The sequence below is a fragment of the Thamnophis elegans genome, chromosome 5, assembly GCF_009769535.1.
Source record: "Thamnophis elegans isolate rThaEle1 chromosome 5, rThaEle1.pri, whole genome shotgun sequence".
Lineage (NCBI taxonomy): Eukaryota > Metazoa > Chordata > Lepidosauria > Squamata > Colubridae > Thamnophis > Thamnophis elegans.
The window spans coordinates 74873013-74942428 of NC_045545.1; the positions used below are offsets into that span (position 1 = coordinate 74873013).

At 39.9% G+C, this 69416-nt stretch overlaps 1 protein-coding gene across 1 annotated transcript; it reads left to right on the forward strand.

Moving 5' to 3' along the window:
- Nucleotides 1–27523: 27523 nt before the first annotated feature.
- Nucleotides 27524–57828, forward strand: KCNS1 (potassium voltage-gated channel modifier subfamily S member 1). The gene is made up of 3 exons (XM_032218509.1): nt 27524–27795; nt 43878–44882; nt 57278–57828. The coding sequence occupies exons 2-3, from the start codon at nt 43917–43919 to the stop codon at nt 57710–57712; spliced, it is 1401 nt and encodes a 466-aa protein (XP_032074400.1). The 5' UTR covers nt 27524–27795; nt 43878–43916; the 3' UTR covers nt 57713–57828.
- Nucleotides 57829–69416: the final 11588 nt, after the last annotated feature.

A 69416-nucleotide genomic window follows, 5' to 3' on the forward strand; every position in this document is an offset into this window, starting at 1 on the left:
ATCACTGCTTCCATTCTTAGATGTCTCCTGAATGACTTATCACATCTCTCCAATTACTAGCATAAGCTAATCTGATTTGTTTACGGAACAGATGCTCTTTTTATTGGCAGTAACTTAGATTAACATTCAGTCTAACTACATAAGCAATGAAAGGCTCTATCCATAATTATTGGTATTGTTGTGTTTAAACACACAAACATAAGACACATGACAGCTAATTAAAATGCTATGAGCAAACCTCACTGGAGCAGCTCTTGAAAAAATAGTGTCTCTTTTTTAACGAGCCCACATCAAACTACTGTTCCAAGCCAGTGGTTTGTCAGAGACCATTATTTTAAAGTCTTATCCTCGGATGCTTATTTAATGTAATTGTGATGAAATTAAGACCCTTTACAGAGCTTTGGTCAATCACAATGCAGTGGCAGATTAGCAACCTTTTAAGCAAAGAAAATAATTCTGTTAATCATTCCAGTTTCTGGACCACCCAAATCTCTGTCAATTTGCATAATATATACAATCAATTTGCAAATCATTCCCATTACTTCCAAATTTCAGGAATCCAGGATGCCTAATATAATACCTACAGACATCTCCCTTGGGATTATCAGATTCTGTATCTTTTTGATTTTTAAAGACCATTAATATGATATTTAATATCTGCTACAAAATCTGTCTAAACTCTACAAACAGTGCAGAGAATAATAACAAATATGATTAGGAGACTGAAGGTTAAAATATATGAAGAAGGGTTGCAGGAATTGTGTATGTCTAGTTTAATGAAAAGAAGGACTAGGAGTGACATGATAGCAGTGTTCCAGTATCTCACAGCCTGCCAGAAAGAAAAGGAGGTCAACCTATTAACCAAAGTACCAGAAAGCAAAACAAGAAACAATGGATGAAAACTAATCAAGGACAGAACCAACCTAAAACGAAGGAGAAATTTCCTGACAGTTAGAACAATTTATCTGTGGAACGGTTTGCCTCTAGAAATTGTGGGTGCTCCAACACTTTTTAAGAAGAGATTGGACAACCATTTGTCTGAAACAATATAGTGCTGTGATGGCGAACCTATGGCACAGGTGGCACGTGGAGCCATTTGTCAGGGCATGCGAGGTGCTGCCCTGTCAGCTAGCCAGCGTGCATGTGTGAACTGGCCAGCTGACTTCACTCTTCTTTTGAGGCCATTTTTCACCCATCCAAAGGCTTCCTTGAAGCCTCCAGAGCGCGGGCAAACTGGAAGTTCAGGAACAAACTTCCGATTTGGCCATAGGTCCATTTTTCACCCTCCGGAGCCTTTAGGAGCCTTCAGGAGGCTTCCCTGAAGGCTCCAGAAGGCAAAAACCAGACTATATAGCATTATGGGTATGGCATGCCCACGCACGATCCTCCCTGCGCTCCCCCCTCTTTTGGCACGGGAGCCCAAAAAGGTTCGCCGTCACTGATATAGAGTTTCCTGCCTGAGCAGAGTGTTGGACTAGAAGACCTCCAAGGTCCCTTCCAACTCTATTATTTTGTTATTCTGTTCAACTCTCTCTTCAACATCAGGGCCGTTTCAAAAGCAAAGTTATAGCAAACAAAGAAACAAAAAACCAGTTTCAACTCAGGGCATTCTAAAGGCTATGGACTATAGTTCCAAATCAGGGGAAAATGCCCTAGACCAGGGGTGTCAAACTTGATTTCAGTGAGGGGCACATCAGAGTTGTGTTTGATCTCAGGGGTGTGGTCAGTTCGACGTCACTCATGTCGGGGGCACTCTGCTAGTGAAAACAAGCTCCCGAGCTCTGTTTTTGGCTGCAACAGCCTCCTGCAACCCACTGCCAGTGAAAATAGAACTCAGGAGGGCCACACATGGCCCTTGCAAGCTCTGTTTTTGGCTGTGATGGCATCTTGCAGCCCTCTGCCAGTTCTGTTTTTGCTAGCAGAGGCACCACAGGTTGGTCCTTCACTGTTTCCAGTGTGGCCCCGCAGACCAGATCTAAGCACCCCTCAGGCTGCATCCGGCCCACGGGTCTTGAGTTTGACACCCCTGCTCTAGAACATAAACATTTATTAAATTGTTAAAATTAATATCCTAAATTTTAAAAAAATGTCACATGTGAATGAGAATTTATCACAGAGCCCTTTTGAAATGAGGGACTTAGTGCATGCCAATATCAAGAAGTTCAGTATGTAGTGGGGTATCAATTATTGTACTGTAAACAGTCTTCCTTTCTCCTTAGGGAATTCTGGGTCTGAAGTCTCTTTTGAAGGGAACCAGGCATCTCTGCTGAGTCACTATATGCTTTACATTATTGATTTTTCTATGCCAAGCAGACCTTTTAATCTTTGCAAGTCTACTACTGACATATTTTTCATGCTTATATCCTACAGCTATTTATGTTGACATAGCTTCTGAAGTTTTTTATATTTTAATCGTTGCTGCTTTAAATTAGATTTGTGGATGTTCACAATCTTTTATTATATTTAGCTGAATTATATTATGCTGCCTTTTTCATTTATGAATAACTTGTGCAGAATGCTCTGCTGTGGCTGTAGGGCAATTTACCAATTTTTAAAAAAATGAAATAAAATTCATTTGGGGAATCAGCAAATAATTAAGTACACCAGTTTATAGTGCAAGTATTCCTATTTAATTGTTTTTTTTAACTTAACTGTCAAGTTGATCTTGTTTTTTGGTGTCTGCATGAATAAGTTCTTACCATGCCCTTGTCTCCACCATAACAATGTACAACTCTTCCAAGATAATTCAGGTAATCTCCTTGATTCAATCCAATCACATTCTGCATTTATTCATTTCACCCCATTTAGAATGAGAAGAAAGTGAATATGCACACATAACATTCCAAACCCTTAGTAACATCCCCACATGTCCAACTCTTTAGAAGATTCATCAAGTGCTCATCTAGTAAGTGTTCATTTTGCATAGGGCTTCATAAGGCAGATTTCCTGGCAGTATTGTAAATATACTTAACTAAATATATTTAGAGGAGGCTGTAGTGGTTAAGGCATCGGGCTACAAAACAGGAGACCATGAGTTCAAATCTTGCCATATACATGATGGAAGCCAGGTGATCTTGGACCAGTCACTCTCTTTCAACCCTAGGAAGAAGACAGTGGCAAACCGTTTCTGAAAAACCTTGCCAAGAAAACTGCAGGGACTAATCCAGGTAATCTCCAGGAGTCAAAAACTGTTTTGAAGACATGAATGCATAGAGACATAGCTACATGCATAGCCACACGAAAACGCATTTATACCCCTTTCTAGATTGTCATGAAACCATAGATACCTTGTTTTTCAAGCAACCTGTACTGATTATCTTTCTTTAACATGTGAGCTTTAAAGTAATGTATGTTATTGGACCAAGTTGTTAGCAGAAATACTATATACATAGATTTTTCAAGATGACAAAATTGTTCAGAGATTCAAGACTTTGACCTGAAACCCCGCCCCATGTTTTGCTCTATAAAAATATAGTTTTCTTTGTACATATGTACTTTTTTCTGACAGAGTGCCGCTGGAATTGCCCAGAGTTGTGAGCCATCCAGAATTGTTTAAGATGAGTGGCCAGAAAAATATTTTAGATAAAATAAACAAAAACCTAAGATCAGCAGGCACAATTGGCCCTGAACTGAATGTGTTTTTGATAAAAGAATGCCAGAAAACTATATGTTCGTACTTAATTGCACAACACAACAAATTTGTTACTCCTGTTGGATTTCAGCTCCTCGATCTGGGTTGGTATGGGAGTCTTTCAAGGAGAAAACCCAGCTTGGGAATCAAGATTCAATTCCAGTTACCAACAAACTCAGCAGAGCCCAAACTATGAAAAAGATGGAAGAAGAGAAAAGTCCTTAATTATTTAAAGGCCCAAAATATGCCTGATGCAAAGATGAATTAAAAATGTAACTGCATCTGGTATTTGCATTCAGCAGTATCAGTTAGTTAAATCTGGAATTCTTCAGAGAAATTTAAAATCACCGTAAATTTATAAGCAGACAGGCAAATAAACTGCCATCAGAGCCAGAAGTATTCAACCCTAGACAATGCATACTCCATCATCTAAATGATTTTCCAAGCCAATAGCAGGATCTTAAACCCATTAATAAAAAAACAGCTTGTGTCATCCTAACAAATAAGCTCCAAGATATATTGCTACTTGCTTTTTATACTCTGTATGCCATCAGCAAACTTTCTGGACTGTTGCTGTAAGACATAAATTGAGGCGTCATTAAGCATCCATTTTGTAAAACTTTCTCACCCAGAATTGATTGGTTGCCATATGAGACTATATAGAACAATGCATTTCAACCTGAGCAACTTTAAGCAACATGTGGACTGCAAATCCCAGAATTCCCCAGCCAGCCATACTACATGCTATAAAACATTAAGATAGTCTATACCAGGGTGTTCCAAAGCTACCCGATTTAGGAATAAATTATTATCCTTAATAATATGTTATTGTTATATTAATTTATTGTTTATGAGGGAAAATAATCATTTCAGAGATACTTAAGGATGCAGCATTCCTATTGTTGAGTTTGCATTCTGTCCCAAGGCTGTTTTATTTTAAATGTTTAAAATTCTAATTTGCAAACTTGATATTAAAATATAAATATCTTTTTGCATACAGTCCATACTGCTGCTGCTGCAAAATATATATATTTTTTACTTGCTAGATGAGCACTAATGAGAAGAGTGACCCCTAAATCCAGCGGGGGTTCTCTGTTAATAACAAGGCTTATCTAGTTTTATGCAAGCCATTCTCAGATCTGTTTATGGCCCCCTATAGAATATATATTCTAGCTGCCTACCCATTTCCCTGAAAAACTTACTTCTCACTGTTGCAAAAGTTCAGCTAATAAAACTGAAGACGCACATCCATTTCTGTCCAGAGGACAAATTGCTCAGCCATGTTTTGGCAGGTCCTCTAGCAGGGGAGCAGCTGTTTGCTGGTATCAATGACCTCTGTGGCTCTTTTTTTTGGCAGTTGTACCCCAGGGTACCATTCTTCTGCTTTGACTGGAATGTCAACTGTCAAGACTGTCTGCAAAGAAGAAACCTTGTTTTAGTTACCTGCAGTGGATACGCAGGCTGGATTTCAGTGGGATTACCTTTAAATCATTTGAAATCTTTTTACCAAATGTATATATCCCTCGTTCCAAATAACCATAATATCAATTACATTTCAATAGTTGCATTAGTACATATTTCCAATACTTCTCAAAATGTTCCTATTGCTCTTTAACAGGTCTGCATCTGGGGGAGAAATTTCACTGCACTTACATCAATTTGTCTGTATTTTGAGATCATCACTGGAAACTGCCAGTAACCTTAACTCTACTTGTTAGGAGACATTGGGCCTTCTAAGCTATTGTCTAATTGGGAAATATTGTTCTAGTTGATATTTTTCAGACATGTTCAAACTCATGTACATCTGTCTCTAAAGACCAATCCATTTTCCATGGCCTTTAATCAAGTTAGGATACTATTGAGAACATTGTAGATGTGTATCTAGTTTCATCTAGTGATTTCAATATTATTTTGTTATGATTTTTAAATTGTTACCATACACATTTTGAGAAGTTAATTTTAAAAACTATATAAATATACAAAGTGTTACCAAAAGGGAAAAAGGGAATTATCAAAAGAGAAACTCTGAAATGTTTGGAATAGATCACAAGTTGAATGTCTTATTTTAAATTAGTCTCATTAATATTAGCACCTGAAAGATTTTATTAATTTTTTAAAAAGATTTATTTTATGTGTTATTTACAATTGATTTTGAACATTTAAATTTATTTTCAAGTATGTCTTTTAACACCAAAAACTAATTAAGATTTGCAAAGCAATTCAATTAAAAAAATATGGTACCCTGTGCAACATAGAAAGGTTTCTAGAATGGAAAATATATTTCTGTATATGGACAGATAGTTATAGTCTTTAAAAGAATATTGAATTTATTTCCATATTCCATACATGGCAATTGCTGTACTAATTTGCAGTTGTCTCTGCCTTTCTCATATCATGGGGTTTTGACAAGGTTGGAAAAATTGAGCTTACATGACTTTTTGATAATATGATGCAATTACCAGTTTTATATACAGGTGCATACAGCCTCCCTTTGTTCATTTCAAAACTGGTGAGTAAATTCCTTCCACTGGATCAGGGATCCCCTGCACTGGTCCCTGCATGCCAGAAACCCGTCCTTGCAAACAAGTGAAGCCTCATCTGCGGGATGCAGGCAACATGTGAAACCATGCCCCCTCTGGTCCATGGAAAAACCTCTTTCCATGGAACCAATCCCTGGTGACTAAAAGGTTGGGGCCACTGCACTAGATGCACTTTCTTCCTTCATCCAAGATTCTTTACGTAGTGGACTCTACACAATCAGGGATGCTACTTCTGTATTATCTCTTCTAGACATGTCTTCATGATCAGAGGTGGTATTCAGCCGGTTCGGAACAGTTCGGGCAAACTGGTAGCTCCGACGATCAGCTGGCCCTGCCTACCCGCACCAGCCCTAACCTGTCCTTTATTTCCTGCTTTCTAGCTCATCTCAATTGCATGGCACAACTTATTTCCCACCCCTTACTATTGCTGACTTGGAAGGTAAGCAGCTGAGCTTCTAAATGCTCCATGTTCAGCGCTGCACAAAAGTGCTTTAGGCACATGTGCGAGCTCACTAGAGGTGGGTTCCTACCAGTTCGCACCTATTCAGTAGAACCGGTTCGTCAAATCTACCGAAACAGTTAGAAGAGGTTCCACCAGTGGACCCGGAAAGCAGGCCACACCTACAGAAGAGGTTCCAAAATTTTTTGAAACCCACCACTGACAAGAATCTTGTAACTTGACAGCTTTAAGACTTGCGTGCTTCAATGCCAAAGTTTCTGAATAGCTACTTGGACCGATCTAAGTACTAATTCATAATTTCATATTCGGTCACATGGGCGACAAGCCACTCCCATCTGGTCACATGGGTGGCAAGCAACTCCCACAAAGGAGGCCACACCCACAGAGTAGATTCCAACAATTTTTGAAACCCACCACTGGAGCTCACCAGATTCAGATTTTCAGATTTTTCGGTACTTGAGAGACCGCCTACTGCCAATTACCTCCACCAGACCGATACGATCGCATCGATTAGGCCTCCTCCGAATTCCATCTTCCAGCCAGTGCAGACTGGCAACTACCCGGAGGAGAGCCTTCTCGGTGGCTGCTCCGACCCTTTGGAACGAACTCCCCATGGAGATTCGGACCCTCACCACCCTCCAGTCCTTCCGCGCCGCTTTAAAGATCTGGCTGTCCCGGCTGGCCTGGGGTTAAGATTGTAGCCCCACCCGAACTGTGTGACTGTTGTGCTCTTTTTTTTAACATGTTGTATTGTCTACTGTTTGTCTTTTCCCCCTCCCTTTTGAATTGTGAGCCACCCTGAGTCCCCCCAGGGAAAAGGGCGGCATACAAATAAAGGAAAATCTGAAATCTCACCAGACCGGTTGTTTAACCGGCAACATCCCACCACTATTCATGATGTCATGATAGCAATCTGAGAAGCACCAACAGTTTGTCTGTAATGTCACCAAGGAAATTATATTACTGAAGATTTTAAAAAAGTACTTTAAATGAAAGTGAGAGGGAGAGAATAGTCTCAACTGAGATATAGCAAATTACTATAAATGAAACATTTATGTATTTAATGTATTTGTTTAGCTAGCTAGAATCTTTTGGATATGATCTCTATGAAAATGAGCCCTAGGGAAGCATATTTTTATTTCAAAAAAAGAAAAGTAGCAATAAAGAAAGGGGAAAAAATCCAGATTGATTGTTTAATATAAAACCAACAATGGTTCCAAACATTAAAAAGTCCAATAAGCAGGAAAGTAATGAATTTACATTTGGTTTGCATGCAAAACTGCTGTGCTAAGTGAGTTCTATTATAATATTCTGTCTTTCTTTCTCTGAACCCCAACTCTCAAACTAGTTAATTTAACCTTTTTGTTGTTGTTGTTGTTTTTCTAGAACAAATTGAAACTGACAGTTTATATAAATTTGCCATGCTGAAATGCAACTTTCAGTTTCAGCAAAGCATATCCCTGAAAAAATCTAACTAGAATGTCAGTCAATGGTGCAATTTTCCTCTCCAATTCGGAATAACTGAACTGGAGGATTACAGTTGAACAGGTATTCATTTTGAAGTGCAAATAATAATTCCCTACAGACTAAGTTTTAGGGGAGGCAGTCAGACGACTAAATAACAGGAAGATAATGGGGCACTGACTTTCCCCAAGCATTATCTAGTTCACTGGCAACCAAGTCTTATATCTTACCCAGTTTTCTTTCAGCTGTTAAGCACATTATATATTTATTTAGAACCTTCTTCTCAATTGTCAAGATAAAGAAATTCTTTTCTGGAAGATTGTCACAAGTATTCAAGAAAGGCGTAAGTTGCAGAATGTTGAAAAATAAATAATACAGTATGCACCAATTGAAAGTAGTGTACATAATAATTAGTTTGCCTGGGAGGGATGCACACTGTTTCAGAAAGCAACAACAACAAATTCTAATTTAATTATGTGCAAGAATTATGCAAAACAAGATGTGGTTAATTTTCTTTTCAGTTTACCTCTACCTCTTCCTAAATAAATTCTTCTAGAGTCACAGGGCTGAATCAATTAAAGCCAATGTAAATATTTACAACGGAAGCTCAGGAACAAATTCTCCATTTTACCTCACGTATCTCAAATTAGCTCTACCTCTTTGGAAGTCATCAACCAAGAATGTGTTAAAAATAAATTATATTTTTAACATTTATATTTACCGTGTTTCCCCGAAAATACAACAGGGTCTTATTTTCTTTTTACTTACAAAATATGGCCTTGGGCTTATTATAGGGGAGGGATTATTGCTTTAGGGTTGCCAGGCGGCTGCTCCCTTGTGAACTGGCTCCCGAAGAGCCAGGCACAGCCTCAAGTGCGAAGCAGCCATGAAGTGACCAAGCTCACAAGTAACTGCCCAGCAAACCCCCTCTCCAGCTGGTCAGAGCGCCATTCACTGACCTAGGGGGTATTCATAAGGCGCCAAGCCACGTGGTGCTCTGCCCACTCCCCAGCTCCCGCGGCTTGGCACATTAGGGATACCCCTAGGTCAGTACATGGAGCTCTGCCAGGCTGAAGAAGGGGGTTGCGCGAGCACCTGTTCCACCCCCAGCAGGCATGCCTCCTAGCCTCAACATGTCTGGGTCCAGATTTCCCTGCAGCAGCAGCCGCCGCGCTCCGAGCATAACGTCTTCTCCGGTTCCAAACTCCAAAACTCGGCTGCCGAGTCTTCCAGCAGCGGCCACTCTAGGAGTGCACTCTATAGTTGTGGACTGGCTGCTGGAAGACTCTCTGTCCAGAAGCCTTTCTCCCCGCCCCCAGGCTCCTGCGGCTTGGCGCCTTCAGGATATGGCTATGTCGGTGAGCGATGCTCTGCCTGGCCGGAGGCGGGGGGGTTGTCCAGGGGGTTTATTTTGGGGTGTGGGCTTATATTTTTGCCCACATGAAAAATGTGGCAAGGCTTTAGTTTCAGGACAGGTTGTATTTTCGGGGAAACAAGGTAGTTTAATCTCAGATTACTGTATTTGAGCTGCCAAATATGGACTACTACCAGATAATTTCTCTCCATACAGACAGTCTCAATTGTAACTTCTCCTTTTGTGGCATCTGTACTGGATAGACTGATCTTACGTTGCACCATTTTCCTTCCTCTGCACTAACCCATATTTGTTGTCTTAAACCTATCAGTAACCTACATCGCTTTTCTCTTTAGCACTTTGAAACTACCTAATCCCACTTTTGCTTGCTAGGAACATTTTTCTCATTCTCTGACTCCAGTAGCCACAAGTCTCTTCCTGCTAGCTCCTTAGCCTAGTTTCAATAATCTATCTCTCCTTGAGAGAGATTCTGTATGTGTGAAAAAACCTTAGCTGTTTCCTACCAGCTCTTTGTCATCCTCAGAATTCAGTATTTTCAGCTTGTTGATTTGTATTAAGCTATAATTGCCCATAGACAAGATGGATGACACACTAATCTAATAAACAAACCAATTAATATTATTCCCACAATTTCCAATCAACATAGCCAAAAAGGGAATTATTTATTTTTAGAATTGACCAGAAAGAATGATTAAGTTTTATATGAAGATCATAACTACTATAACCCTCTCCTAACTTCTTGCCAACCAATTTCCCATAGCCAGAAACTAGCGCTTCAGTCCAAATGTGCCTCAGCTCCTGTCCTTCTATAACCCGTGAAGCTTTCCTGACCTGCTCCCGAGTTGCCATAGGCAGGGGGGATGGGAAATCGCGCCTTGCAGCTGCACCAAAGAATTCACACACCAGTCAAAACAAAGCACAACCTAGCCACCTGAAGTCAAGGCCATCTCCACAGAGACCCGCAACGGCTGGAAGTGACTTCTACGACCCACGAAATTGCTTCGTTGGGGAATATGACTGGAGACATACCTTGAGGGGAGGGGGAAACAGGGTCAGAGGTAAGGCATGACCTGGATGAAGTCAGAGCTGGCTTCACTTTGTTCTGGCTGACACGGCACTCCTAATAAACAACTGGATTTTCCTTGCTAAGTGGCTTGAGGCTCCCGATTTTATTGGGGCATTGGTCGGAACCCTGACATTATCACTTGCTGGCTGGCCTTGATTGTCTACTAATGAACATGTATTCCAGTGATTCAGCCATGCCAAAAGTATAAGCAGTCTTTGAATAATCAAGCAGCAGTGTTATGCCAATATGTCTTTCCTTTTGGGTGTACTTTTCTAGTGTACACAGCCTACTTTGCATAGCCACAAATGTTCAGACTCTAATTGATTCTGTATTCAAAACATATTGTCAGGCAGAAAGTTAATTGAAGGCAAACTGCAAGTCAAAGCTGAGGTTTATTGAAAAATGTTAAAATCACTGAGGCATTTTACGCTTTCCAAATATCAAAATCAGAGTCATTTAATTAGCAGTTATGTCTTATGGGCTGATCTTTAAGCTTTGTGTTCTTGGGCTTCTGAAAGATTTAACCCCGTATTCATTTTTCTCTCTAGCAATTCCCAATGGGGATAACAGAGAAGAGAGAAACGGTCTTTTGAAAACACTGTAATTTTTAAGTGCAGATATTCGGCGGTCCCCTGCCAAGCCAGGAATATGGGCAAAGTCATTCAAAAACAAGGAGGTATAATGTGGTGTGAGAAAAAACCCATATCAAAAATATAGCAAGATAGATTAAGTGGTTCCAAATTCATCTCTGTTTATATGGAGCATTAGCGGCTTTCTAGCAGACCCCAAGTGACAATAGGGAAACCATAAAGCATATACAGTAAATGTATGGGCCTTGATTATTTATTGCTTCTACTGATGTTCTTCCAAGGATGTGGGTGATCTATGTGCTTCTCCTTTCTTTCCATTGTTACCCTTCCAATATCCCTGTGAAATAGCTTGAGAATTGATGGCTGATCCAAAGGCATACAGTGACTTTTCTAAGCAGGAACCTTGATGTCTCCCTGCTCTAGTAAAAGAACTTCATAGTTCCCTCTTCTAGTCTTTATATAAATAACTGAATGTTGAAGCTTCCTGTGGAAGGCCTTTTCATATCACAGTTAAACGCCAGGATTTAGTTGTACCGAAGTTAAAGTTTTGCATGAGGTAGCCATAGAAAACATGGTAAAACTTTCTCCTCCAATCAAAGGCACGTTGATTCCGGTGGTAAAGTCCACTGAATAATAGTGCATATTACCAAATCTTTCTTATTCAGGTTCAGGTGACATGGAATCCCTTTGCACCTGATTGGTCCTTTATCCAGTGCAAATATTTTTTTTAAAGAATCCAATAATCATGGTAAGATAAATCAGTTCAGGATGTAAAGACTGGAAGCTCAATTTTGATAGACAGATGGATGGATAGATGGATGGATGGATAATAGATAGACAGACAGACAAAAATAGACAGATAGAAAATAGATAGATAGATGATAGATAGATAGATAGATAGATAGATAGATAGATAGATAGATAGATAGATAGATAGATGATAGATAGATAGCATGACCCGACAAATGCGCGCCCAACAACAGCGCGCTGACAAAACTGTGGCGATAAAACCACGATGTCGACAGCATGCCGACAAATGAGCACAGAAGCACGCCGATGGTTAAGGTAAGGGTTAGGGTAAGGGTAAGGGTTAGGGTTACGTTTAGGATTAGGGTTAGGTTTAGGGTTAGGTTCAGGGTTAAGTTCAGGGTTAGGTTTAGGGTTAGGTTTAGGGTTAGGTTCAGGGTTAGGTTTAGGGTTAGGTTAGGGTTAGTTTTAGGGTTCTGTCAGCGCGCTGTTGTCGGCGCGCTTCTGTGCTCATTCGTTGGCACGATTTCGAACTCGCGCTTTTCTCCCCACGGTTTTGCGCTTTTGTTGAGCATGCATTTGTCGGTGAACCGATGATAGATAGATAGATAGATAGATAGATAGATAGATAGATAGATAGATAGATAGATAGATAGATATGCATTTGAAGAGATTTATTTATACAGAAGGAAATTTCTGGCAATACAAGCAATGGTTGCAAGAAGATACACCTTTTCAAAATTAATATGTAGAAAGTTACCGCTTTATCTCCTTCTTCTGTTCAGTGCTTTAAATAAGCCTGAAATATTAATCATGGTGAAGTTGCCAACAGTGATGTAACTAAGAAACTTTAGGTCCTGGACTTGATGAGCCTCAGTGTAGATGCAAAAGTGTTTCTTATTTACAATAGCTTTCATTTATTTATTTAGCACATTGCATACAATGTCAGGGAAATAGACACAACGCAGTCCTGACAGCCTAAATTGCTAATTCATTCTGTTCAGTGCTTGCGTGTCTATCCTGGGTGCACCGCAGGGGGTGAACTGCCTTACACCAGCTGACTAATGATGCTCAGGTTGCTGCTCTTCCGGTTAGAGCAGAATTAGACAATATAGTATTTGTATACATCAACGTACTTTTAGGTACCTGTTGCCCACCAGTCTTTCTCTTCCACCCAACTTAAAATAATTATGTTAATAAAAATAATGAATAAAGTTAATATGCTGTAAAACACCAGTTTTTTAAACTATTTGTTCACAATAATACTGCTGAGCCTCATTAGGTTTCTATTAGGATTGTGGGGTACAGTTTGCCTTTTGGTGAGTGTTTTGTGAGCCGAGGTGGCGCAGTGGTTAAATGCAGCACTGCAGGCTACTGCTAGATCAGCAGTTCAGCGGTTCAAATCTCACCGGCTCAGGGTTGACTCAGCCTTCCATCCTTCCGAGGTGGGTAAAATGAGGACCCGGATTGTTGGGGGCAATATGCTGACTCTCTGTAAACCGCTTAGAGAGGGCTGAAAGCCCTATGAAGCGGTATATAAGTCTACTGCTATTGCTATTGCTATTGTAACTGGCCATATTACAACAGTTGCTATTTTGTGATGCTATTCATCAAGTGCTCCTCAAACTCCATATATCTCCCTGCTCCAAAAATTCTGGACTAGAACCAGAGAATTCTCATTATTAAAAATAAATAAATAACTCTCGTAAAATATCAGGATGGGAAAGACGTAGATGCCTTCATTGACCTGTTCCTGTGGGCCTGAAATATCTGAAAGAAGATATTGAAAGTTATGAGGGGTTACTCAGTAGGAAATGAAAAAGGAGAGAGAGAGAAAAATCAATGTTTATTATGAAATAAATAATTAAGAATCAGAGAAAGGAAATTGCTTTATAGATGAATATTGGGAAATGAAACCTAGTATAAATCATATAAAATACTAGATATGATGGAGAGGACAGGAAAGGATAAATGTCCACTGTAGTTACAGGAATAACTAACAAAAATAGCTGATGCAAAACATTGGTTGCACTGAAGTGTTGACTAATGTGAAAATTCCTTCCAAATAATTAAAGACTTCTTAATTATTAAGAACTATTATGACAAAAGCTTGCGGGACTTCTATAACAGTTGAAGTTGGTTTTTTTAAAGATTTTTATTAACAAACATGTAAAATACACACACACAAAATTTAGACCAGTGGTAGTCAACCTGGTCCCTACCACCCACTAGTGGGCGTTCCAGCTTTCATGGTGGGCGGTAGGGGTTTGCTGTAACTCTGCTTTATAAATTTTATAAAGTAAAGTTACTTCCCTACTTTATAAATCACCATTACTGTGGAACCAGTGGGCGGTTAGAAAATTTTACTACTAACAGAGATACAAAAGTGGGCGGTAGGTATGAAAAGGTTGACTACCCCTGATTTAGACGTACACCACGTTTATACAATACAATACAAACAGGAACTTCCTGTTCTTTATAATAGCAATTATCAATCGATACCGCTCACCTTATATTATTTCCCCTTCTATTGTATTTCATTTGGATTTCACCATTCTTAACCTTCTTATTTTACTCATAACTATTATTTTTTGAGTTTTGTTATATTCCTTCATTGATTTTTGTTTCTTTCCTCTATCCACCTATACCATTTATCCCATATCTGGTAGAATTCTGATTCTTCTTTTCCCTGGATTTCTTTAGTTAGTTTGTCCATTTCGGCACAGTCCATAACTGTTTTATTTTTAAAAGAAGAATCTTTATAGATGTTTCTGTAATACCTAACAATATGAATTTCATGTGACTGCTACTTTTTCAAGAGAGACCTGTTTTCATTTTTAATATTGCACACATTGTGTGCACATTTTTAGCATTGTACACATTTGTGGGGTCCATGAAGGGCTTGGATTGGCATATCAGGTGACTGAAACTATAACATGTTCCTATTTCCAGAATAACAGAACAAGAGTTGGAAAGCACCTTGGAGTCTTCTAGTCCAACCTCCTGCTCAAGCAGGAAACCTTATACCCGTGATGGCAAAACTATGGCATAAGTGCCCAGTGGCATGAGAAGCCAAGTCGCACGGGATGTACAGCCCTACCTGTTTGTCTTCTGGGTTTCTGGCACGCATGAATGTGTGACGATCAGCTGTCCTTTATGTGCACAGCAGGGCCGAAAATTGGTGTGTGCATGTCTGCCGGCCAGCTGATTATTATTGTTTCTGCACAACCTTTTCAGCACTCAGTGTAGAAAAAGTTCACAATCACTGCCTTATATCATTTCAGACAAATCATTGTCCAATCTCTTCTTTAAAAACCTCCAGTATTGGAGCACCCACAGTTTCTGGAGGAAAGCCGTTCCACTGATTAATTATTCTAACTGTCGGGAAATTTCTCCTTAGTTTTAGTTGGTTCTCTCTTTGATTAGTTTCCACCCATTGCTTCTTGTTCTACACTCAGGTGCCTTGGAGAATAGGCTGACTCCCTCTTCTTTGTGGCAACCCCTGAGATATTGGAACTCTACTATCATGTCACCCCAGTCCTTCTTTTCATTAGACATACCCAGTTCCTGCAACCGTTCTTCATGTGTTTTAACCTCCAGTTCCCTAATCATCTTTGTTGCTCTTCTCTATATTCTTTCTAGAGTCTCTCCATATTTTGTACATCGTGGTGACCAAAACTGGATGCAATATTCTAAATGAGGTCTTATCAGCGCATTATAAAGTGTTATTAACATATGATCTTGATTTTATTCCTCAGTTAATGTGGCCTAGGAAGCCCTCAGTTACTCTAGTCCAGGAGCAACTTTAGATAATTCCTTCTCCCTGACTGTTAGGTAAGCTCCCCGTTGGGAGAGCGAGTACGTTCAGCGAAGCATTGTGAGAGTTGTGCTGGAGAACACACAAACCAGCATACAGAGACACTGCAGTTTAAATAGACTTTTACTTTCGTGGAAATAAAGGTATCAGAGTCCATCAAACAGTCCAAGTCATACACGGATAAGTCAGTCAGTCATTAATGTCTCTCAGTAAAGGGATAATCCAAATAACATAGTCCAGTAACATATAATCAGTCCAGTAATCAAGGTTTGCTAACAGTTACAAAACTTACAATAGTTCACGGCACTTCCAGATCAGATCAGCCTAGCATCTAACGAAACAGAGAGAGAGCTAACAGTCATTCTGGCTTCCTCTTATGGCCAATTGAGGAAAACAGCAACCAATCACATTTTACAGTATGGTTTAAAGAAACAGGTATAGCACTGTTACATGATTTATATATTGCCAACCCAGCCGTTAGATTATATTCCTAACACTGACCACAGAAGGGGAGTGAGAAAAAAGAATCAGATGAGGAGATAACAAAAATCACATTGCTTTATGGTTGTAATGAGTTGCTAGTAATTTCAAATGATATCCACAGATATTTTTTTTTGTCAAAATGTCCAAAAGAATTTTCTAGATTCACAGCTCAAGTTCTGCCCTTTTTGTACAATATCACAATACACATATGAAAGGAATGAATGTGCCATAACATTACAATGCTACTTTCATCCTTTCCTGATACTTGTGATTCTAAAAATCTTCTCTTTCTCTTCTATTCACACAATTGATTCCCACAGCATGCTTCCATCGGCGAGGTAAAGATCTGGTGTCTGCAATTTGCACAATGTGTGGTTTAATTACTTCAGACTGTTTTTGTGGGCTGAGGAATTGAGCAAGCCTAGCTCCCTCATTTAATCTAATGAGTTGTATATATCTAGAAAAAGGGTTAATATGATACCTTCAGAGTTATATGAATGCATTTGCTATAATACTACAATCTTGCGGTGTGGCATGTGGATTTACTTAGAAATTAATCTCACAAAATGGATTGATCCCCTCAAGAATCATATCACAGTGGCATAATGTTCAAAAAAACTTTTTAAAACATATCATGGGTAACCACAATCTATAAATCAGCTGTTCAGCTCCAAGTGGCCTTATCTCAGGTAATTATACATTCAACTGCATGCATTGGTTATATTTCTAGAAATATGTTTATGTATATGTACTATTTATGTATATGTTCAAAAGGAAGATCATCATGAATTAAAGATGCTGCCTCTCAAAAAGCAAGGGTGGATAGAAACAGTACATGCGTGCATCACTTTTATGCAAATATGTATGCAATAATAAGACATTGATAATTATGGTATTAGTAAAATAAAATGATTGAAACTGGGGAGTTAAAAGGCACAATGAATAATTTAATGGATACAGCCGAAGGAGAGATATGACATAACTTCCAATACAGTGCCTATGGCATTTATTTCCATAATATGAAACTGCTATTATTTTCTTGTGCTTATTGTATTTACTTGCAGCCTGGTAGATTTTTTTACAGTACTAGTTTTATCTGAACACCATGAAAAGCTGACTGTTGCACTTAATTTTTAATTAGAACTATTTATAGACCATATTTCAAGATAAAAAGCCCTCCCAAGAAAACATCAAAAGTTAAAATGAGGATACCAATAATTTAAATACAATTAAAGCAATGTCCGCACGATATAAAAATTGGTCTCCACTAGGATTCAGGCAGTCCTTCAACTAAACTAATTATTATTCACTCAGATTCAAGACTTTAAAGTTCATGATCAGCATGTAAGGCAATCTGGATTCGAAGGAGAATCAATTCTTTATAGAAGTAATGTCTTTTTCCAAAGTTGTATGGTGGGAATTAAGGAGGCGCTGAACAGATGCAACAGGGGTGCCCAACATGATATGCCACATCTAATGGGACAGGTAGTGGTATTTGGTATTTGGGGAGAGGCAGGTAATTCAATTCCATGTCACGAAGGGCTTTAAAAGTTAAAACCAGCACCTTGAATTGAACCTGGAATGCAGCTTGCAGAGCAGAGGTGGGACATGTGGTATTCTGGAACAACACATAGCTATCAGTACAGTACAGTACAGTTGTATTCTGCATCTGAAGCTCTACATCTACAACTCCTTGTAGACCACGTTACAGTAATACAAATGTGTAGGTGAGTAGGGTATCAATGATGTGAGCAGAACTTCCTGATCCAGGAACATGTACAATTGGTTCACAACATGAAGCATCCAGAGCAGAGGTGGGTTCCTACCAGTTCGCACCTATTCAGTAGAACCGGTTCCTCAAATCTACTGAACCGGTTAGAAGAGGTTCCACCAGTGGACCCGGAAAGCAGGCTACACCTACAGAAGAGGTTCCAAAAGTTTTGAAACCCACCACTGGTCCTTGGATATGATTATTCTACACTATCATGCTCATATTTATAAAACTCAGTGCCTATGTGAAAGGTAAGGATGACTACTGCGTTTGTGGTGCAATCAGAACATTGCGTGTGTTGAAGTTGTTTTAACGCAAACCAAAGATGCCTTTTAAAAAACAAGTTTACATCATATTCTTATGCATGCCAGTGCTGTGTGTGAGGTAATTTAAGGTGGTTCTGACAAGTGTTGTCGGCATCTTCATATCCGGTCACATGGGCAGCAAGCCACTCCCATCCGGTCACATGGGTGGCAAGCCACTCCCACAAAGGAGGCCACACCCACAGAGTAGGTTCGAACAATTTTTGAAACCCACCACTGATCCAGAGGCCCTCCTATCCACAACTGTGATTGCTCGTTGAGCAGGAGTCATAATCCAGGAGAATCCCCAGATTGTGCACTGGATATGTCTGGGGCAGTGCCACCCCATCTCACATCAAAGATGGTGTCGTTCCCAGAACTAGAAGATTTCAAAACCCAGAGCTACTCAGACTTGCCAGGGTTCATCTGAAGCTTGTTGTTCCCCCATCCAGGCTTTCCCTGCCTGCAGGCATCATGGCATCACTTAATTTTCCTGGGGCAAAGATATATAATTGGTAGGGGTGAAATGCTACAGGTTCTGTAGAACCGGTAGCAAAAAACGCTAAAGTTCGCCTGAACCGGTAGTAAAAAAAAAAGCTATAAAAATTGGGGGGGGGAGGTTCCATGACACTCAGCTGTGCCATGCGATCGTCGGAACCTTTCCCCCCCACTTTTTAAAGCATTTTTTACTACCTATTCACCGCCCTGGTAGTAAAACAATGCTTTAAAAAGTGCAAAAAAATGGTACCGACAATCGCGTGGATCAGCTGTGAGCCACGCGATCGTCGAACCCTCTTTATTTAACCTTTTAAAGCATTTTTTTCCTACCTATTCACCTGAACCAGCAGGAAAAAAAATGCTTTAAAAAGTAGAAAAAAGTTGGCCACATGACCCCCCCACAAGCCACGCCCACAGAACCGGTGGCAAAATATATATATATTTCACCACTGATAATTGCACATTATCAACACACTGTTGATACCTCAAACCCTTGGCAATGGATGAAATCACCCAACAGGTTCATGTAGTTGTTAAACAGGAGAGGAGACAGCACCAAATCTGCAGCACCCCACACAATAGGGGCCAAGTACAGCACTTCTCCTTCTCAATCAATACCTACTGGAATTGTCCCTGGAGGAAGGACGAGAATCAGTAAAACATTATGCCACCTATCCTTAATCCTCAAAGCCAATCCAGAGGGATACCATGGCTGATGGTTTCAAAGGTTTCAGAGAAGTCAAGTAGGGCATGGATGACCCTCATTCTGCCCTTGCTTGAGGTCATAGAAAAATGCCAGCAATGCTGCTTCCATCCCAAAGCCAAGCCTGAATTGCAATTGAAAGGGATGCAAATAATCTGCTTTTTCCAACATTTTCTATCCTCCCTTTTGGTGGAGACATGATTGAGAAGGTGGTTACTTCCAGCTTGCATACGAATATGGAATGATCTTTCAAGGTAAGATCAAGAGGAAGGAAATAAACAAATAGGTTCCCTGACCCGCTGGTGCTACAAAGGAATGCTAGTGCCAGCAGCTAGGATTCCAGTTTAGACCTTATATCTGCTGTCAAACAACAAGTATTGAAGACATGGACAAGAGCTGATATAGCTGACCCATATTCAGAACTGTGCAATTGTGTTTACCACAGGTGTAATTACAAGAGTGATCTCCACAGCAACCAATGTTGCCAAAGGCTGAGTGGGAAATCTTGGCATCAAGTAACCAAGAACTACAGATCTGACCCTCTGGTTGGAAGTACTCAGAAGTAGCTGGGGGGAGGGTATGCAATTGCTACTGGGCTACACATAATAAAAACAGATGCCAAAGATAGAATGGGGTAGACAAAATTGCCCTCCTCACAGAGTGTGACCGATGTAATTTCAAAGTACTGTGAGGATTGCTGCTGTGTAATTCTAGTCCCTGGGACATGAAGTGTTCTAAATAGCACTTGTAGTCTTCACAACTAAAATAATAAAATGGTATAAGAAACAGAAAATACAGCCAACACTCAGCAGAATTTCAGCAGAAGCAGCAAAAATCTGTAATGTACCTAATGATGACTGAACTAGGAATAAGCAGCTAAGAAGTCAGCTCTCTTTCCCTGTTTAACATTATCTTGTGGGTAGCATAATGGTTAACACTCTATAAGCATTTGTTTAGTACTCTTTTAAACCTGCAAAATGTCCTGCAACTGGAAAGGATGGAGGTGCCTCCAGCAGCCACAGTGGCCAGTAAGAGCTGAGCAGATCCCAATCCCTGGCCATCTTATCAATCACATATTCAAGGAAGCCTACAAGATGGCTATCAGCAGCCAAAATTGTGTAGGGAGAATGGGAATGCATAAAAGTTATGCTCTATGGTTGTGGGCTGGCTGCAGGAAGCCTCTGTCCCAGAGTGTAGTTCCAGAGCGCTACTGCCGGAAGACTTGGCAGCGGATCTCTGGTATCTCTGGTATTTGGAAGCACAATGTTTGGAGCATTGTGGTGGCAGTGGCAGTGGCCAGTGGTGCTGTGGCGGCGGCAGCAGTGGGGCCATGGCGGTGGCTGCACCCTGGTCCGGCCCTGCAGGGAGAACTGGGCATGGTGAGGCTGGGAGGCATGTGAGCTGGAGGCAGAACAAGGGCTCGCACAACCTCCCTTTCCAGCTGGGCAGAGCACCATGTGGCTTAGCACCTTTGAGATATTACTGGGTCGGTGAGTGGTGCTCTGCCCAGCTGGAAAGGGGCGTTGCCAGGTGGCTGCTCATGAGAGCAGCTGCCCAGCAACCCCCCACTCCAGCTGGGCACAGTGCCACCCACCAACCAAACGGTATCCCAAAGGTGTCAAGCAATGTGGGTGCCTTTGCCCCCCTCCCCCCTGCTCATGCGGCTTTGCGCCTTTGGGATATCTCTAGGTTGGTGAATGGTGCTCTGCCTGGCTGGAGTGTGGAGTTGTCCAGGGGGCTTATTATTGGGGGAGGGCATATATTTTTGCCCACAGGAAAAATATGGTATGGCCTTATTATCAGGACATGTCGTAATTTCAGGGAAACACGGTATAAAATTTCATATTATCAATCTAGTATATATACATGCTTTATTATCATTATTGATCATGTATTTGACTATAGCTATTATTACTTTATCTTATACATAATATTCAAAGTTTAACTACATTTAACTATTTTTCTTTTGTGACATTTCATTTCATCATCTTGTATCCTTCCAGAAATAGTGCAGGCCAATATCTCTTGCCATTTGTAGAATCTGTATTTTAAGCGTTTTCTTGATAAGTCTTATGTGGACTTCTCTTGACAACTTGTTGTTCATTGGCTATCTTAAAAGAATTCGAAACCCTCCATCTGTTCCTTTCATCTGCTTGACTTTTGTTATCACTGGTGCTTCTGCCAAAATTACTCTCATTGTTTCTGCCAAATTTTCTCCCCTATCTTCATCTATGTTTTGACATCTGAGATAGAGTTCCAGTTCATCGATCTCTCCTTTCCGTATTCCACACTTATCATTTCCCTCCACACTTGATTTGATGTCAATGTCAACAATTTTCTTATCATTTTCATATGTCTCTGTAATTTTTTGAACTGTTCTCAAATTTCATTGTTGTTTTATAAGTATTCTCAACTCTTCCCTCCATACTTTCTGTATTTTGATATTTTGCATTTTGATCTCTAAATTTTGATCTATAAAGACTCTTTTCAATTCTCTCTGTAGTTATTAAGAGTTTTTGAATTTCTAACAATTTTTTTCAATGTTAGTTCCTTTTCCTCTTCATATAGTGCCATTTTTCCAAGTTATATAAACTGCCACTAAAACGTCCAAGGCTTTTGCTAGGTTTCAAACAAATTCAGCGAAGTTTTTTCCACTGACCCTTTCAGTAAACCAAGCCGATAGCTTTGTAATATCAGATGCTTCCAAGCCTCTAGCCACTAGATGGCAGTGTTACATCTTTTCCCTCTGTTTTTGGCTCTCTTTTCTAAACTCCGAACTCCGGAAGGAGTTTTTCTCTGGAAAGAGAAAAAAAATGTTTAAAGATTACGATCCAGCTGAGCCTTGCGAGGAAAGAGGCTTTTCATCCACAAACACAAAAAATGGGAAAAGTATAGAGGAAGAAGGAAGCCCCAAGATTGCATGTCGTGTCGTTGCGACATCAAGCCCCGCCTCTGATGTTGAACCTTTTATGGGCTCAAAAAGCTACAGGGATCCATGTATCAATTTTTCTTTCCACAATACTGAATCTTTCAAGCTTTAGGATGAGAACATGTTTTATTCTAACCCTTATGAGAAAACACTATACAGGGCGGGGCATAACCTTTTCCTAGGGGGTCACAGCAACACTTGTAATAACAACACAAATAATTGATACACCATTCGAAAGCCCATCAAAAACTGAGTTTATTGACACGATTTAATAGTCAGTATGACCACCATTAGCCCTTCGAACAGCATTCAAACGAGGTGGATAAGAACACAACAAATCTTCAAACAGTTCCGTTCGATTTTCCAGATTTTTCAACACAGTTTCCAAATTCATTCTCAAAGTTTCAACCGAATATCGATTTTGACCTTGCTCCTGAATCATCAGAGCTTCCACTTCATCCTTAATTATGGCCCCAATGTTCTCTGCCGGATTGAGATCTGGCGAATTTCCCGGCCAGACGTCATTGCCCCAAAATTCGACATTGTTTTCCTTTAACAATTGCTGAGTCGCATTTGCACGCATGCAAGGAGCTTTGTCATGAAGAAAGACAGCCTCACCAACCACCAAGACATTGTCTGGATCACTGAGAAATGGAATGACATTCTCCAATAAAATTTTCTCACGGAAATAACTGCCATCCCAGGATTCCCCTTTATCCTTCAAAACCCAATGCAGTTTCTTGGCTGTGAAAATGACGAAAATCCCGATGCAAGTCGGATTGCGAACGATTTGTCGATATCGTTCATGTTTGGCGATGTCGTCGACGTCTTTAGCCCAAATTCGATCGTTCTGGAAATTCGGTTTTCGAATGGCATAAACGAAGAATTCGTCAGATGGCGCCAAATGAAGAAAATCTTCCTCGGTCCATTCAGACAACCAATCGCACAACCAAAGCCGATCTTGAACGTGTGTTTGAGTTTTCAATGGTTTGCAAATGACGTGGAATGGCTTCAAACCTTCTCGTTCTCGATATCGGCCGATTGTCCCTTGATCAACTCATTTTCCACGAATTTGAAGGATTTCTTGGGCCACTTTTCGGTTTCCTTTTCGTTGTTTGCGACTGCCAGTTGCAATGATGGCTTTGCTTTCTTGGGACAGTTGCAGAGGACGCCCTTCTCCAAATTTTGTGAAACATTCTTGGGCTGTTTTGTTCCAATTATCAGTAACCCAATCCGGATGACGTTTCAATTTGTTTGCAATCCATTTTCGATTGATAAACGTTGCTCCAGCATCGCGAGCCTCTCGAAAGGCAATGCATTTTATTCTGTCAATGATCCTTTGTTCTTCCGAATCGAATTTTCCAGCCATTCTTAAAGCAAATTTAACATTTAATAGCTCATTCAATTCAGTTTTTTATGGGCTTTAAAATGAGGTGTCGCGGAAGTTGTAAACTGCTGTCGATCTTGCTGTGACCCCCTAGGAAAAGGTTATGCCCCGCCCTGTAGATTACAAAGGAGAATATATTCTCAAAAAGAGTGGGCACTCTCCAACTGTAACACTCCTACATGCTTCCAATTCATTACAGTAATGTTACACTGAGGTACCACACAGTTGATTATTTCTGCAAACAATTTTTACCTACATAGAAAGCAGAAATTGAGGTTTTCTGTATTCCAAGTAAAGAAAAAACAATGATCTGAAATACTTATTTCAGCAATACCGACAAACTTACAACTATATCATTTTCGTTTCTCACCACTAAGATATTTAAATAATCTCTCATGAAATTACCCTCTGTCCTGTCTCTATTGCGTCATATATAAGTGCCATTCTAGTTTGTTCACCTCAAATGTGTTTTCAATGGTTTTCTTTTAAATGCCTTAATTTGAGATTCTCTAAATACTATTGAGCTGTTTTGCTTAGGACTCTTTTTCTTCAGAAGAATGCTTTCCCAGGAAAATATGCAGATAATGACGTCAATCCTTGGTGAGCATTTTTAGAAAAACAATAATTTAAAAACATCATTTTCCTGGAGCAAAGTAACCCTGAAATCTGTACACATCCTTTGCTCCACATAACATATGCTTTTACATCTTGGCTTCCTTGTTGCTGATCCCATCTATTCCTAATTACCATAAACAAGAAATAACTTTTGTTTCATCTCACACTCCAAGCCAACTGGGATCTCCCCTCTCTTCTGAAAGCTCCCCCTCCCCTTGATCTTCCTCCAAGAGAGCTATATCCAAGAAAACTAAAACATTTATTATTTTGCTTGACTGCTCCAGTATTCCAAATCCATCTCAACTGGTTATTAATCAGATTTCAGGGCAAGAGTGCTATAACAGTGGGTGAGATATTAAACTACTTGAGCTGTGTTATCCAGCCCATAATATGCTAGTCCTTCAGGGCACGTCCCATGTGTCATGTTGACCACACTGTAAAATAACAGAGCTATAAATCAAGGGCTGTGAGAATGAGGGCTCCCTGTGCCTCTAGCTTGCTTCTGTGCAAGGGGATACATTAGTCTACATGTTGTGACTGGAAGCCATGTTAAAACTATTTTAAAATCTAACATATTTTTAAATTGGCAGATGACTATTGTAATGGCCAATCTGCATAGAGGTTTGGTAAGGACAGCAGGCCGGTTACTGTCATTGCTTCATCTTCTCTTTGGGCCCTGGATCCTAACACAGTAAAACATGTTTCCTGTGAAATTTTAAAAATGCCCACGTTTCTACAAAAGCAGGGTATTATGCTAGCAAAAGTGCCCCTGTTAAGATGGCCATAACTCTTTATCCAGCAAGCCGCTTTTCTGCTTGGGCTCCCATGTCCAATGATCCCCAAAGGGAAAGGCCTAGGAGAAGCCAGATTCAAGCCCATTCTCAGCCACAGAAATGTACACGTGGCTTTGGCCAGTTGTTCTCTCTCAGCTTAACCTGCATTGCAAGATTGTGATTATGAGGCGAAAATCAAAGAAGATGTTGGAACTGCTGGAGAAAAGGCAAGCCGGATGTTTAACTAATAAAAGAGCTAATTCTAAAGTCTACTGTCAAACCCCACTTCTCCCTGGTGGTTTGGTTTTTCACAACTGTATGAAACAATCCTCTTTTAGAGAAGGATACTTCCCGCTTCTTACCTGCTTTGGGCTGTTCTTTTTCCAACACTTTCTTTCTGAGAAGGTGAAAATGTCTCTCGCTTTTTCTCCGCGTCCCTGTTGGCTAGCTCGCAAACTACAGGTTGATATGAGCCCAAAATTGATTTTGCTAAGTGAGACATTTGTTAAGTGAGTTTTGCCCCATTCTACTACTTTTCTTGCCACATTTGTTAAGCAAATCACTGCAGCTGTTAAATTAATAACACAGTTGTTAAAGTGAATCTGGCTTCCCCACTGACTGCTTTTCAGAGGGTCACAAAAGATTATCACAGAACAACCCCAGGACACTACAACTGCCATAAATATGAACCAGTTGCTCAGCATTCTAATTTTGATCTTGTAACCATGAGGATCCGGCAGTTGTTAAGTGTGAAAAAGTGGCCATAAACAGGTACAAGATAGCAGGTATAAATATAAACATAAATATAAACTTGAACATTGGGCACTATCTAATAAAATGAAATTTAATGGTGAAAAGAGTAAGGTTCTACATTTAGGCAACAAAAACGAAATGCACAGGTACAGTATAGGTGGTACCTTCCTCAATAGTAGTAACTGTGAGAGGGATTTTGGAGTCCTTGTGGACAACCATTTAAATATGAGCCAGCAGTGTGCGGCAGCTGCCAAAAATCCAACACAGTTCTAGGCTGCATAAACAGAGGGCTAGAATCAAGATCACGTGAAGTGTTAATACCACTTTATAATGCCTTGGTAAGGCCACACCTAGAAGACTGCATTCAGTTTTGGTCACCACGATGTAGAAAAGATGTGGAGACTCTAGAAAGAGTGCAGAGAAGAGCAAGAAAGATGATTAGGGGACTGAAGATTAAAACATATGAAGAACGGTTGCAGGAACTGGGTATGTCTAATTTAATAGAAAGAAGGACTAGGGGAGACATGATAGCAGTGTTCCAATATCTCAGGGGTTGCCACAAAGGAGAGGGAGCCAAACTATTTTCCAAGGCACCTGAGGGTAGAACAAGAAGCAAAGGGTGGAAACTAATCAAGGAGAGAAGCAACTTAGAACTGAGGAGAAATTCCCTGACAGTTAGAACAATTAATCAGTGGAACAGCTTGCCTCCAGAAGTTGTGAATGCCCCAACACTGGAAGTCTTTAAGAAGATGTTGAATAGCCATTTGTCTGAAACGGTATAGGGTTTGCTGCCTAGGCAGGGGGTTGGACTAGAAGACCTCCAAGGTCCCTTCCAACTCTGCTATTGTATTGTAACATGGACATGAATGAAAGAAATGAATACAAATAAATGGGGACAGTAGGACAGGGACGGTAGGCACACTGGTGCGCTTATGCACGGATGTGTTAGGAATGGGGTGAGGTCCACAGTAGATAGTTTGAGATTGAAGCTGTAACAAGTCAAGTAGAGCATTCCAGGTGTTGAGCATAAGTCACTTTTTTCGGTGCCCTTGTACCTTTGAACAGTCACTAAATGAACTGTTGCAAGTCGAGGACTACCTGTATTCCCGACTGAGCTTTCTCTGCCTTGCAACTATTCAGCGCCAAGAGAAACGCGCTTTGATTTCTTGGCCAGACACAAATGCAGCCGAGGTTCCGTCGGAGGCTTTTCCGTCTCCTCTTCTGCGTCTTTGTCTCCTCTCGGAGGCCAAGCGACGCGCGTAATTAATTGCCTCCCGAGTAGCCTTTGACGCGCGGGAGGAACCGGAGACCTCGGAGGCAGAGACGACGCGCTTGGCCCGTCCTCCTCCTGGGTTCCAGAGAGTAAGTCACCATCCGGCTACAACCTCCCCGATTTGGAAAGAAGAAAAGCCACGCGCAAGGCTCACCGCGGCCTCTTCTCCCTCCTTTTCTCCCTCCCTCCCTCTTTGTGGCGAGCCACAAAGCGAACATTTGTAGACGGTGCCTGGACGGGGTGGCGACGGGAAGCTGCCTCTCCGGCGGAGTGGCTGTTCACATCTCCAGAAGCGGCTGAGAGCGGCGGCACCGGCACTTGGTGCGGATCCCCCGGGATGGCTGGAGGTGATTCGGAAGCCGCGCAAGACGGAGCTGCAGGCGCCTCCGGCATCAAGAAAGAGGGCGCTAGGCGCTAAGTCCGCTTCCAGTCTGGATCCGGGAGAAGAGCGAAAGGACCGGGCACCTCCCAGCCAAAGCGCACATGGCTCAGGCGGAGTGCGGTTCTGGCGGGGTGAGTTCGTCGCTGTTGCTGCCGCCCGGCATGTGCGCGCTACGCTGCGTCCGGAGTCCTTGGCCGGGGCGCAGCGGCTGAAGGCACTTGCCGTGCCTTAGAGAGGTAAGTGGCATTCGCTGTGAAAGAGACGGCCGCCCTCGAAACTCAGCCCAGCCAGACGCTCAACTGAAGTTCCTTCTCCAGAAATCCGAGGCATCTTTTGCCCTTGAGTTCACTAGTGCCCAAGCAGTCTCAGCTGTTCTGCTAACCTGCAGATTTTTGCTAAAGAAGAGTGTCCTTGAGCATGTGCAGAGTGTTTGACAGTAGTCATGATAGCGACTGGCAGGAGAGGCCCCTTATGTAATAGCAGGAGAGCAGGGAATTGGAGCTGTATTAGCAGGAAAATCTGTGTCCTGGCTGAGTTGTAGTGTTTCACTCCAGGACTTATTCTGAATAATAAAGAAGATTAGAATATTATTCCAATTACAATAAGACAAGGTAAAACACTCCAGGAAATCAATACCACTTTATAATGCCTTGGTAAGGCCACACTTGGAATACTGCATTCAGTTTTGGTCACCATGATATAGAAAAGATGTGGAGACTCTAGAAAGAGTGCAGAGAAGAGCAACAAAGATGATTAGGGGACTGGAGACAAAAACACATGAAGAAGGGTTGCAGGAACTGGGTATGTCTAGTTTAATGAAAAGAAGGACCAGGGGAGACATGGTAGCAGTGTTCCAATATCTCAGGGGGAGCCAAACTATTTTCCAAGGCACCTGAGGGTAGAACAAGAAGCAATGGGTGGAAACTAATCAAGGAGAGAAGCAACTTAGAACTGAGGAAAAATTTCCTGCTGGTTAGAACAATTAATCAGTGGAACAGAAGTTGCCTCCAGAAGTTGTGAATGCTCCAACACTGGAAGTCTTTAAGAAGATGTTGGATAGCCATTTGTCTGAAACGGTATAGGGTTTCCTGCCTAGGCAGGGGGTTGGACTAGAAGACCTCCAAGGTTCCTTCCAACTCTGCTATTGTATTGTAAATAAGCAATTCCTTTGTGTCCCTGTAAACATGCAGGGTGTTTATGAATCCAAGTATTCCAAATCATATTGATTAGCTTTTCCAGGACAGGCTGTTTTGTCTATGATTGGGCTTGATTTTTAAGTATTTTGTATGCAAACATATGACCTCCAAAACACCCGCAGGTTTGGTGCTGTGACCAGCAGCAGTTTGAGGAAGACCTCCGGTAAACTTTTCCAGCATAGCTGAGGAGGAGGTGGGCAGGAAGTATAGGCCTAGCTATCAAGTCAGGCATCAGAGATTGAGACTGAGAGAATGTGAACATGGTGGTGAACTCCAGACAGCACAGACCATGATGCCTAAAGAAGATTTATTGTGCAAAAGAAAAGACAGGCTGTCATGTTATAGATCCAGAAACTGGCAAATGATGTTCTGGAATGCTTTGGCTCTCCACTTCTGTAAACATAGCAGCCGGTTGTGGGTTTTTACTGGTCACGAAGAGGCAGTAACTGATTGCCAGGTGGGAAAAACAGGATTCTAAACGTTTTTATTTGCACAACACTTTTTTTTCCCTTGCTGTTAAATTAACCCACTTTCTCTTTCAAATAATGTGGGTTAGATACACATACATACGTATGCAAACACAAATTCAGAGTTTAAAAGAATATGTTTCACATATTGTGCAAATTCTAAGTTCAGAGCCAGAATAAATGGATACCAGGTTCCTATCTCCCTCAGCCGTATTGCTGGAAGTGACTGTGGAGAATTTTTCAGCGTAATATAACCAGCAAGGCTGTTGTGAAAGATAAGCCATTTCTTGAGCTTTTAGGGGAAAGGTAGGATATAAATATAAAATGACAGTTGCTAAGTTTCAGGCAGCCTTATTCAAATGTCATTGAAAGCATCTGTAGGACTCAATTTTCCACAGGGGTAGATTATTTGGGAAGAAGGCATTCTTTGTCAATGACCCCAACATGTCAAATCAGAATTGATGCAGAGGAAATCTGATGCTAATTAGCTAGGAGGCATAGCACATAAATACCTTTTTCAAGACAGAGTTTGGAGAAGCAGTGCAACAAATGGAATTTTAATGTGGCCATAGAAGGAAGAAGTTCTGGCCTTAACTCAACCATGACCTTCACTGTGCAGTGTTCCCCACTCTGGTGCCCTCCGGGAGGACATGGAAATGCAGCTCCACAAATTACCCTCCAGAGAATTGATGGTCATGCTGCTTAGGAATCTTGGAAGTCACAGGAGTCAAAATGAGTCCTGCAATTAAGGCAAGTGAAGACAATGTTGACCCAGCTATTTATTAATCTAAATGAAGAAGAGACAGCATGATTTTTGGCTGGAGCAAAGTCCGGAAGGATGTCACCTGTGTTCTTTCCAGGCTCCTTGTTTCCTCAATGTTTTTAGATTACTTTAAAGAGAGAGCCAGTTGGTGTAGTGGTTAAGGCATTAGCTAAAAATCAGGAAGCTAGGAGATCATGAGTTCTAATCCCACCTTAGATACAAAACCATCTGGATAATCTTGGGCCAGTCATAATTTCTTATCCCTGGAAAAGAAGCAATGCCAAATCACTTCTAAAATTTTGCCAAAAAAAAATTACTGTCCAGGCAGTTTCCAGGAGGCAACACTGACTTGAAGACACCACTTGTATATTATACATATATAAATACATAGATTTTTTTAATACCTTCCCCCTAGCATCTTCCTCATTGACCAGAAATGCTTGTTTCTATCACTCCCCTTTTGCGAGAAAGCTAGACTCCTTTGAACAAGGTGTCCACTTAAGTTTTAAAGACTAGTTCACTGAATTTTACCTTCACATACAGCCTCTACTACTTTGTCACAAGTTCAAGATTTTGCTCCAAAGATCTACAAAAAGCGTAAGCGCCTAATAGTTAAAAAAAATATCAGCAGGATTAGCAAGGCAAAATTCTACATTTCATCATACTCTAATATTGTATGCCATAAAGTTATTTATTTCCTCCACTCCATTATTCTTACTTTTTACATAAATCTAATCAAGGACTGAAAGCAGTAAATAATATACAGAACATTAATACTTAATGGATTTTAGAGGCTCTATGTCAATTTTTAGGCTATTTTTAGTTTATTCATTTACTTAGCTATATGGATACAAATATTTTGCATTCTTTTTTCCCCCCTTTTTGTACTGGCAACTGACCATGATAACATTCCGTTCTATTCCATTCTGTTGTCTGTCAAATAAATCCCATAAACATTATTTGAATAAAAAACCCAGTGAATTGCTGCAGCCCAGGGTTATTTTTGGAAGTGCCCAAGGGGGAAACCCCAAAGATAAGCTGCTAAAACAGAATCCAAAGAAACTAGAAGAAGTGGTAGGAAGCAATTTTACCCCCTCATCCTCTGATGAAAAGGATTTTCAGTGAGTGACTATCTGATTACCATAGTAGCCATTTTGTGAGAGTGCCCACAGCTGACTCAAAATTCCATGTGGACCTTCTTTATCTTCCTTTGACCTAGATCAATCTCTGCCAGCTTGGTTCTTTCTGGCTCTGTGAGGTTGCACAGCCCCTTACCCACAGCCATTTACACAAACTTGTAGCTGGCATGATGGGATTTGCTATTTTAAACAAGGGAAGTCCAGGGCTAGAGAAAACCAACCTCGTGCATTCTATCCTCATGTGGGAGCTCTTCTACATCCACCCACACTATTTTTCTTAACGGTCTAGGTAGAGACAGTCTTTTTGTACATTCAACAGAGATCACTCCAGAGAAAAATGCATAAGCAGATTTCATATAGATTCAGGTATGAGCTCCTGCGCTCCGTTTTTGTGCTTAAACAGAAGCAGGAGAACATCTTGTACAGTTTGACTTCTTGGAAGAATGAAGGTTGCTATGATAATGGTGGTAGAACATCCCTGGAGATTATAAGGTACCGTCTAAAGCATATTGATACCATATAGATGTCAGAATGGGGAGGAGTGTTGCAAGTTGATAGTCAGTTTATGTATGGGGCTGAGAGGGAAGAAGTTGAATGGACGGTGAGTGCTTTTTAATCTATACCTTTTATACAAATCATTTATCTGAACGTGAGGATGACGAAAGATGGAAGCAAAGGGAGGGGGGTTTTTGTATCTCCTTATTCTCATTTATTTATCCATTGATTTTATTACAATTTATTTGTTTGATTGTTAAAGTTGCTTAGAATCAGACAGCAAAGAAGCTTCGATGATGATGATGATGATGATGATGATGATGATGATGATGATGATGATGATGATGATACAGCCCAGATGTGGTATGCACAAGCTTTTTTAGTTGCTTGATTTTCTGTTCTAAAGCAGAAACTGGAATACATTCTATTCACATTCGTTTTTCATTCGTGGGGTAAAAGAAACTGAAGGGGATCCAAATCCTTCCAATCCCAAACATTTTTATCAAGTGATGGATTCACCACTTTGTAGCTGAGCAGTAGCCATATTAGCCTTTAAGATTACTTATTTGCAATAGACTGGTATATTTGAATTAAGTTAAGTATAATCTTTATTGTCATTGTAATTAAATAGAGTGAAATTGGTTATTTATTAGTTATTTGTATATTTAATACAATCTAACTTTTTTGCAGGCAATAATTTATTTATTGGATGTGAAGATTATTACTCCAAAACAGAAATATCTCCATCTATTTACGGTGGTGGAGAAAAGTTCCAGCTTTTTAAACCTCTGGTGTAGTTGTCTTTTGATGCAAAAAATCTCTGGAGCACCAGATGGTTTCTGATTGCAGCCTAGTCTGTCCTTGAGAATGAAATCGAAATGCAAGGAAGAAATTTTCCATCTGTTTTGTCCTCCTGGTCTTCCTTAAACAGATGTAAAAAGAGGGAGCCCCTGGATCACTCGTATTCTACTAGCACGATCTTGTAGCTGCAGAGTGGGCATTAGCAAAAACATTTGGCATTTTTGAGGATTAAAGGACCTTTAAGGGACAAAAAATCATTCTTTTAAGCCTGGATGGCATCTATAATTAGGTTCTAAGTCCCCAGTCCTCTCTTGAAAATAGTGCAAACCTCAGTGTGTGGTACAAAGTCTGTTGTGACCTTGATATGAGAGTGACAGACAGAATAACAGAACTGGAAGGGACCTTGTAGGTCATCTAGTCCACCCCCCACCCCTAGCAGGAGACCCTACACTATTTCTGACAAATGGCAATCCAGTCTCTTCTTCAGAGCTTCCAGTGATGAAGCTCCAACAACTTCTGAAGGCAAGTTGTTCCATTGGTTGATTGTTCTCACTGTCAGAAAATTTCTCCTTATTTCTAGATTGAATCATTCCTTGATCAATTTCCATCCATTATTCCTTGTCTGGCCCCTTTAGGTGCTTTGGAAAATAGGTTATGCCCCTCCTCTGTGTGATAGCCCCTCAAATATTGGAACACTGCTATCATATCTTCCCTGGTCCTTCTCTGTGCTAGACTAGCCATGTTCAGTTCCTGTAACCATTCTTCATATATATTTAGCCTCTAGTCCCCTAATCATCTTTGTTGCTCTTCTCTGCCATCTTTCTAGAGTCTCAACATCTTTTTTATAGTGTGGTGACCAAAACTGGATGCAGTATTCTAGGTGTGGTCTTACTAAGACTTTATAGAATGGTATTAGTACCTCACGTGATCTTGACTGAATCTCGAGGTTAATGCAATTTAGGATTACATTGGCTTTTTTGGCTGCTGCTGTACACTGTTGGCCATATTTAATTGGTTATTCCCTAAGACTTCAAGATCCCTCTCACAGTTATTGCTGTTAAGCCTGTTTTCTCCCAGTCTATATATGTACTTTTGGTTTTTCTTGCCTAAGTGTAAGACTTCACTTTTCTCTACATTGATTTTCATTTTGTTAGTTATGGCCCAGTGTTCAAGTCTGTCAAGCCCCATCTGGATCTCGAGCCTATCATGTAGGCTGTTGGCTATTCCTGCCAGCTTAGTTTAATCTGCAAATTTGATAAAGTCCCCTTCTATTCCCTCATCTAAATCGTTTATGAAGACATTGTAGACAGTGGTTGCACAGTGGAGTCATTATTGAAATAAGAGTATAGGTATACAATGATCTTAGCTGGGGTTAAAGGCCAAATTTATATATAGTACTAATTTGTATTCTAAAGTTTATTCACCTTGTTTACAAAATAACTTCTGAAGAAATTATGGTTTAGAAGGCTGTTTGCATCTGGCTATTTCTAATAATGAGGGAGAGTCAGTTTTTGCTATACAAAGGCACAATATCCACCAACATCTGTGCTACCCAAAGGCACAATATTCACCAACATCTGTGGGAAGCAACAGAAATTTGTACTAGAAGTTGCTACTCTATCCCTTGGTTTCTCAACTTATGGAATGTTATCTTCTGTATCTCTTGGCTCTCCTCTATATCTCTTCTTCTCATCTTCTGCTTCTAGGAAAGAAGTGGGTGTCCCAAATCAATTGGTACAAACCTATTGGTATCTTTAGCACATTGAAGATAAGGCAGATATGCGGTTGTCTGAGGATTCTATTCATCTAAGATTAGCTATTCATCCCATTTTGAATAATGTTATATTCCATCCTGCAAAGCAGCAAATTCTCGTATTGGAATTATTCTTCTGCCAAAATCTACTTACAGAGTTAATTGGAACTTCTGGTCTAATCATCATCTTTTTAAAAAACATCATCTTCATCCTCATGGTTTCACAAACAAAACAGCCAGTTCTTGTTTGACCTGTAATCATCTCCTCAATGGTTCACTGTAATGTATTCTATGTGGAACTGTTCTTGAAGACTGTTCTGAGGCCTCAGTTTGCCCAGAATGCGGCTATCATTGCTTTGAGCAGAACCACTTGGTTAAATCAAATTATTGTGATTGGTAACCAGAGTCAGGGATGTAATTCCAGGCTCAATTTATAGAGCTGGATTTGACCTTTAAAAATCTAAGCAGCCTGTGGATCAGAATTTCAATCATCTCCCATACTGTGAGCCTTTGCTGGGTGAAAAATGTTTCTTTGTACTTTCCAGTTGTTAAAAGTGCAACAAGTAAAGGGACACAAAAGACATTTTAAAAAGTCAGGTACAGGTCTAGGAAATGGAAAACCTCTATAAATAGCCCCCGTAGAGTTTTTAGATAGCTGGCTTACAGATGTCACTAAGACCTGTCTCATCATTCAGCATTAATATGCTATTGCTTTATTTTGCTTTTACTTACTTTAAAAAAAACCTCTCCTACTACTAATCTAGAATGCCTTGCAAAAAAATGGTAAGCAAATCAGTACTTATGCTCTATGCTATCTTGCTTTCTTATTGGTTATTTGAACTTTGAAACAAAATGTATAAAACAGCCAACTTTTGGAGTTGTTGAAATATTTTATTTGTTTTATGTACACACATTTAAGAATTTTAGAATAAACCATAAACATAGAAATAGTATATCAGAAAATTGATAATTATTGGGCTCCGGGTGGTTTTTGCTCTCCTCTATTCCAGAGGTCTTCAAACTTGGCAACTTTAAGACTTGTGGACTTCCACAAGTTGAAATCCACAAATTTTAAAGTTGCCTAGTTTGGGGACCCCTGCTCTGTCTCCCTGAGTATAAGACGCACCAAGATTTTGAAGAGGCAAATTTTTTAAAAAGTTTTTGCACTCTGAAGACCTCCCAAAAATGGCCATTTTTTTTCAAAAAAAAGGGCATGCATAGCCTTTAAGAGGCTTGTAGAGTGCTCCTGGGGGTGGGGGGGGCAAAAATGTGCAAAAAAAACCCAGCCCTTTTATGTCAAAAAAGGGCATATATAGTCTTTAGGAGGCTTCCAAAGTGCTTCTGGCGGCTGAGGGGGCAAAAATGAGCGAAACTCGGCTCATTTCTACCCTCCCCACCCCTAGGAGCATTCTGGAAGCCTCCTAAAATCTATGCATGGCCATTTTTGCAAAGGGGGCAGGGTTTCAGGAGGCCAAAAATGCTGTATTCAGTGTATAAGACACCCCCTGATTTTCACTCTCTTTTTAGGGGGGGGAAAGGTGTGTCTTATACTCCGAAAAATACAGTAACCTTTTTTCCCAATTGCAAAGCTTACAGGACAGGTAGATGTACTCAATTTACAAGTGATCACTTAGCAATTATTCAAAGTTACAACATACCTCTCTCCTCAAAACTACTTAAGTTCCAGTGTCACCCCTCCCCCACAGTCATGTGACTGCATTTGGGGGGCTCGGCAACTGGTCACATTTGCAGCTGTTTACAGTTCCCCTCAATCATGTGAATGTGATTTATGATAGTTTTTCCAGAAACTGGTATTTATTTTTGGTATCTAGCAAAAGCCAGCCCATTGCAAACAATGGGCTTGCTTAACAACCGTAGCATTCAGTTAATGACCATTGTCATTATTGTGTCCACTTAACAACAACTGCCACAAAAAAGGTTGTAAAATTGAGTTGGTCATGTGATGACCTATTTAATAACCATGAAGACTTACGACTGTAATTGCTAGGCTCATATACACATAAATACACACAAAACTTTCATTGTAAATGAAATGGAAATAAATTCATTTAGGCCAATTTTCCAACTGTTCTACATTTACTAGTCATTTGGAGTATGGCGAAGAAGTGTACGGTAGAGCAAATAATTAGGATCCAGTCAGTTCTACCCATTTTACATTTTGGGGGAACTTTATAACATTAGATACTCACTCTTGCAAATAATAAGACTTGGAAACCAGAATGAAAGAGAATTCAAAACTGGATTTTCCTCTACAAGTTTGCAGAGTGATATCCTCCCTCCCAAGGATGTTTTTCTGAGAAATGATAAGATGGTTCCATGAGCAAATATAATCACATGTCATTTTCATTCCATCCTTTCTCGGCCGTCATCGTCTTTTTCCTTTCTGCATCTGAAACAGCCAATTCAGATCCTGGGATCTGACTTTTGGTTAAACTTGGATTGCAGAGATTCCGCATTGATGGACGGCAATGTATAAATACTTGATCCTAAAAAAGTAAACAGAAATTGTCATTTTTAATTAGATAACTAACTTAAGGTGCTGGAACGTCAGGGAGACTCAGGGATGGGGGAGGTAAAAATACGTAAATTCGGATTTAATAGCTGCGTGTTAGTCCTATAGACAAATTACAGCACTTGTAAGCTTGACATTACAATTGTTCTCTCAAAGTGGCTGGATGAATGTTTGCTTAAATAAGAATCACTTCTGCATATACTGCAATTGAATTGTTCTCCTGCAGAAATATCAGTTTTAAAAAACAACTATTTTTAAGTCTTTGCAACTGAATCTCATTTAATGAGATCTTTTTCTTCCCATTGCTTGTATTTCCGTTTTATTTTTTTCTTTCAACTTAATACCACAATCATGACAACTCCTGTAAAGCAACAGGAAAAATCAATAACAAATATAATGGCCTTTCAGAGAAATTGTTGCAATAACTTTTGTTAGTGTGTGTGGGGGCAGAGAGGGAAAAGCATTAATAAAGATTTAATGACAAATCCTGCATGCACCAGGTCTGGATGTTGTGTTAGAGATCCTTGATTTCTAATATGAAAACATGGGGACTCCACTGTCCACAGTACTACAGTTTGTTTTGCAAATGGTCAATACCTGAAACATGCAATAAGGGTTAGAGTTAGGACTGGATCCAGGGAATTAATTTAAAAAAAAGAAGATATAACATACATAATCTACTACAGAGTGATCAATTCGCCACAAGAAACCATTGTTTGCCCTATAATATCACTGGATGACATTGCCAGTTCTCGCTGCTTTAGCAGAGTAAGGAAGATACTCAGAGATGATTCACACCCTGGTCAGTGTCTCTTTGCACTTCTAACCATTGGGCAGAAGACATTGAATCATAGCCAACCGGACAAATAGGTTTAAAAATAGTTTCTATCCTTGGACTGTCAGACTCTTAAACACAACCACAATCACTCCATGTACACGCGGAAACATATGACTAGTTTTTCTTTATTTTTCTTCCTAATTACTTGCATAGGGATTATTCTTTATACTATTTATGCTGTTTGCATTTTTTGTCATGGATTGCACCAGTGACGCTAAAACTAATTTTGTTGTATACATGATGTACAATAACAATAAAGGCTACAATAAATACAATACTATTCTATACTATTCTATACTATACTATACTATACTATACTATACTATACTATACTATACTATACTATCTACGCATTCTATTGCTTTCCTACATAAATGGATTTAATTGTAGCAAACAGCAATACTGAATTATGTCAATTTGGAATTTTTACTGTTCCATCCTGATTTATGTAATGAAAGAAGGGAAAAGACTGGCAAAAAAAAATGTTTCTAAATCTAAAAATATTACAGAAAGATCAGGTTTTTTTTCCCATAGCGAACATTGAAAGCTATCTAGATGTGGCTTCCAGAGGAAGTCTCAAGGGCACTTTTTTCTCTCAAAAGGCAACTGGGCTGCTTTTTCCCTGAGGAAGAACAACAAAACATTTTGCTTCTCATCCAAGAAGCTTCATCAGTTGTGATGGCAGCGGGCGGGAGAGTAGGAATGAAAGGATAAGTACTGACAGTTGAGACTGGATGGTGGGGAGATGGAAGTATTGTATTTCTTTGCAGTCATCCAGTTGTTAGCACTCTCCCTGAGAGCTCTTGAAGGCACTTGTGGGTTTATCTTTTCCCGCAGGGTCACCTGAATCAGGGTGCAACTGGTTGTGAAATCTTCTTAGAACCATTGCAAGGGCTGCATTGCAGACTAGAGATAGGTGGTGTCTTATCCCTCCCCCTCTGTTGAGAGAGGGCTGTTCATAAATGGCCTCTCTACCAGAGGTGGTATTCAGCCAGTTCTGACCGGTTCTAACTGGTAGCGGAAATTTTGAGTAATTCAGAGAACCTGCAAATAGGCTGGCCCCGCCCCTGCTGCCTCCCAGTTGATCGGTGTGATCTATTGCTGCCTCCCAGCCTCCCAGGCTAGGTCTTCTTTTGTTGCCCTGCACAGAACTGAGCTGGAAAGCAGGTGAGTGGTGTGGGGAGAGAATGAGGATTTTCCCTGCCGCACTCACCAAGCCATGCCCACCAAGCCAAGCCACACCCACAGAAACAGTAATAAAAAAAAAATTAAATCCCACCACTGCTCTGTACCCTTATTTCAAACCAATTATCCTTTCTCCAGAGGAAGGAATGGACCAAAGGCAGCATCACTCCAACACTTATGGAGATCTCAAGTCCTCTCCCTGTGTGGAGAGGAATAACCAAAGAGCCCATTCCCTGCACTTCACCCCACAGCAATCATCAGCTCTGATGACTGCTGACAGAATGAAAAGTTGATTGATTGCTGTGAAATGAAGACATTTCACGGCGGATGAGTTTCCTTCAATCCTTAGTGAGGGAATGTTTTAACAAGTTTAATAACTTTTTTAAAAAAAATTGTAATAGCAAAAGAGTGAGGCTCATTGATATTTTGAAGAATCTTGCAAGATAAAAGAAATGAAAAATCAAACCATGATATTATTTGAATGGACTAAAGATTAAGATTGTTAGACATAAAAGAAAGGAATACAAAGTTGATTTATCTGAGTAAGTTTAAAATAGATGTATTTTATTTCTGGCAACAGTTAATAAACTTTTGCTGACAACAGAACTGAAATGACAATGCTTTATGGATTTGTTCATAGGTACGGGACGGAATATGGGAAGAAGAGATTGTTGTATTTTAAGAGGAAGTGCTAAGTTATTAAAATTGTTTATACTTATGATGAAAGTGGGAAGTCTTTATAATGTTTTTTCTTTTTCTTTACTATATTCTTAATTTGCTTTCTATTTCTTTTTTTCTTTGCATCTTCTGCTCTTTATTCTTCTGTCTTTCTTAATCTAGTTTTTACTGTTGTAATTATAACCTTTAATAAAATTATTATGTAGCAAGCTAAGAAGATGCTTCCGTCAATAAAACATTTAGACGTAGATTATTGTATTGTATTGTAAATCTTGGCTTGTTTCACACATTGTACTAAGCATGATTTGTTTGGCTTTCATTTTACATGTTGCATGAATTTCATATAGTTATTTATAAATCAAGGTAAATGTATGTTGTTACATATTGTATAAACTAGCCTGCTGTGATTTATTTAATCTTTTTTTTAAACCATGGCATGGGGTAATGTGACTGAAGATGAGTTTTCACAAGTGGAGTAGTCCATTGGATTCAATTGAATTCTTGATGGTTTCAGTAGGTCTGCTCTCATTATGCTAGCTTAGATCCAAATCTTTAAATTTACACATGGAAAAATTAATGACCTACTGAAGTTATTTATTTGTTTGCAAAATAATCAAGGAAGATTACCTTCTTCAATAAGATTTCATTTGCAAAAGGCAATGGGATGCTATTTTTGTCTAGACTAAATTCAGAATAATTTTGAAACTCACAAAAAGCAGTCAGTGAAGCCCAAATACATATAATCTTTTTTCAGTGCTGTTGAGATATTGTCATGTTACTTGAAGTGACATGCACTGATTATGGTGAGAAAGTCTGTGCTAAATTTCAGTAAGAAAATAATCTGAATCCTTATGCTTTCTTCTGAATGGATTCTCTCCGATGTTTAATAATTAACATTTCATTTTATCTCAGTTGACACACTTCACAGAGAATTGGAAGAAGCTCATAGTATTTGTAGCTGTGTTTCAAAAGCCCTAAACTGCATTATGCCACTGTATTTATATGTGTACTGATACACACAAATGTGTGATAAGTGAGTATTGTGTAGAAGTGGTACGTGAGTATTGTGCACGATTGCAAAACAAAATCAGAGTTGGAGAATAGCTGAATGGCTGTTCAAACACTTCTCATTCAAATTTGTCTGGATAGAACAATTGTAATCTTGTTCTAAATGATACCAGGATTTCAGCTCATGTTGAATCATATTGTTACTTCGGGATTATTCTATATCCACGTTTAAAACAAATGGTGACTTAGCAGGACACGTGCATAGGCTTGTTTGGTAAATCCTTACTTATTTATATGAACAAATATTTGGCCTAAATATGTTCAGAATGATTCAAGCTGGATTTTATAACCATCTTCTAGCATTTTGTAGTTGGGGAATGAGCACCAGTTTCAAGTAGCTCATGAGTGCTACAAAAATATTCCAGTTGACTTTTCCAGGTTAAGTGGCTATAACACATAATTCAATGCAAAACAAAAGAGTTGCTTTGTGAAACATGAAATCTGAGACAAGATTTCAAGATAGGATGTTGTCAAGTTATTTGTCACTCAGCCCAGTAATATATTTAGTTTGGTCAGTTGTAGTTATCCAAAATCTTCAGCTGGCATCTTTCCTCATCACTAGCCAGTTCATCCTTGTAGAAAGGAGAGACCAAGGGATAGAACTTCAGATCTTCCAGAAGACTTTATGCTTAACTGCCATTGATTTTAACAATGTATTGAAGGGACACTGCTTTTATTTATTTTTTTATTACATTTATATGGCACCCATCTTACTACCCAGACCAATTCTGGGTGGCTTATGAAGTGGAATAGACAAGCATTCTGTAGAATTTGAAACAATTCTGGAACATGCTGAAGATAAAATTGGGAGCATTTCAAACTCTAGAATTCTTTTGAATAGTTGGAATCCTAGTCATACATTTCAGTTTCTAATGTGTTTAGATTTTGTCTTTGTATTCTTTCATGGATTAGCATCCTGCGAATAAAAGAGCTATTTATTTAGCAAAATAAATAAGGTATCCGAAGGATTGGCGTTTCCTATATGAACCTGTCAGAAACTCCAGGTATGATCTGAGCTTTTTAGTCAACTGCAGGTATCATACCTAAATAAGGTAACTCTTACAGGTATCTATCTTAGAGAACTATGTGCAGCCACAGACATTTTTTTTTTGCACAGACATTTTTCTCCAGTTGAAAGAGAGCATGTGTATTAAAGCAAAGTTTATGATTGTATATGATTTTTTTTCCTACATTCAAACAGAAACATATATAGTCCTTGTGTAGTTTCCCACTCAGTAAGGGGAAGTTGGAGACAAATATGAATAAGGTAAATTAACTCTTAGGGGTAATGCTGTACGCATTTGGGCAAATACAGGTGTCAGGTTTTGCTTTTAGACTTCTCCAGACATTCTCATTATTATTTTTTAGGATTTGGTTAAGATTGATTTATTTCCTTTGTCAAGTTTTAAATTTTATTTAGGAATAGCTTTTATTGGTTCAGTTTGATTTTGTCATTATGCTATCTATACCAATAAGCATATGCCTTTATTTGCAGCATTTACAACCTTAGTATATTTTATTCTTTAATTCTGTTCTCTGGTTATTCATTTATTTTTGTCTGCTTTGAAAACACAATACCCTTGAAAAATCAGGCAAAAAAAAAATCTATCTGGCACCTAATCATAAACTGGATTTTAAGTGAAATCCTCCAGCATGGTGCCCTCTGAAAAATATAATTTCTTTTCCTGTTCATCTCCCAACTGGCACGGTTAACATGGTTAACCAAATTTAGAAAATTGGGGAGTCATTAAGTTAGGTAAAGATGCTCTCTGTGAAAGCATCTAGATATTTATTTATCTTCTTTTCTTATATTACCTGGATCTGATTAATCAGATTGCCTTTAAGATATTGCTTAGAGGTGTCATTAAAAATGTGCAAGACAAGTAGAATCACAGAAGATCTTTTCTACTACCTACAACTTGGCCGAGAAACATTGGAAAGGATAATTGAGTGTCGGAAATGGTGTGGTAATACAAGTTTAGTTTTATTCAAAGGTGAATCATCCTTGGTCTGTTGTAGAAGTCCTGCCACCTACTCTACTGATATTAAAATTGATATTTTAAGATCTTCTGATTTAGATACGGATCTAGAGTTTGTGGGATGGAAAATTCCATTTTGATCTGTTTGTTTACATTATTTTCATTGAGCAGGGGTGTCAAACTCACGTTGTCATGGTGGCGGCACGTGATGTATCAGGACTTTTTTCCCCTTTGCTAAACCGGGTGTGGCCGTAGCCAGTGCGTGACGCATCCGGACTGTGGGACAGGAGTTTGACAGCCCTGACATAGAGTTTCACTCACTGATGAAGGTAGCATGCTTGATATGAATTAAAACCTATATTCATCCAGATCTGCAATCATCAGCAGTTTAGTTTAAAGCTATACATGCTGTCAGTTCCCTTGACTTTTCATCTTGGGCAAAATTGTTGGGTCTTAGCTAGATGAATCAGCTGTACATTCATTTTTGTGGAACTGTGTCTTGGACCCTGCTATCTGACATGTGTGAGCAGGTTGTAAAGACACCTGAAGCTTCTTTCTATGATCCTCAGGGGGTTTTGGTTTTAATTTTCTCAGACAGCATCTTATTCTTGCAATATTGAACAATTAGTTCAAGTTTTAAAGGAGTAAGATGTCAGTTGTATAAATAAAAACCAAACCTATTAGTAGGCTGTTGATCCAACAGCATCCTTTTGGCATGTAAGTTTCATCCATGGTATTTCCAAGTGGATTAGGCAGAATTCCTGCCTGGAATCCTGGAGAGAATCACTGCTGCTAACTGGCAAGAATTATGGGCTAGATTACCTAGAATCTGACTGTATAAGGTAGCTTTCTCTGGTCCTCAATATGAAAACCTTCAGGTGAGGTTTATCAACATTTAGCACTTAAGTCACATCCTGGCAAAAACGGATATGTATAATTTCTCTCTATCCATCACTTTTTACTGTAATTCCATTGAGAAAACAGAGACATATATTTTATTCCCTGTGATTATAGACAGATCTCAAGGTGAAAGAAGTTGCAGCAAGGTTGTGGAATTAAGAAGTGCCTTCTGTTTTTCCATTCCAAATTATCCTCCCTTCTGTTTTTGTGTAGGGAAAGAAAACTGTTGGTAGTTCCATGAAAAACACAGATTTCAAATTTTGCAGTTTTGCTCTGGATTTTTTTTAAAAAACTCTTTAATTGAAAAGTGTATTGGGGTTCTTTCTAAACTACATGATCAAAGCACATGCACACTCCTAGCTGCAGAACTTATTACCTTTGTTTATTATAACAAATGTTAGATAGTCTAAACAGCTAGGGGATTCTTAGGCACAAAACTATCTTTAGATGTTTTGGATAATTGATATATATTTTTTTGCCAATTAGCTTAAGCAAAGAATCTTCTCTTTTCTTTCTGTTTCAGTGTTGTCTGCAGACCAAATTAGCCCCATCTCTACTGATCATGGTCAACAGGAGATTAAACTATTGGGATTCTGATTTTGAGGATGAGGTCATCAACATCAATGTTGGGGGCCTGAGACGGAGACTCAGTTCGAGTGCCCTCTCCAAATTTCCTGACACTCGGCTTGGGCGCTTGCTTTCCTGCGACTCTGAAGAGTCCATCCTACAGCTGTGTGATGATTATGATGTGAGTGCCAGGGAGTTCTACTTTGATCGGAATCCTGGCTTCTTCCTATACCTGCTCCATTTTTACCAGACTGGCAAGTTGCACATTATGGAGGAACTGTGTGTCTTCTCCTTTTGCCAAGAGATAGAATACTGGGGCATTAATGAATTCTTTCTGGATTCCTGCTGCAGCTATCGCTACCATGAACGGAAACTGGAGAGGCATCATCACAACTGGGATGAGGAAAGTGAAGTTAGCAGTGTGGAATCGTCCCCAGATGAGATCTTAGATATCAATCATGACCTGCTTCGCTATAGTACACTCCGCTGTGGCAATCTGCGCAAGCGCCTTTGGCTCACCATGGAAAATCCAGGATACTCCATCCCAAGCAAACTCTTCAGCTTTCTGTCTATCAGTGTTGTGCTGGTTTCCATAGCTACCATGTGCATTCACAGCATGCCAGAATACCAGCAGCTTGACGAGGAGGGCAAGTTGAAGGATGACTCTGTGTTGCAAAACCTGGAGTATTTCTGCATCTCCTGGTTCACGTTTGAAGTCACTGCCCGCTTGCTTTTGGCTCCAAACTTGAGGAAGTTTTTCAAGCATCCCCTCAATCTGATTGACATTGTCTCAGTGTTGCCTTTCTATTTCACGCTCTGGGTAGATGTGACCACAAAGACAGATTCCGAACTGGGAAATTTGGGAAAGGTGGTGCAAGTGTTTCGTCTTATGAGGATATTCCGAGTGCTGAAGCTGGCAAGGCATTCAACAGGCCTGAGGTCTTTAGGAGCTACCTTGAAGGTAAATGAATTTCAGCTCATTTATTTTTATTATTTCATATTTCTAAGAAAAAAATAATCAAAAGAGTAGTCAAAAGCACTTTTGTCTTGTTTCAATCTTAAATTTGTGTCTGATTTCAATCTGGTGAAATTACTCATGCTTTTGAACTTTTTAAAGTTCAATTACAATAATGAATTATTGTGTGATTATGTCCCATCAAATCATGTTGACTCTTAGTGATCACATAGATATTCTCCATGATGATCTGGCCCTCACCTGGTCTTTGAGATCTTCCAATTCTGCAGTCATGGCCACTCTTGAGTCCACCCACCTTGCTGCTGATTGTCCTCCTCTTTTCCTTTTCCCTTTCCCCTTTTCCCAGGATTAACTTGATTTTTGCTAATTTTCCAAAATATAATAATTTGAGCCTGGTCCTTTGTGCCTTCAGTGAGAACTCTGGGTTGATTTGTTTGTTTTCTTAGCTGCCCACAATAGTCCCAGGAGTCTTTTTCAACACCAAAGTTCAATAGCATCAATACTCTTCCTATCCTGCTTCTTCAAAATCCAATTCTTTCCCTTCCATTGCCTGCCTTATTCTGATCTTTGTAGGTATAGACTCATCATAGCACCTGGGTATCTTTTTCAGGGCCTTCATCGTTGCTCTGCTACGCTGTAGTATATTTTCTGATGACTGATCCCTTTACTGTTGATTGTTGCTCCTAAAAGGTAGAAGTTGTCTAACTCTTCATTATCTTCATTATCAATTCAAAAACTGGTTGTAGTACCAGGTAATTTTCTTTCTCTATATTGTTAGCCATATTTTTCACTTTGCTCTTTGACTTTTATTGCTAGACTTTGTAGATCCTTTTGGACTTTGGGCTTTTACAGTGGTGTCATCAGCATCGCACAAGCTATTGAAGTTACTCATCTTCTTTCAATCCACCTTCCCTTATTCAACAGGTTGAATAAAATGGAGAAAGTATACAGCCCTATAACCACTCTTTTGTCACCTTGGAGCCAGTCTGTTTTGCGATGTGTTGTCTATACTGTGGCTTCCTGACTTCTGTGTAGATTTCTCAAGGGCACAATGAGATTTCCTGGGATTTCCATTTTTCTAAGCACGTAGTGATCTCTCTCTGGTATTCTTTGCCTTTCTTAATTATACAGCATGAATCAGCAATAATGTCTCATCTTCCTTGACTTTTTCTAACTCCAGCTCAAATGCTCGTTTTCTCTTTTCCCATGTAGGGCTCTAATTTATGTTGAATGACCCTGAGCATTATTTTGCTAGTACGTGAAATTATAGGTAAAGGTTCCCCTTGCACGTATGTGCTAATTGTTCCTGACTCTAGGGGGTGGTGCTCATCTCCGTTTCAAAGCCAAAGAGCCAGCGCTGTCCGAAGACATCTCCATGGTCATGTGGCCAGCATGACTAAATGCCAAAGGAGCACAGAACATTGTTACCTTCCCGCCAAAGGTCCCAATTTTTCTACTTGCATTTTTTATATGCTTCCGAACTGCTAGGTTGGCAGAAGCTGGGACAAGTAACGGGAGCTCACTCCATTACACAGCCCTAGGGATTTGAACTGCCAAACTGCCGACCTTTCTGATGGACAAGCTCAGCGTCTTAGCCACTGAATTGTATGATAATGTACATACTCTGTTAAGTCTCTTCTTTGGTATTGGTATTTAGATTGACCTCTTCCAATCAGTTGCTGCTATGTCATTCTCCGAATTTGCTGGCAGTTACTGGCAAATTAGCATGCATAGTTAGAAAGCCCAATTGAGTTGGAAATCCAATATTCCTTGCCAAAGAGACAAAACTATCTTCTGTTTCCATAGTAAACCTTGTTCCTATCAGAAATTCCCACCTATTCTCAATATCTATATTTCCTTCAGTTTTATTTATATCTATCTAGCATCATTTCCACTGCAACACTTCCCAAAACAGAATGGAATGAGATAGGATAGGATAGGATAGGATAGAATAGGATAGCATAGCATAGCATAGCATAGCATAGCATAGCAATCTGTACAATTATATCTCTCCTTGCCTCTATATATGGAATTAATGTGAAATATTCCTGTATTCTGACTGGCCTCCAAAAGCTTTCTTTGTTTGATTTATGTAATGGCAAAAGTAAGCTCTTGGCATGGAATATGGGTTAACATGGCCTGTTTTAAATGCAGTATGTATACATATTGAGCTCCTATACCCTGCAGAATTCAGTGACAGGTTTCTGTTGTGGTCCTCTGCTGTGTTTATGTTCAGGCTTTTGTTCCTTTCCGTAAAAAAAGAAGATTTAGAGAAAGAAAGCAGACAGCATTGGGGGGAAAAAACCTTGCAAACCTTGAACTTTCCATCTCGATTCCTAAAACTTACGTTATTTGTTCAGCTTGGTTGATTGTAGCTCATTTATTTATCAGCTTGCTGCCAGGCAGCCTAAGGCTCACCTGCGAGAGCACCATCTGGCATCAGAAATTTCAGGGCCAGCTGATGTGTGCACGTGACTGGTTGTCAGAACAGGTGATTGAGAAGGGTGATCTCCTATGGCACAGAGCAGATATTAAGGGACTGAAATTAATTTTGGTGTCTTAATTTTTACTCTTTGCTTGTAATGTTCAGTAAGTCTAGAAGAGTCATATCTCCTTCAAAGAACGCTAATGAATTCTGAGAGAGAGGCTCTAGTTAGTATAGAATCCAGATATTATGCTTAGAAGGCTAATACGCTGTATCTGGCATTCCAGAAAGTCCCAAGGGATTGCTGTAGTCTGAGGCTATAAGCATCAAACAACTGGAAAGAATAGCTGAAGATAGTAACTATGAATGTCTTCCTTCTGACTTCAACTCCACAAGTTCTCTCTTAGCCTCTGAGATGCCTCCAATCTTGATGAAGGGGGAAAATTGGTTTTATGCTACTTCACATTTATGTTTACTTTGTGCAATTTGTTGGGCAATGCCCACTAAATATTCTCCTTTGTGTAGTTTCTGATAACCTGAACTGCCATTTCTTTCACCCAATCATATACCTGAAATTGATTCATTGATTTTTTTTCTTTCTTTTTTCTTTCTTTTTTCTTTTTTTTTTTCTTTCTTTTTTCTTTCTTTTTTCTTTCTTTCTACTTATTAAAATTTTACATATAGTAAAAGTCAAATCTAAAGAAAAAAATTAAAAAGGGAAAAGAAGGAAGGAAAAAGGTACCAGAAAAGAAAAAAGAAAAGAAAATGAGTGTACAAAATGTAATGGCTTCTGATCTTCTCTTAGAATTACAGTCCTATAATTCTCTCTCCGCTTTGAATGCTGCACAAATGCCTTGAACTTCCAACTTGTCCACATCTTTTTAATCCTCAAATCAATAACATCATAACATTTTTTCCCTTCTTTCAACAAAAAATCCTTGTAAGGTTTCAGGTCCTTCAGAAAAGTTTTTATTTGTTTGTTTGTTTATTATATGTATGTTTCTTGTTATTTTTTTCTCTCACCATATATACTTGCCGTTCTGATTGCCTTCCTACCCAAGAAGCTTAGTGGAACATCATTTCCAAAATGCATCCATAACAGGGGTGAAATGCTCTGACGTCTGCTACCAGTTCGCTTCACTACTGGTTTGCTTTGTGCACACACGTGCACTATTCACCCAAACCGGTAGTAAGAAAATGGTACCAGTTCAGACAAATCGGTAGTTCCAATGATCAGCTGTGCCGCACAATTTCTAATCGTGGTGGCACAGCTAATTGTCGCACAGCCAATCGTTGGAGCTACCAGTTTGCCCGAACCAGTAGCATTATTTACTACCGGTTCGGGCGAACTGGTCTGAACTGGAGCATTTCACCCCTGAGCCAGAATATAGAAGCAGGATGTGAAACAGCAAGCAGCATACACTGCTTCCCCTTTAAATGCCCCACCCTCATATGGGAATGGAAGCCAATCTCTCCTTCTCTAGGGCAGAGTTCCCCAAACTTTTTATCTTTGTGGACTGGTGTTGGGGGAAGGAGATGTTTCCACATGAGTGCCGAGCACACGCATACTCGTAGCTCCATTTGCACGAGCGGCAGGCTCACATGTCTACCACTTGTGCAAATGGAGTGTGTGCACACACACGCTCCCTTGCCTGCTTGTGATGTCCAGAGGCACACTTGCCCACTGCTTCCATGGCCTGGTTTCAAAGAACTCAAGGTCCAGAGGTGAGCTACAGCCTTATCTAAGTGTTCTGACCTAGGCTTCCCAAGATCATGAAACAGACTCCTCATCCTGATAAAACCTCTTTTATTTAGGTTAAAGGGAATTCCTCTCCAATAAAGTCCCAACAAACAGTGTTTCACAACTACAGACCAGGCTTGGAGAGTTGCCAGGCCGATAGCTTCCAAATGCCACTCTGTAGCAATTACTTGGCGAGAATTCAGGAACAGATCTTCACCCTAATGAATTGAATTAATTGTCTCCTGCAAACTCGCCTCCCCTTTCGCTCCTGATGAAGTGGACAAGGCCATGGGAGCGGTGAGTGCCGCCACATGTGCACTGGACCCGTGCCCCTCCTGGCTGGTCGCGAACAGCAAGGAGGTGACGCGGGGCTGGATCCAGGCGATAGTGAATGCCTCCCTTTGGGAGGGCTTCTTTCCCCCACCATTGAAGGCAGCGGTGGTGAGACCCCTCCTGAAGAAGCCATCTCTAGATCCAGCCATTTTGAATAACTACCGTCCAGTCTCCAACCTTCCCTTCATTGGGAAGGTTGTTGAGAAAGTGGTGGCCTTTCAGCTCCGACAGTCCTTGGATGAAGCCGATTATCTGGATCCTTTTCAGTCTGGATTCAGGCCTGGCTACAGCACGGAAACTGCCTTGGTCGCACTGACCGATGATCTCTGGAGAGCCAGGGACGGAGGTCATGCCTCCGTCCTAGTGCTTCTTGACCTCTCAGCGGCCTTCGATACCATCGTTCGCCTGATGCACCAATTGCGTCCCTACCTGAACTGGGAGGCACTCGCAACAGTCACTCATGCCCTTGTGACCTCAAGACTGGACTACTGCAATGCGCTCTACATGGGGCAGCCCTTGAAGAGCATTCGGAGACTTCAGCTCATCCAGAATGCAGCCGCGCAAGCGATTGTGGGTGCACTTCGGTACACCCACGTTACACCTATCCTCCGCGAGCTGCACTGGTTACCGATTGGTCTCCGGATACGCTTCAAGGTGCTAGTCGTCACTTATAAAGCCCTTCATGTATTGGACCTGGGTACTTGAGAGACCGCCTGCTGCCAATTACCTCCCAAAGGCCCATTAGATCCCACAGATTAGGCCTCCTCCGGGTTCCATCTACTGGCCAATGTCATCTGGCTACTACCTGGGGGAGGGCCTTCTCTGTGGCTGCTCCGGCCCTTTGGAATGAGCTCCCCGCAGAGATTCAGACCCTCACCTCTCTCCAGGCTTTCCGAAAAGCCGTTAAAACCTGGCTGTGTTGGCAGGCCTGGGGTTGATGAGTTCCCTTCCCCTCTTGAATCGTGTGACTGTTGGTTGTCTTTTAAATTCCCCTGTACCTTTTCTGTTGTAGTTTCCTTGTGTTTACCTCCCCCCCCCTTGGGTTTGTGAGCTGCCCTGAGTCCCTCAGGGAATAGGGCAGCATATAAATAAAATAAATCTTAAAACCTTCAAACCTCTTTATTCCTTATGGGAAGGGCCATTCACCATCCACCTGTGCCTTTACTCTTGAGTTGGCCCTTGTTCCTTAGCTATTCTCTTCTCCTGGCAGCTCTGTGCATGCGCACATTGGAAACAGGCTCCAGCTGTTCTTCTGCCCCACTGATATCCGGACACCAAAGGCAGCTGATAACTGTCAGACAGCCCTGGCCCCATCTCCGCCTCTGACGCAGAGCAATCATTAGAGCCTTCTCCAGACTCCAGGACTAGCCCATGTTCCTCCCTCACCTCCTCACTGTCCGAATCTGCCACCAACTCCGCTGGCCACTGGTGGGCCACAATGCTAGGGGACCTTAGAATTACAGTAAATATTCATAAAAATGTCACAGACCACTGTGAACTAGAAATGTTCATTGCCCTTCTTGAAAGAAGAGAGCAGTCAGGCCTGACTTTCCCAACTCACTTCCCCCAGTGAGGCTGTTAAATTTTATTAAACTAACTTTTTCCAATAGTTGGTTTTCACAAACCAGATGGAATCAACACCCCCAAGCTTAATGTCTGTTTGATAGGCTATCTAGAGCGTGATATGAATGGGAAAAGGAACAAATAGGAAGCCATGCCACCTCTGTTTAAATCATGCATGATCCATATGTGTTCATGGAAAGTGATTAGTGCTTCTGCTTTGTTTGATTTGGAGGTGGGGCCTTTAATGGGGATAGTTATAGTATGGGAATTTGAGTGGCATACCCTATCAGTCTACTTCTCAGCCATTATCCTCATTCATCAGTCATTAGCGAAACTGCCTAGATGAGAGAAAGAACATCTTTTAACCATTTTTTTAAAAAATTGTGATAACCCTCAACACTGAAAATGTTTCCTTCTTTAATCCTGGTTTTTAATAGAAAATGAAAAGTTTTCTCCCTCTCAATTCAGTAAGAAGGATGGGTCTCCCTTGATTCTGTTTCTTTACAAGAGCTGTGAGCTGCTTTACATGTTTTGGAATAAGGAAGCAGAACAAAATACTTTAAATGACTGTGCATCTCGCACTAAACACACCATGTACACATTAATTTGGTTGAATACCACTTTGTGATTGGGGTAAAAAAAGCCATTAAATCAAACTCAGCTCCTAGTGAACATATCTGTATATTTTTCATGCAGGATTATGGAAGTGATTTGCCATTGCTTATTTTTTTAATTGGGTTTCTCAGTCTGACAGCTCTGTCATTCCCAGTTGTTTCTCTATCCAGTCCTTCAGGAACTAGGCAAGATCATTTAGGAGCTGACAAGGGTTGTGAAGAATTTATGGGATAAGTTCCTACATATAACTAAAACAAAATGAAATACATGTTATGATAGTTTAAATGCCGATTGGCACACGCACAAACTGGGTGGTGTATCCATTTTTAAAACAATAACAATTTTTTACCCCATTCAGATTTAAAAATAATTTAACCAAATATATAGTGGCACATGATCATATGAATACACATAATATGAAATAAGAGTGTGGATGTGGAAAAGCAATGCAAGTTATTTATTGTATTTGTTTTGCACGGATTAGAAGTCAAACTATTTTGTTATTGTGAGACCTGCTCACTTAGAGCAGAGTAGAAATTTCTGCTCCTTAGACTCAGCTCTGCAAATCAGTAGAATCATCAGTTATATTCAAAATACTGTTGGGAGATTAAGTAAGGGTAAGTAGAAATACCCCATGTATAAATATGAGGTTGTCAATAATACTCATATTAGGCTTCCTCATATTTTAACAAAGACCCTTTTTCTTTGTGTTTTTCATTTTCCTAAAGAGGATAAAATACTTAGTAAACAGTCATATAAGAAATGTGCAGTACATTGATTCCAACCCTAATCAGGACACAGTATTTACATAATCGGTGTTGATGGTTTCAATATAAATTCAAAGGGGAAGAAAGTTAATAGAAGAGAAAAGGATGCTAAGGATAATAAGATAAATGTCCTCTCTTCATTGTAACATCCCAGTTATTGAATTGGCTTCCCAGAAAAATGTAATATACAAAAATGTTTGCTTATTACATTTCTATGCTACCCATCTCACTAATGCAGCAACTCTAGGCAGCTTACAATATAATAAATGTTAACGATGCTAAAACAATTAAAATTAGAATAGAAAGATTCAAAGTTAAGAATCAAGATGATGGGCAGCCTGGAGGGTGAGAATCTTCTCTACCCCATCAGCCAGCTCTGATTTAGCAGGTCAAACAGCTGAGCCAAGTTATTAGACTATTCCAGGAGACCAGGAATGCAGGGCCAGATCTTACCTCTGCTAGGAAAATATTCTAGAGAGAGGGGGTCACAGCAGAAAAGGCTTCTCCTGGACCTGTTTGGAATTACCTTGTTGTCTTTTAAGCAGCAGGCAATGTTTACACTTTGGAAAATGCATTATGACTAGTTTAAGTCTATAGATTTGAAATAAACATATATAAATATAGCTAGAAAAATCTAAATGTCAGCTCATTTGTTATTTACAACTAAAGTTCAAGTAAGCAGCTAAGGGCTTTGAAGGGCAGCTGTCAGAAGTCATTGGCCATGTTAACTGGATCGATGGGAGTTGTAAACTGAAAAGACATTGCATTGCCAATCCATGAATTACAGGTTTTAAGTCAAAGGTTTTGTGGAATATGAGGCATTGGATAAAAGAACTGATTATGAGAGAGAGCATGAGGTATATGAGAAAGAGAAAACAGTAAGAGAAAATAGATTTGGGTGTTTGAGTAATTTGTTACCCAAACCACCATCACATTGTTAAAATACTAAAACAAACAAAATGCTCTCTCTGCTTTCTTCTTTTCTTTCTCCAGTAATTAATTTCACACCCAGCGCTAAGCAAAATTATGGAGTCTTTGACTATAATTTAGTTTTATGAATGAACCTCGTCATTTTGCTGACAAACACATGCTGGTGATATTGCTTATAATATGAATTTAAGCAATCCAGTTTTAATAAAGCTTTGTTAAATTATAGACTAGAGCATTGTACAAATCAGATCAATGTCTCATTTGAAGGAAGCTCCCCTTCCTGCAGTAAGTAAGACAGAATCTGGATTAGACCTAGCCCAGCGGTTCCCAAAATTGGCAACTTTAAGACTTGTGGACTTCAACTCCCAGAATTCTGGCTGGAGAATTCTGGGAGTTGAAGTCCACAAGTCTTAAAGTTGCCAGGTTTGGGAACCACTGACCTAGCCAATCATCTTGGCACTGATACTTGCTTATGGTCCAGCTGTAGTAGGTGGCCAAGGGGAGAGCTTTGGTTTGCTGTTAGGTTTGCTTTGATTCTATAGGGCTAGGAGTGAGCAGCCCACTTCCTTCCCTTACTAACACATGGCTTCATAAAGAAACAAAGGGAGTTAAATTGCTAACTCTAATTAATATATTATGCTTGGCTTCATCAAATAATCCAAACTGTTTCATTAGAGACACCAGGAGTGCTGGAGATGCCACTGGCAAGTTCTATTGAGATCAAACCACAGGCTTCTTCATAGAGAAAATAGAGAGCATGCAGAATGCATGAGGCACCTGCTTCCTGGGCAGTGCATTTCTTATCGCTGCCTTAATGTTGCAAGAACGTTTTGGTTTATTTCTTTCCCTTCGATTGAAGCAGCCAGGGAAGTGAGAGGATGAAAATAAATGTTATGACTTGCCTGAAAAGTGGGAAATGTATTATTGATCCAGGAGCTGCAACCCATTCTATTCAAGTGTAAACTGCACATTTCAGTCTGTGACTAATTCCTTTATGCACATCATTTTCTCTTTATTCAAAGCACTGGACTTCCTAGTCCTTAGCTAGTTATATTTTCTTCTCTTCTTGCAGCTTCACCACGTTCCTCTGCTTCTTTCTTACATATAATTTAATGAATGCATTTTGACTGGCTAGGCTGTCGTTTTCTTTGGCAGCTTCATTTTGTGTCTGACTGTACTGTGTTGTCTCTTTCTATTTGTCACTTGTGCCATGCCTATAAATACCCAGCTCTGACAGTCCTTGTTCTGCTCTGGATTGAATCTATCTACTGCATCTGTTGGGTTCCTTGTATGTTTTTGAAAAGGAATTTCCATTTCCCACCTACCATGCCTGCCTAACATTGATTGGTCATCTTGGTATCTTTTGTCAATGGCCTTGGTTATATCAGCCTCACTTCTAACAACAGTTTGTCTCATCTTCCTGCTGGTCCTCAGAACAATTATAGTTTGGTATCTGTTTTGGACAAATAGCAGATTTTTGTCCAAATAGGTCTTGGAAGTTACAAATCCAATCAACTCTGAGCTGGATTTCTTATACATATGCTAAAGGAAATGTCTGTTTGTAAATAATAAAAAAAAAGTAAATTAGGATTGTGACTCTTTAAATCCTGTTAAGATTGAAGCCTGGAGCTGAAGGGCTCGTGAGAGTGATTTGCCAGGATAATTGCAGCTTTCTTCTAAAAAGCTTCTTCTGTCTTCCCTAATCACATGCTTTGATGGTGGTTGTGATTTTTATGCTACAGGGAAAGCAAGGAAGGCAGAAGACGGACTACTTGTCAACAACATAGAAAGGAATCTCCAATGACAGCACAGTTGTGATAAATAATTTTTTTGTTTGGGACCATAGCAACTAAAGAAGCTTGATACCTCTGTCTGGCTCAGGACCTGGAAGGGCTGCTTCTTCTGATCCCGTGTCCTGAGAACTGACTCTGGATATTCAATCTCATTGCATAAAAGAAAAAGATTGCCAGATTTGATCCAGGAAAAGGGGAAGCCTATGGAAGGGGACAGCAGAAGCACATTTGTTCCTCAGTTATTTATCTCTTGTAAAACTATAGATGCTAAATCTGAAATCAGTCCGTGTCTTGATTTTACTTGCAGCTGCGTAGGGATCGTATTGCATTCTGAAGGCACTGAGTAGACATCCCCATTTTATATGTCTGCTTTAAACCTATAAAATAGGCTAATGAAAGATATTTATTTTCCACTAAGAAATCCATCTTTCTGCTTGCCAGATGCAGATCTTGACTCGATACAAACTGAGATATGACTTATGGCGCCAGTCTAGAGTTCAGCAACAGCCTTTGTCCTTAAAAGCAGATATTAGAGTGATCATTGCCATCACCACATTCTGCCCTTCTGTCCTTGGGAATCAAAGAAGCACCAAAGCATTAATAAGTTATCTGGAGAGTTTGCATTAGTCCTAGAAATGTTGCACAGAAAAATACTTTGTTTTATATTCTGAGAGATACTAAAAGAAGGTCATTGATCTGGAAAGTTGCCTTGCTTGAGAAGAATATATCACCTGGTGCAGTAGGGAGCAGATGAGTCTCAATCCTCCATTCAGTTAAAATGAGTGAATCCCACTTAAATGAGAATTATAGCACACTGCTAGACATATCTGCTCAGAAGTAAAACCAAATGAACTTGTTGAAGGTTACTCCAAAGTAAAGTGGCACAGAGCAGCAGTGATGAACAAGCTATAAACTATAAAAATCTCAGCCACCCCCACACACTGTAAGTAATTTTAAATATTACCATTATAAAACTTTCAACTGTGTGAAATAACTGGTGCTTATATCACAACCCAGGCTCTTCAGGGCTGAAAGTAATAGGAATGGATGGAGCCTAGAAAGTAACTTCTGTCTGGAGATCACTGACCTTTGATCTTTATTGTTTATTTATTTATTGGATGTCTGTGCCACCCATCTCACTAATACGGTGACTCTGGGCAGTTTACAATATAATAAAAGTTATAAAGTGCAAAAAAACCCAATTAAAGTACAACAGAAATTTAAAAATTAAAAACCAAGATGAATGGGAGCCTGGGGGTGAGAATCCTCTCTATCCCATCAGGCACCCCCAATTTAATGGGGTCCTGAAAACTGGCAAGCAGTGCAGTTTGTGTAACAGTGATATCACATGCAGAAACTCTATACTTAGGTTTATATGGGAAGTACCAAGGAAGAATTTAATAAACATTTTAAGCATGTTTTTAGAGTCACATCATAAAGATGGAACTACACATATTACTAAGAAAAATACTTATATGAGATGAAGTGGTAAGTACAGGTCAAATATGGTGAGAAGGTGCTTAAACCTTATTTTGTATGCCATTCTTCCTTGCAAAGACAACGTGAGTCAATTGTAATTTATATCTGTTTCCCCTACCCCTCAAGTTTGGCTCTGAAATGTTGGTTGTATTGACAGCAGAATTGATGATATAGGCAAGATCTCTTGACTTCCTTTTGTTAATGCAACTCACTGAAGGGGTATATCTACCTGCAAGTAATCTGTTCCTCAAACTCTGGAATATTGTTGCCTGTCACAATAAATGAACACTAGCTGTGCCCAATACAGATATGTTGGAGTACACCCTCCATTGTTTGCAACATGAGTCATTGACTAGGAATCACAGTCCAAGCATCTGGAGAGTATTAATCCAGATGTTCTTATGCACATACCATTGAAAAATAAATATTTATCATTATAAAGATTTATCATTATTGATAAATAATGCTGGTGTTTAAAGTACTTCTGTTTCGTGCCATTTTTTTAAATGAAAGATTATTGGAAATGTGTGAAGGCAAAATATTGTTCTGTTCTAAGTTTCAATCATGATCTTAGTCAACTGTAGTCTGATATAATAGAAATAGTAAGGGATAAAACTCAAAGTGTAGAGGCAACCCAGCATTGAAACAATGAGGTCTCTTTTCATACTATTTTTAGTTATTGATCTTAACTATCTACCTCCATATTTTTTCCTTTTTTATCTTTTCTTTTTCAGCATAGCTACAGAGAAGTGGGAATTCTTCTCCTATACTTGGCTGTTGGGGTGTGTGTCTTCTCTGGAGTAGCCTACACTGCAGAAAAGGAGGAAGATGTTGGCTTTGACACTATTCCCGCTTGCTGGTGGTGGGGCACAGTTAGCATGACAACTGTAGGTTATGGGGACGTGGTACCGGTGACTGTCGCCGGCAAGCTAGCAGCTTCTGGTTGCATCCTGGGTGGGATTTTGGTTGTGGCACTGCCTATCACTATCATCTTCAATAAGTTCTCCCATTTCTATCGCCGGCAAAAGGCCCTTGAAGCTGCTGTGCGGAACAGTGACAAGAAGAAACCAGAGGACTCTGAGAATTACCCAAGTCAAGAATCTGATGCTTTCAGTGAAGTTTACCAGAGAGATGAAGATCTCACCAGGAACATCCTTCCAGTCTACTGATTGATTGGGAATTGAAGACTTAATGTATTTGGTGTCAGAAAAAAGGCAAATTGGTAGCAAGATGATCAACAAAACCCTTAACTACACCATTATGGATTTATTCATTACAAGTGATCTGCTCCAAAAGCATGTATGAAGTAACCTCTTCCTGAGCCATTGCAGAATACGCACTGACCTTACACATCTGGATTTTCAGCATTCTTCTAAGCCAGTATACATTATAACTAATTCAAATCTCAGTCTGCCAAGAGACATCTGGAGCAAAATGGACAAAATAGTTTAAGATTCCATCTGTTTTCCATTCCTTCAATGCAACAAAAGGAAGTAGATTCATCCACACAAGCTTTTCTGTCTGAGTATTGTGCTGGCAATAATAGTCCTAGCATCCCAATTCCCACAGTGTAATTTACAGGCAGACATCCAAGTACCTGGATTGGGCTGGAAACTCAAGTATGGAATCTAATAAATATGCAAATTATACTTTTAAAACATAGCTTTATTTCAGCTGACATTCAGTAGCTGCAGCTAATCTTCACCACATATCATGAGTCTTCATGCAACCAAATATTTTCATACTGAATGTTAACTTTTTCATATTCAGTATTGTTTTCTACCCCAGACATTTCAATGTTCCGATTCATAATTTATCTTCAAAGATTGCCAAAGAAATGAAATACTGATTGTAAAGTTATAACAAATATTGTTTGTGGCTTCCACAGAACTGAAATTGTGAAAGAACTTCTAACTTGCCTTATAAATGTTTGTCTGATGGAAACCATGGAAGCTACCAGCATAACCTAGAAAGGTTTTAAATTAATCCAATGATGATAGAAGATAAATAGGAGAGATTGTAATGACTGATGTGCTGAAGAGGAATTGGAGCATAAGTCATGATCATGCTACATAATTCTCTATGGCTGATTTTGCACTCCCAACTCTTAACAAATCTATGCATGATGTATAGGATGGTATAAATATTTTCCTTCCCTTTCCTGCTCTCCCATTTCCCTCTCCACACCTTGTTCTCATTGCCATCCAATAAAATTCTTTGATGGTAATCTCAGGGTACAGATTAAAAGGATGTACTTTTTCTATTACGATGCACTAATTTGGGGATGGGATGCTACTAAAAGTGCACTCATAGTGATTGGAAAAGAAGTAAAGTGCTGACAAATCCATATAGCAAGATAGATTTATCTGTATTATGATTTACTATGAGCTTCCTGGAAATAGTTGATTGCCTACTATGAGGAAAAATATGCTGAATGACAAGAGCCTTTAGTTTGATCTAACTGGTCTTGTATCCCTCATTATTATAGTCACGTAGAGTAAGAATGGAAGATACTGATCATCCCAACACCTCTTATGTTAGGAATGGACAACTGGACCTCCCAGATGTTACTGGATTCCAATTCATTCTACTTCATCAGGATAATGCTGGCATTTGTTACCTAATATTTAGAAGGACATAATTTCTGCATTTTTGTAATCTGTCATCTCCACCTATGTATATTCCTGTTTATAACTTGATTGTTATTCTACACAGAATAAGATAACTTGATAAGTCTCAGCAGGTGTCACCACTGTCCAGCTTGTCTGGGTTCAAAAGCTAAGCAGAATCAGGCCTGTTAGTACTTGATTGGGAGACACTTCCAGGCATCCCAGGCCTCTAGACCAAACTAGGCAGACTACACAGGATAGATAAAGAAATACACAGATATCCTGGAAAAAAGTAATAACACATCCTTTCATTACTATTACCAAAATGATTAGATGGACTCGCCCATGTATTCACCAGGAACCAAGTGATGGTGCTGCCTTTCCTTAAGGAAATACATTTAGTTCATCACTGGAGATGTTAAAACTTCCAATACTCATTATTTATACTGGAAATTTCCTGCTTGGGAAAAAGGTGGGGGAGGAAGGAAGTTCTAGTTTCTTCCCTGGGCATTCAATGGAAGTGGGAGAGATGTCAGAAGTGAGGTAGACTGCACTTTGGAGACATCAAAGTCAAGATATCCATAGACACCTTTTGGCTATCCGGAATTTATTAATTGCAAAAATGTTATCCTGTTACCAGTGAAAATGTCTCCAAAATTCATATTTGTTTTCCAACAATTTTCAAAGTGAACACTTGTCTAAAATTGAATATTTATATAAAAATATGCACAAGGCGGGTGGGAGGGAGAGAGGGAGGGAAGGAAACGAAGGAAAGTTGTTACTGTGAGTTATAAAGTCCTACAGTCAATCCTTTGTAATAATCTTAAAATAGATTAGAGGGTATATGCTAATTTAATGAATTTAAACTATGTCAATGTGATGGATGGGGAAAACGTTTCAATTTCACTAAAGGTAATTAGATGAAAGATGTTTGGTTTCTCTTCACAAATATGAGTCCTAGAGTTATGTAATTGTTTACTGATCAAAGTAGAAAGTATTTTCTCCATTTGTAAATGCTACGTGCTGCATATTGCCCACTGAAAATAAGTGTTTTCATTTCTGTTCAGATATTTCATATTTTGCCCCTCTGACAAGACGTTCAAATATGTACCCTGCATATTTTCTATCTCCTTTGTATGTCCCTATGGATTGATTTTTTTTATTACATTTATGTAACCTCCCCCTCACCTCACAAAAAGTAACCCTGAGCAGCATAACAGAATGAAATAAAACAAATGCATAAAAGCCATCATTCAAAATAGCAATAACAATAGCAATAGCATTTAGACTTCTATACCGCTTCCCAATGCTTTACAGTCCTCTGTAAGCTGTTTATAGAATCAGCATATTGCTCCCCACAATCTGGGTTCTCATTTTACCAAGTTTGGAAGGATGAGTCAGCCTTGAGCCTGGTGAGATTCGATCTGCCAAATTGCAGGCAGCCAGCAGTCAACAAACTTAGCCTGCAGTACTGCGTTTTAACCACTGTGCCACCTCAGCTCTTATAAAATATAACACAGTCATTAATTTAAACATACATAAACTGCCAGGCTCAGAAAAGAGTAGATATTAATAATGATGAAGCCATCTTAAAATTTCAGATTCCCCTAGGACCCTCAGGCCTGCTGACACACCATGGACATGATTCATGAAAAATTTAGTTTCCTGCTAGTCTGAGGTGGCAAATTGAGGCCTGAGCATTAAAATTGACATACAGGTTAGTCCTTGACTTATGACCGTTCATTTAGCAATCATTCAAACTTAAGATGGCAGTGAAAAAAAGTGACTTACAAGCCAGTCATATTTACGACCAGTGAAACATCCCCACAGTCACATGATCAAAATTTGAATGCTCGGCAACTGGCATGAATATATGTTGCAGTATTGTGGGGTCACACAATTGCCATCCCAGAGAGCTTCCAATAAGCAAAGTCAATGGGTAAAGCCAGACTTGGTTAACAACCACGATTCATTTAATGGCTACATGAAAAAAATTGTAAAATTGGGTGGAACTCAGTGACTGCATCACTTAGTGATCGAAGGTCTGGACCCAATTGTGGTTGTAAATTAAGGACTACCTGTATCACAGATAAAAGTAAAAAAAAACCAACCTGCACATCATTTTTTCTTCAAACTACCACCATCTGTACATACCACATGCCTTCTCCCCGTGGCTTTCTATCTCATTGCCTGCCAAAAGATGGCCTCTCCCAATCTCAATAATTAGAAATGGAAGAGCCATATGGTAGCCTCCTACTTATTAGTAGCTTACATTTGGATGTTTTGCTCTGATGTCTCATTCTGGATATGGTTAATATTCTGCCTTTAATAGCTACAGTATATGGCAGAGAGAATTTAGAGTAACTGAGTATAATAGTTTGAGAGGAGAAAACTTGTCAGGAAAGATATTCTCAAAGAGTTAAGTCTTTTAGAGTCTTACAGAAAACAGAAGTCATATATGTCTTGAAACACTGAACAATTTTGGTGCAGTATATTTTGAGTTACAAATCGTCCTCAAATTACAACTGGTTGCTAAGAAATTACAGCCAATGCAGTTTTTCACTGGGTGCCATATTGGTTCAAAAATAGTTGTATAAATGTGTGGAATACCTTAGGAAAAGGAATTCAGCAAGAAAATTAAATCAGTCTGTTGGCAGGTAAGTTTTCTGTTTCAGTCTCACTGCTTTGTAATATATCAGTTTTTGTTTTTGTTTTCATATTTGATCCATCTGTGTCTCAGCCACAATATTTGCAGCAAAATCATCTTTCAACACATTTTTAATTTAGAATTAGTCATTATTTAATTCAATATATTTAACTAGAGGAAAGCTGTTGTTTAACAATGTTAAGAGGAACAGATTAAACTCTTATGAGAAATGCCAGAAACAAAATCAATGTTAAATTGTTACGACCCAGGTTGCCTGGGGCTAGACAGATGCAGGCTTCAATAAAGTCCTTTATTCCACAACAAATGGCCCTATAATGGCTAGTAAAGACAATGTAACACAGTCCCACAAATTGAAGCCAATAGTCACCAGAGCTGCTTCAGAAGGCAAGGAGGAAGTCCATAGTCCAAAAACAAGACACAACATCCACAAGGCAAGGTGTGTAAGTCATAAACATGGTTCAAGGTCAAGCAAAATCAGAGACCCACAGGACAGAAACATGATCTGAAGGTTGGGCAAGAGCAGGCCAAAACAAAACAATAGTTCCCAATGAAGTCACCCTCCCCCAGCCTGATTAAATCAGCTCAAGCCAGATGTTCCTTGGTGTTGATGTTCCTCACCAACAGCCTCACAGACCTCTGACCTTCCCTCTGCTACTCTCTCTGTGCCCTTGGATCAATTGGGGAAGGCAGCTGATCCTCATCAGAGGCGATCTGCCTGTCATCACCACTGCCTGTCTGCAGTCAATCTTCCCTTGTGTTTGTGAAGCTGCCCTTCCAGTTGACCATCTCCCGCAATGCTGGAGGGCCCTGGGACAGCATCGTCTTCAGCCCCTGGACTCTCTAGACATTAGGGGAGATGTGCCATCTCCATTGGATGAACTCCAACTCCTCCATATCAAGATCCAATGGGGCCATGACACAAACTTTTGTCAGGGAAAAAGTCTTTAGTTAAAGGTACACAAAAGTAGGCTGGATAGAGTTGCCAAGGATAAACCCATGTGAGGAATTACACTTGGAGTTACACAAAGAGGCATGGTAGTAGAGTGGTTAGAATGCAGTATTGCAGGCTAATTCTCCTGACTGCCAGCAGTTTGATCCTGATATGAGCCAGCAGTGTTCAGCAGCTGCCAAAAAAGCCAAGACAGTTCTAGGCTGCATAAACGGGGACAGAATCGAGATCACGTGAAGTGTTAATACCACTTTATAATGCCTTGGTAAGGCCACACTTGGAATACAGAATTCAGTTTTGGTCGCCACGATGTAGAAAAGATGTGGAGACTCTAGAAAGAGTGCAGAGAAGAGCAACAAAGATGATTAGGGCATTGGAGACTAAAACATGAAGAACGGTTGCAGGAACTGGGTATGTCTAGTTTAAGAGAAAGAAGGACTAGGGGAGACATGATAGCAGTATTCCAATATCTCAGGGATTGCCACAAAGAAGAGGGAGTGAAACTATTCTCCAAGGCACCTGAGGGTAGAACAAGAAGCAATGGGTGGGAACTAATCAAGGAGAGAAGCAATTTAGAACTGAGGAGAAATTTCCTGACAGAACAATTAATCAGTGCAATAGCTTGCCTCCAGAAGTTGTGAATGCCCCAATACTGGAAGTCTTTAAGAAGATGTTGGATAGCCATTTGTCTGAAACTGTACAGGGTTTCCTGCCTAGACCTGCCTCCAAGGTCCCTTCCAACTCTGCAATTGTATTATTGTATAAGGTTGATTCAGCCTTCCATCCTTCTGAGGTGGGTAAAATGACCCAAATTGTTGGGGGCAATATGCTGACTCTGTAAACTGCTTAGAGAGGGCTGTAAAGCACTGTGAAGTGGTATATAAGTCTAAGTGCTGGTGCTACATTGAAAAATACTCACCAATTATCAGTCTGACAGCCTTTCTTCACTTGCACCTAACTACATTATTAACGTGCCATAGCAGTCTTGTCTTTTTTTGCCGTGTTCACTTAATATTGTTTTCATCTTATCCATAATTCTCAACTGGGCTGCCTTAAGACATCTAGGCCCTGTTCTTCAGGGCTGTTTAAATTTGGACAGGAGGAGAATCTAGTTCTTTCAAACTAGACTCTCCCTCTGTACTCTGCAAACCTTTCCCTAGGTTGGAGATCTGGGTCATTTAAGTAAGGAGGAACTTTCTGACAGTGAGAACAATCAATGGAACAGAAGTTGCCTTCGGAAGTTGTGGGAGCTCCATCACTTGAGATTTCCAAAAAGAGATTGGACTGCCATTTATCAGAAATGGTCTCCTGCTTGAGTGGGGGTTGGACTAGATGGCCTGTAAAGTCCCTTCCAACTCTATTAATCTGTTAAACTACAGCTGTAAGGACCTGCCGCAGCTGGTCCCTCAGGAAAGCAGGACTCTTGACTTCATTGAGCTGAATCAAAAGAACATTTACTGAGAAAGTGTGGTTGCAGTAACATCAGTCAAAATCTGAAAAAAACCCGAACAAAGTACAAAGCAATTCTTTCATCCCCAAACCCAACACACACACACACACACACACACACACACACACACACACCAGTCCATCAGCAACCAATGTGATGCCGCAAGGTTGTTTTAAGAATTCCAAGGTGCTAGATAGATAATAGTTCACTCTCAGGGTCTGACGGCCTTGGAACCAGACTGGAAACTGGCTGGGAGGGAGCCTGTTCCATCTCCAAAGACAATCCCGCTCTCTAATTCCCAAGCAATTACAGCAAAAGCATGCGAAAAAATGGCAGCAAGCCGTCCTTCCCCTCCCACTTCCAACAGAACGGTAGGACAAAAGGTGGACCTGACAGAAGCAGATGAAGTTGAGGATGACATATGGTTTAGTTTCTGTGGCTCCATGTCTCTCAAGTTCAGCACAGATCCAATGCTCTTCTGGAATACTGCCAAACCTGCTCATATTTGAAACATAGGTTTAGTAGTCTGCATAGCACTATATCTAAATTTAGCTCAATCTGAACATGGAAATTCAACTATCAGTTGACTGGTTCACTTTGCACCTATCCAAAATACTTGTACAAAAACAGAGTTAATTTTAAAAGCTAATCAATCATAGGTGCCAAGCTGTCTCAAAACATGCTTCCCCCTCCAGTCCCATATCCATCCCATATTCTGCTGGTTTGTGATATTTGGTGGAGGGGGAAGAAAATAAAACTGGGGGAATCGCTTTGTTTAACATGTTCTGTATATTATGTTAGCACCATTTGCTATCTTGTATTTGCTGGCATTGTTTATTGCAGCAGAGGAATTGCCAGTAGGAACAGAAAATGTTATGAGAATATGATTTTCTGCTGGCTCAAGAATTGGTGATCAGCATTTTATATCAACAATAAGGAAGAGCACTTAGTGGTGGGCTAATGAGTGAAGCAAAACAAATAGTATAATCCAGGTAGCTGTCTCAAAGACCGGGTTCATGCAATTGTATTATCTCTTAAAAAATATAATTGTGTGTTTAATGTGAGGGACTATACACACACAAACAAATCCTCTTGTATGTTTAAGTATTCACTTTGGACCTTCTAATGCATTGTTGTATTAAAAAGGCATAAGCTCACCCACCATGAAAATAATGGTTCCTGTTCTGACCTAAGCTTCCCCAGCAGCACAAAACAGAGTCCTTATCCCTATAAACCCCTTTTATTTAATTTACGGTGAATTCCTCTCCAGCAAAGTCTTTCCTCCGCCACAGTCTTTCAAGATAGTTCTCAATTACTGACCTTTATTAGGCTTGGAGAGTGACCAAGCTGATATCTTTCAGACGGCACAATACTTGACAAGAATGCAGGAATGAACTAATTGTCTCCTGCAAACACCACTCTCCTTTTGCTACTCTTTTATTCCCTATGGGAGGGGTCATTCACCGTCCACCTGTGGCCTTACTCCCATGTCGACCTTTGTTCCTTGGCTGTTCCCTACATCTGGCAACTCTGCGCATGCGCACACTGGGAACAGGCTCCAGTTGTTCATCTGCCTCACTGATGTCTGTGGCCCCATCTCTGTCTCCGATGCAGAGCACTTGTCAGAGCCTTCCCCAGACTCCAGCGCTGGCCCATGTTCCTCCCCAACCTCCTCACTGTCCAAATCTGCTGCCAGCTCTGGTGGCTGCTGGCAGGCCACAACAATTCCAATATATGTATGATTTGAGGCAGAATATTGAGGTTGTGAGGCACAATGAGTTCCAGCTCAGTATATGAATCCATATGTCAGTGTTCCAAGTATCATGTAGAATTAAATCAGAGTCCAAGGCAAAACGATCCTTAAAGTTCCAATGTAATAAATCAGACATCTTAGCACATCTGTGGAATCCCAATTCTGGAAGTTACATCAGATTCCCACCCAGTTGAAAGTTCATGATCTTGTCCCCACACCCACAAATCCATCACATGGTCGAATCTTCTTCTTCCACGCTGGCATCTCCACCCAGCTGGTTCCGATCATATGCAGAGGTGCAGAGACAAAAGATGACCTTGGGCTTCTAGAAAAGAATGACAACAACACATTCCACAATTCTACTCCTTTCTATTCCCCCCTCCCAACAACTACACTAATGAAACAGCATATTGAAATAAAAGAGAATGTGGCAGGCCAAAGATCCTAAAAGGGATATAACTGCAGGCCTGACACCATAAAGGGTTGGGTCCATCATCAATTTCAATTTCAGTGGGTGTACTCTCTTTATAACTACATCTTGACCCAGCTCAATAATATGCTTAGTTGATCAAAATCACATTAGTTTCCTCATGCAAGTTGCCTCTTCAGTCTCCTAAGTCCTTAACACACCAGGTCCTCCATAGTTCAGGATCTTTGTTACCAGAAAAACATGGTTATGCTTTCCCAGCCTGAATAAGGGGGATGAGCAAGATAGTAACATAAGTAGTGCATCTTGTTATCATTATATCCCAAATAGCACAGTCCTCATTACTCAAATGTCATGGGATAAGTCACGGACAACGGCATTGTACCTGAAGTGTGTGAATAAACCTGACCCCCTTGGGTGTCAAAGGCAAATTATATAAATATAATCCAACAGAACTGTAAGTCATAATATGGTCATTATAATTTTCTCCTCAGTGATTAGAAGCCATAACCACCACAGCAAACAAAATTAACTAGTTAAAAAATAGTTTAAAAGATCACTAAGAACTCTTGAAAAAAAAGACAAATCAATAGAGCTTGTTTCCCTGTGCAGGCTCCCCTCTATAATTTACACTTTTTTTCTGCTATTCTTTCTGAGTATTTCAATTTTTTTTTCAATTATTTGTTAGTGTTACTATAGCAATAAAAAGATGGACGGCTTGCTTTGTATGAAACTATTGTTCCCAAATCTTTACATAAAATAATTCTTCATCCCTACATTCTTTGGTATTCTCATGGTGGAAGTTAATTTTGATAATCAATTTCTAAGGCCACTTTCTGTGATCTCCCAAATGCAGGCAAAGCAATTATAATCATTTATTTAATACGTTATCTCTTGCCTGCCTATAAAAAACACAATCGAGATATCCATCAAAACCTAAATGGATAATAAAACCATGATTAGAACAAAACTATTAAAATCAAGAGAATGAGCCATTAATTTACAAAGCCAGATGGCTCTACATTAAAGTTAAAAGCGATTTTAATTTTTAACTTTTAATTTTTATTTTATCTTGGTTTTTAGGTGGCTGTCATTTTCCTGAACTTGGTATTTATTAGGCTTGTATATACTTTTTATGCCTTTATCTATAAACAACCCAGTCATGCTGATAATGAAAAAATGGGGAAATCTGGAATAGATAGATAGATAGATAGATAGATAGATAGATAGATAGATAGATAGATAGAGAGATAGATAGATAGATAGGCAGGCAGGCAGGCAGGCAGGCAGGCAGACACACAGACACACAGACACACAGACACACAGACACACAGACACACAGACACACAGAGAGAGGGGGAGAGGGAGATGGAAAGGGAGAGAGAAGGGAATAAAGACCGAAGGGAGAAGTTTGCTGATTGAAGAAGGCAAGCAGTTATATACTTTACCAAAAACCCACTTGAGAAGCTGTTTCATGTTATAGATGCTACTACCACAAGTATACTATTATTTAACCAGTGGTGAGTTTCAAATTCCATTCCAACCGGTATGGTTGGAACAGGGCCGCCAGTGTCCTCATGGATGTGTGCAGCCTGTGGGCACACACATGCATACATCTTAGCGCCTCCGCGACGCTCCAGCTGCTCCGCGGAGTGTCACGCAGATGGTGTACTTACCATGCAAGAAGCCTTTAAATACCGGTAAGGAGCTTGGGCGGGTGGGTGGCCCCCCGGAGCACCATACCGGAATGGTATCCGGTGCTCCAGGCTGGCTCCGGTACGCACGTACCGGGGCGTACTGCCTGAAACCCACCACTGTATTTAATCCAATCTACCATCAGGATCTGGTAGGTAGCAAGTCCTTTGGGAAAGGGCCATTTAAAGTTGTAGAGTTTTAGAGCTTTCAATTGAATCATGAAATAATAAAATGATTAGGCAAGAATTAAAAATAGCAGCGGCAGAACTCTATAAGGGAATAATTCCAAGTGTGATTTATGCTACCCAATAATATAGCATATGCCAGGAGGTTTCAGCACATCACAAGCAGACTTGTCTGTTGTGTTAATGTTGGCATTCTAAACTGCAAATCAAAGGCATGATTGTTACAATCCCATGTTCTGAGGAGCAACAATTGAAAACCATCACTTCCCTCTCCTGCTTGTGAGCCTCCAGGGTGTGGGATGCTGTGTGAGACACAATGCTGGAATAGCTGGCTCTTTCACCTAAATTGAAAGTTGACCTAAATTGGCCCTTGTTAATTTGTTTTGAGCTTTGTCTTTTCATGTTAAGCCACAAACATGTCTCCCTGTCATTAAACAAAGCACAGGATGGTTTTATTATGTGATGCTATTCTTTTTTCTGCTTTTCACCTAGCAGTGCAGTTGCAGCTCCATCTTTTTTCTGCTGACCAAAAATTCAGCATTTTTGTGGAGGTGTGGATCAACACAATTCATTGATTGGGAAAGACAAGTCCCTCCTGATATGTCCCTGGGGAAGCCATATAGTTACTTTGCCCCAGGCTTCTGCCTTGGATTGTTCGACCTCTGAAAGAAAGCAGACAAACACAAACTCTTTGCCTAGCCGAGGAAAAAATATTTTTCTTTTCTTCCTATCTGGTTGAAACGCTTGAGTAAGCCTAGATGAACAATAATCATATTATCATGATTCACCAAAGCCTTGGACTGTTGTTTATAAAAGAACAAATTGCATAATGGCTTTGGTGATCCATATCTAATGCAAAATTTTCAGAACAAAATAAACTATTTCTACTGGGGAAAATTTAGATGCTCACTTAGGATATTCTCTGCCCTGATTTAAAGAAGCAATGTCCACTATTCCACAAGAGTTGCAGTGGCTAAAGTGCAGTACTGCAAGCTACTTCTGCTGACTGCTGGCTACCTGTAATTTGGCAGATCAAATCTCATGAGGTTCAAGGTTGACTCAGCCGTCCATCCTTCTGAGTGGGTAAAATGAGGACCTGGATTGTTGGGGGCAAAATGCTGACTCTGTAAACCACTT

Excerpts from the sequence above, each read along its gene's own strand:
- KCNS1 (XM_032218509.1), top strand. The coding sequence starts at position 43,917 with ATGGTCAACAGGAGATTAAACTATTGGGATTCTGATTTTGAGGATGAG. Across the intron at positions 44,883-57,277 it reads CTTTAGGAGCTACCTTGAAG|CATAGCTACAGAGAAGTGGG; the intron begins GTAAATGAATTT and ends TTTCTTTTTCAG.